Source organism: Nymphalis io, chromosome 2 (genome assembly GCF_905147045.1).
Source record: "Nymphalis io chromosome 2, ilAglIoxx1.1, whole genome shotgun sequence".
In the NCBI taxonomy this organism is placed as follows: domain Eukaryota; kingdom Metazoa; phylum Arthropoda; class Insecta; order Lepidoptera; family Nymphalidae; genus Nymphalis; species Nymphalis io.
The window spans coordinates 9812448-9884536 of NC_065889.1; the positions used below are offsets into that span (position 1 = coordinate 9812448).

The 72089-nt window shown below is 32.6% G+C and overlaps 4 protein-coding genes across 8 annotated transcripts in view; 1 reads left to right on the top strand and 3 right to left on the bottom strand.

Moving 5' to 3' along the window:
* Positions 1–7843: 7843 nt before the first annotated feature.
* On the bottom strand, positions 7844–20408 carry LOC126773724 (myotubularin-related protein 9). 2 transcript variants are annotated; one of them, XM_050494834.1, is made up of 11 exons: positions 20196–20408; positions 19595–19848; positions 18877–19075; positions 18312–18468; positions 17709–17822; positions 16976–17097; positions 16358–16464; positions 15297–15517; positions 14747–14929; positions 12417–12578; positions 7844–8826 (listed from the first exon to the last, which is right to left on the bottom strand). In XM_050494834.1, the coding sequence occupies exons 1-10, from the start codon at positions 20340–20342 to the stop codon at positions 12421–12423; spliced, it is 1662 nt and encodes a 553-aa protein (XP_050350791.1). In that variant the 5' UTR covers positions 20343–20408; the 3' UTR covers positions 7844–8826; positions 12417–12420. The 2 variants fall into 2 exon arrangements, with proteins under 2 accessions (XP_050350791.1, XP_050350784.1); XM_050494827.1 differs by lacking the exon at positions 7844–8826 and having other exon boundaries at positions 11921–12578.
* Positions 20409–20861: 453 nt separating this feature from the next.
* LOC126773626 (protein kinase C-binding protein 1-like) lies at positions 20862–39536 on the top strand. Of its 4 annotated transcripts, none has more exons than XM_050494637.1 (21): positions 20862–21034; positions 21215–22740; positions 22973–23202; positions 23514–23598; positions 25570–25750; positions 26038–26208; positions 26624–26799; positions 27343–27453; positions 27536–27657; positions 27961–28062; positions 28501–29972; positions 30362–30585; positions 31105–31293; positions 32023–32148; positions 32998–33142; positions 34013–34136; positions 34620–34743; positions 36139–36207; positions 36952–37057; positions 38143–38216; positions 38999–39536. In XM_050494637.1, the coding sequence occupies exons 2-21, from the start codon at positions 21217–21219 to the stop codon at positions 39131–39133; spliced, it is 5490 nt and encodes a 1829-aa protein (XP_050350594.1). In that variant the 5' UTR covers positions 20862–21034; positions 21215–21216; the 3' UTR covers positions 39134–39536. The 4 variants fall into 4 exon arrangements, with proteins under 4 accessions (XP_050350594.1, XP_050350570.1, XP_050350584.1 ...); XM_050494613.1 differs by having other exon boundaries at positions 38143–38243; positions 38999–39535; XM_050494627.1 differs by having other exon boundaries at positions 36961–37057; positions 38143–38243; positions 38999–39535.
* A 1470-nt stretch (positions 39537–41006) lies between these two features.
* LOC126773761 (ribonuclease H1) lies at positions 41007–43774 on the bottom strand. Its single transcript, XM_050494882.1, has 2 exons — positions 42881–43774; positions 41007–42740 (listed from the first exon to the last, which is right to left on the bottom strand). Exons 1-2 carry the CDS (start codon positions 43737–43739, stop codon positions 42550–42552), a joined length of 1050 nt encoding a protein of 349 aa, XP_050350839.1. The 5' UTR covers positions 43740–43774; the 3' UTR covers positions 41007–42549.
* A 434-nt stretch (positions 43775–44208) lies between these two features.
* Positions 44209–72089, bottom strand: part of LOC126773644 (uncharacterized) — a 115950-nt gene continuing 88069 nt past the window's right edge. The window contains exons 3-11 of the mRNA XM_050494650.1: positions 53249–53385; positions 52732–52909; positions 52299–52441; positions 51598–51698; positions 50895–51063; positions 50448–50574; positions 50006–50170; positions 49660–49742; positions 44209–48392 (exon numbers count right to left, since the gene is read on the bottom strand). Of these exons, the coding sequence (XP_050350607.1) occupies positions 47654–48392; positions 49660–49742; positions 50006–50170; positions 50448–50574; positions 50895–51063; positions 51598–51698; positions 52299–52441; positions 52732–52909; positions 53249–53385 (1842 nt within the window). The 3' untranslated portion in view covers positions 44209–47653. The remainder of the gene's footprint in view (positions 48393–49659; positions 49743–50005; positions 50171–50447; positions 50575–50894; positions 51064–51597; positions 51699–52298; positions 52442–52731; positions 52910–53248; positions 53386–72089) is intronic.

Below are 72089 nucleotides of genomic sequence, written 5' to 3' on the forward strand. Positions count from 1 at the left end.
GGCCGTGTTGAATAATGTCCCAGGGTATTATTATTATTAACTATCTGATTATTTGTTGAAAATTTATAATTAAGCTATAATATATCCAGTGCAGCTAGTTATTCTCCACTGGGAAATGCCGCTTGATAAAAATCTATCAAGAATCTACGCCATCATCCAACGTAGCTAATGAGTAAAAACTCATTAAAAAAACTTACATTTTAAATCCCGTGACGGATCAGTAAAAGTTATTGGGTTTTATAAATAAACGAAATACCATTATTATATTGGTGGAAATAGATGAATTTTATGAGCAAAAAAATTCACTACGCTGTTCTATAATCTTGTATACAATAACGTGCATTCTCTTCATCTATTAATTAGTTTTACACATAAGCCCTAATATTATAGAGTGGATAATGGAATGATTGTGGAATTTAATTGGAAATACTAATAACATGTAACGTATGAAATTGAACGCTCTGATGCAAGTAAAGGTTGATTGAAGATTATTTTCTTTTTTTTTTTTTATAGTATAGGAAGGCGGACGAGCATATGGGCCACCTGATGGTAAGTGGTCACCAACGCTCTTAGACATTGGCATTGTAAGAAATGTCAACCATCGCTTACATATCCAATGCGCCACCAACCTTGGGAACTAAGATTTTATGTCCCTTGTGTCTGTAATTACACTGGCTCACTCACCCTTCAAACCGGAACACAACAATATCAAGTATTGCTGTTTTGCGGTAGAATATCTGATGAGTAGGTGGTACCTACCCAGACGAGCTTGCACAAAGCCCTACCACCAGTAGTTTTGAAATATATTGAGAAAAAAATAACGTAATGTACTATGAATGACGCATAATTTTTAGGTGTTCGTACACAAATATCTTAATATGTTCCAATCCAAAAGTTATAAATCCAAGCAATAAAAAGAAAATCTTTAATTTAGAAAATCATTTTCCGTATACGAAAATTCACGTTTCAAGTTATTTCCTCAATAATTACGGTCGACCGCTATGAACGCTATAATTATTTAGCTTTTAGCATTAGCATAAAAAAACCGTTGCTAAACAAAATTCTTCGTTTCTAAATTTAAAAAATTAAAATAATATGTGTACTATATATAATATTTGTTTTATTTTCTTTCTTCTTCAAAATATAAAGGGGTTATCCAATCGAAACAACGGTCAATATAGTAACGGAGAAAGCTTTGGTTTCCGAGTAGCTTGTGTTTATGTCTCCCAATAGCTTCTGATCTTTTGACCCATAGAGCGATGTAAACAGGTAAATGACCATATTCGAACGAAACTGCTATTCCAAAATTGGCATTTCTTGGTACGTGAGTGGTAACAAAGTAACTAGCTACAATTGCGTTTGATCTTAATTCGCCTATTTTTATTTGCATGAAATTCAAGTTACCTAAATATTTTACATGTTGTTTGGTGGGGCGGGGATGTCAAGATTTAACCCACAGAAGAAAACTAACAAGGTAATATATACACTTGTTAAAAAATCCAAAACAATTGAAAATTGCTAAATATCTACACACATAAATTCTTACTAATATAATAAATGCGAAAGTGTGTTTGTTTATTACGCTTACCTACATATTCTTAACTACTCAACCGATTAACATTAAATTTAGTATATACGTTTTCAGGGCTTTAGAAAAGGGCGTAAGTTAAGTAACACTCCATTCCCCGCTCCCGCGTCGGCGAAGTAGCGGGCGGGCACTAGTAATTAATTACCGGTCTGTGACGCCTTCTTTATTTGTAATAATAAATGAAACACACGTAATGTTGTAACAAAATACTAAAACAGTACGTAATGATAACGACGTTGTTGAATTATAAAGCGTGCATACAAAATGGCGGTAGCTATCTTGTTATGAATACATAATGAGTTATTTTAATGAAAGTTATATTTAATTACTGAGACTTCTCTATTGGTTCAAAAACTTCCTTTTTTTCACGGGAGGAAGGCAGACGATCAACTTACGTTGTGGCAAATGGTCACCACCGTAACTACGCCGTCAACGCACCACTATGCTAAAAATCTATTATGACATACCTATCCCTGGTGCCTACTATATTATGCTGCCAGTATTATATAAAGTTAAAAAGACAAAAAGTGTTTGTATAAAATAAATAATGAACATAAATATTAATATAAAAACTGTTTCTACTTTCCTATGGGTATGAGTATTGAAATGACGAGGCTAATCATAGCCAATTACAACGGGCACTGCGTACGATTTTAATAATCGCCCACGATTTTTACGCCTCATGCCTATTTCATCCATTATTCATTATGACCAAGTGTGTGAACTTGATCGCCGTGTATTGCCTCTACAGTAATAGTCAGTGGCATGTTTGTTTTGTCCGTTGGTTAATAATACTTTTTTTTATGGATGTCCGCAAATCATTCACGTTCAGATTCTTTATACCAACAAGTCGTTACCATACTTGTTGATAACGTTAGAAGAACTGATCGCCATTGAATGTAGAGCTAGATTTATAATTTGTAACCGATTATAGTTCCCACTAGGGTCATGCGTTAATTATATTTGGATGAAACATTAAGCGTTTTAATCATGTTGGTTAGTATTTAAGCGTTTTAACTTTTTTAGCAAATGTGGTGTTGTTTTCTGTACCTTATACTTTGTTTGACGTCACCAGAAGATATATGCGTTTGCGTTCATTAACGAAAAAAAAAATCTTGTGTAACTGAATTTTAAAGGGCTTTCTTAAAATAGCTTATGAATTTAGACTAAATTAAACGTTAAAGGACAAACTCAATGAGTGGGTCATTGACGCTTACAAACCATTCTTATTATTTAATACGCGTTTGATTTTTAGTATTTTTCCAATTCCCTCCGCGTGTTTACTTAGCGATATTTCTTTGTTTGTTAGACCATGGTAATTAAATACATACTCTATGTAAAACACTAGATAACACAAATATGCTTTATAAAAACATTTAATTATTCACAGCACAGTAAAAAAAAATAGGCACAATGTTATTGATCGAATCAGGTGGTCGATCAACGGAAATCTTTGAATCCGTTGACGTAATCTATCTTTAAAGGAGTCATATACCTAAGGAAAATATACGAGGGACGAGACGTCAATAAAGTGGACAGTAACCGTATTTGCTATTTGCAATAATTGCTATGTAGCAAATGTGGACACATAATCAAATATGTCCTCGAAACATATCTACGATCAGACAATTAATGCAAATAAGCGAACGTTATACCAAGTGAAGTTCCGCTATTTATTAAGTATCTGATTTTCATTTGCCCTTTTATTATTTATGTTTAGTTCAAACATGTGATGTTGTGTAATAAATCGACACTAGTTCTCGTATAACATAGTTTATTTCAAGTTACTTTACTAAGACCCAAACCATTTTGCACCAATTGTTGTCCAATTATACAATTCTATAGGCAGGTGTTGTTATCTAAAGGTGTTCTAATAGCATGCCATGCGGGTCACAGCGTCGTGCCTGACCCTTTATCCTTAGCATTTAATGCCTATCCCTATACATAGATGAAATGTTTTATATCAAATATGAAATGATTTTAATATTAAATATTTTGTAAAATAAAAAAGAAAGAAACAAACTTTTTTTAATACCACATACGAATCAAACAATAATTTAATTTCACATTTAATTTTGTGTGGCATCCTGGCTTTTTATCTGGTCTGGAATATACTTTGTACCAGTAAAATTCCTGTAAAATTTCGAATCATTAGTTAAACACTAACAAGTTCACTAGAACTCTTTGGTTCTTGTAACAAACTATTGTTACAAGTAAAGTTTCCATGGATTCGGAATGTGGATTCTACTGATAAGAGCCCCTAGCCCTTTTCAATTCGTAACATGTTCTATGAAATCTATTACTTTATCCGGTCTAATGGCTAATTTATAAAGCTGCAGAAGGTACGAGGTAGAACGCCGATATGACTGATAAAAGTTATTGAGTTTTCAGTTAAGAAATTCTCTATTGCAGTTATGAACCCTTGCTCATGATTGCAATAGAGAAGTTACTACATATATTATACTACAATAGAGAGTTTGAACGTTTGTAGGATTGGGATTATTAACTTTTCACCCGTGAAATTTCTCTTATCCTTTTGTTTGACACCCGTATACAAAAGTCGATGAGAAATACATGATTATTATGTTAAGATGCATTCATGACAGGAAATACAAATCAATTGTTGATTTAAGTAATAACATAAGTGTAGATACATTTTGCTTCACTTGTAAGGATACTGGGAAGACAGGAGTTCGTTGACTACCGATTAGCGAGAGTCGGATGACGGTAACACTGCTAGTCAAGTACGAGCACATAGCGTTTTATAAAAAATAAATAACATTTTGATGGTTTAAATATATGTATATGGATATATAATAATATTATTATGATTATGATAATATGTTTTGAAACTTAAAAAGTAGCTATTGCGTACAGCTGTTTTATTATATAGTTAGTATATACTGAACTGCTTATGATTACTATAACTGTGTTCTGTTAGAAATGACTTCGTAGGTCATTCGTGAAATGTGCAAAACTAGCTTATGGTTATACGGTATTTTGATATGTATATTTTTATAAGTATGTATAACTTTAATATTATAGTAATTATAGAATTTATATATGTATATATAAATGTCGTATTCTTACAATTCAAGATCATATTCTCTGGTGAGTTTCTTTTTTCACAATCGCCCTACTGATTGTAATTTTAAGTGTAATAAAATTATGCAAGATATGCATTATCTGTTCATACGCAAGCGATCTAAGGTTGTTGAAAGTTTTGCACAGATAATAATTCTCTAGCATATGCAAGAGTAGATGATAAATTATTGATGGTAAAATGCGAACTTCTTTACCGATGTATGATCAAAATTATTACAAAAACAGACATCAAGAGCGATAATAATATATGTTTCGTTGAAAACTATTAAAAGAGAATCAAAACTCGCTGCCTTTGACGATAAAGCTATTATTGCATTAAACCGTCATCGTATAAGTTTTTATATATGAAGAAAGTTAATATATTATATATATATATTATATATATATATATTATATATAATATATTGATATATATATATATATATATATACATATAATTTCTATACTCTTTTGTTAATACGTAAACCAAACTCGTCTTGCCTTTCTCATAGAGTAGAATACCATAAACAAAACATCGAATTAAATATAAACAAAGTATACACTTACCAAAGCGAGAAATAAAATTGATCTATGTTATTTCCAGCGTGCGTATAAATAAAACAATACTCTAATTTCGAATTTCAATTTAATATAAAAGCAATCAAAACGTTATCTGTTCTCGGCTTTCATTCGCTGTGGGAAAGCGCTCTGGATCTATAAAATGCCGTGTAAAAGCATCATAACAAACAGGGTGAATGACTGCGCGCGCAATTACCGCAACCGCATCATTACTGGGCTAGAGACGCTAGAGTACGAGTACAACTTGCGCCCGCGCAGCCTTTGTTATCCATGGACTTTTAGTTACACTTAGTATTATTATATATTGCATTTTACGTGATTTCGATTGTTAAATATATAAAGTATATAAAATATTTCGTTTCTTTTAAATTTACATTTTATATAATCTTAAAATTAAAATTGAATCCAAGAACATTATACTAATATCTATAAGATTTTCATAATCTTCTTTAAAACAGCGCTTTGTTCGTGAATAAGGTCATAGAGTAAGTTCATTTCCCAAGAAAACGAGAAACCATTTACAAAAATGTTTATACTAAAAATATTATAATTAATAAGGCATATTATTGTGATCTCCTTGTCGGTTCTTCTTGGTAATGTTTACATTACGACCGGGAGGTAGCTTTATCATGTAAAATGTAACGTTTAACTTATAAACCTTACTTTGCGTTTAGTTAATCACTAATTTCACTCTTACTGTCATTATTTATTTGAGATTCGTAAGAAGGAGACAGAAAAACAGCTGCTGAACAACGTTTTTAAGCAACGTGGTTAAAGTGCTTGTAAGTGTCTTAAATAAAAAGGTATATTTTGTTCCGTAAAAAATAAAGTATACAGAAGACATACAAAACCCCCTTATAATAATAAATTACACAATGAAAGAATAGACAATTTAACTAAAGTGGCTTTAGTAGACAAGTTAATGGCGACACACAGACGACGAACATTTATCATATTGGTCAACGCACCTGTCTTCTGCGAACAACGAATGTTGCTCACGTCCGTTCACAACCACTAGACTTTGCAGGTTTCTAGTTGCACATATACAAAGTTGCCATGAATGATATCAAGCAAACGAATTAATTATATTTGTTGTTATTATTTTATCTATTTAACATTCACTCAAAAACCTATACTTATCTAATATATATTATGCACTTGTATTTTAGTCCTTATATCATTGAAATTAAGTCCCTTTTAAATTGGATTCGCCCGGTATTTTAGGTTTTTATGTAATTGCATTGCTATTTGATCGTAATATCTGCCTATTGTACTTGGAAGTACAGAGTATTTCGTACGTAGAACATATAATTTAAATATTGTTGTCGTAATCATTGTAATGCATCTGTCGTGGTCTATGATGGAGTAAAAATACTCTATAGTATTCACAATCTAGATACAAATGAGAAAAAAGCTAATGAAAACAGAGTAAAAAGTGCTGATATGCTTTTAATAAAAGTAAAGTAATAGCCTGCCCTATACGACTGCTGGGTTAAGGTTAAAATCAGGTTAGATAAAGGATATAACGTGAGCCATGATGGCCCAGTGGTTATAAGACGTGAATCTTAATCGAAAATTCCAAGTTCAAACCTGGGCAAGCCGGGCTCAATCGATCAAATCGAGGAAACCTGCATGCGGCGAATGAAAGTCTCTTTAAAAAAAAGAAGAGTTCTTAGCCCAGCCGTGGGAAATTTACAGGTTACTTTAAAGAATATAATATTTACTATTATTTATTGTTATAAAACATCGAACTCGACTATTTAATGGTATATACACAATTAATTATGGATCGTGAGGAACTTTGAGACGTACGCCGTCTATATTCAATTTTGTCCATAGTGGTTAATTTCTTCTTTCTTCTTGTCGATAACTAGATTAGGCTGGAATTTGGTAAATACTGTCACAATGAGCATACTCGATGAGCAACTTAGCCCCTGCTAACCCCAGCATTCCGCGAACTTTAAAACCTCGCCTTGTATTAATAAGTGTATTTAAAAACAATATAAATCTATGATGAAAGAATGATCAATTAATTAAATCTTGTAGTCATCAATCACTTTTTTCAAATCTAGTCTGGGTACCACCCACTCATCAGATATTCTATCACCAAACAGCAATTATACTTTACATTATTCTCGTGTTTTAGTTTGAAGAGTGAGTGAACCAGTGTTACTACAAGAAACTACTATTTACTACTGTAAGGAATGATTAATATTTCTTACAACGCCAATGTTTATGGGCATTGGTGACCACTTACCATCAGGTAATCAATTTTCTCGTCCGCCTCCCTGTTTTTTATAAATAAAAAATATAAATGAACATACAATTTCGTATTTCTAATCTTTTTTTTTAAATTCTAAGTAGTTCCCAGGCCTGGGATATAAACGTAGTGTGATAAAATATAAAAAAGTGCATAGATTATAGAAGAAATAAAAAACCAAGATTGACGTGCAAATTTTCAATTTAATTGACGACAAATAATTCCTTCATTTAAAATTGACAATACATATACTTAAATTATACATAAAAAAAACAATCGACTCAATGAACGATACAGTGCAATTATTTTACAAAATTAATTTTTAAGGCGGGTTTATTGTTTAACATTACACATTTGTAATGATAATGCCTGTTTTTTTCTTATTTACCTAATATACATATATGTAACGAGTAATTAAAAAACTGTCGGAAACTCAAAATAAAATTATAATTGTAAGTAATAGTGGTGAATATTTTAATGTCATGATGTTAAAAAATCATTTAATTAACTTTTAGCACAGATTATGTAACACATAAATTTGATGATTGTTTAAAGTCACACGTGTGAGCGCCGCTGAAGACTGCGGTGCGAATGTCTTGTGCGCTCGTCATTCACTTCAAAGCGCACCTATTCGTAGGTCGTGGTGTTTACGCGGAAAAGTTTTTAGGCACGAAACCATAAGGCGAGTATGAACCAAATTATTTTAGACTTTTAGCGTAGAATTCACTAGTCTAAATTACAAAAATATTTTTATATATTATTTTTAGCTATGTCATATTAAATAACACTTTTACTGTATAATAATATCCGGAATTTTCTACTGGTGGTAAAGCTTTGTGCAAGCTCGTCTGGGTAGGTACCACCCACTCATCAGATATTCTACCGCAAAACAGCAGTACTTTATATTGTTATGTTCCGGTTTGAAGGGTGAGTGAGCTAGTGTAATTACAATCACAAGGGATATAACATCTTAGTTCCCAAGGTTGGTGGCGCATTGGTGATGTAAGCGATGGTTAACATTTCTTACAATGCCAATGTCTATGGGCGTTGGTTACCACTTACCAGGTGGGTCATATGTTCGTCCGCCTTCCTATTCTATAAAAAAAAAACAATCTGCTTTAAAAATAACTAAAAGAGACTTATTAATTACGATCACAAAATCTCGAAATTGTTATTTATGTGCGGCTATAAGAACGTAGATGTCATCCATAGTTGCCGGTTGGAATAGAAATACACGCGTCAAACGACTTTTTCCGATGTCTTCGCTGAGCGTTGTCGAGCAGCGAACCGAATAGCGAGCGCACACTTGCCAGTACTGTACAAGGGTAAATTCGAACAGTTTTTTTACAAATAATATTAAATAAAGAAAATTCGATTCTGAACTTACATTATGCTAATAACTTAATACTTAACACAAATAGCTAAAACTCAGGGAATAAGATTATTTGTTAAAAAAATATATTACATATCGGAATGTTCAAAAGTTAGTCATGTTAGTCTTATAGTCCTATTCATAGGAACTTTTATGCAGATTTTATACAAATTAAGGGTTTTTAAATTAATTAAAAATTAAAACATTACATTTTTATATAAATACAAGTACAGGAAAATATTATTTATACATTGAAATGATTACAGAGAGCTTCACTTAAACATTTATTAAGAGCGTTTATCAAATCCAACGCGTTCTTGCGTGTGCCTACAAAAGTGTGTTACAACAAATTTAGTTATGTTAATTGCAATAAAACATCTTCATACTAATTGACTTTTTATTTCGTAAATTATTTTTGTATGGATTATAATATGCATTTTACATATTAATTATGAAGGAAATTAAATAATTTAGCGAATGATATAAAATTGAAAGCAACTGAATAATGGCTCATAATTACTCATTAATAAAATAAATCATCAATTCATTATAGAATTTTCTCTAATATTTTTTCCTTTACATTTTTTTTTATGTTTATTATTTTTTTGTATGTATGTCAAGTTTGCTTAACGCTCTTAATTTAAAATAAATAGTTTACCGGTAAACCAAATAAATATATTATACATTTTATTGACTCAATTTTAACAGTTTTTTTAATTAATAATTAGAATAAAAACTTTTTTGATATAATTTCTAAGCAGATCGGTCATATAAAATTTTATATTTATAATATATTTTGTTCTATTAAGCATTTAAATTATTTACATATTTAAAACAAAACTAAGAATACATATTATATGATGTGTCTTTATTATTCATTTTAAGTACTTATCTTCTACAATAAACATGAAAAAATATTTATAAATTTAACTAGGCGACGTAATAAGAAATGTTTATGGCAGTTAGTGATTTCGAAAATTGTTAATAATTAAAACCCTCAATATATATTTAAAAAACATTCTTAATAAATTAATACTAATGTCTAATTTTAAATTCGCAATTTTATAAGCTGAATAAGAAATAATATTTTTAAAATCACAATACTAGAGATTATGAACTTAGAGAACTATTTCTAAACGAATGTAAATTTGTCATGTTGGTACAAATATACATTAATGCAGTCTTGCTATTATCTGTGTACTTATCTTTTTTAAATTTATATTTATGTTGTATAAATATTAGACCAACATCATATTAGGCCAAGGCCGAACAAACTTTACAACTATCGCATTCATTTTTATTTTACAAATATATCTTACCGTGTAATTGTAAATACCGTTATTTTATAATTATTTATCTAGATAGATTGAAAACTGTCGACAAATTGTTATCGGAGCATTTATAATTGAAATTTAATTGTCTATAATTTTTTTGGTCGAGATATGCTAATTTACCTACGGCCCTAACAATTATCCGGTATTTATATTTGCAATATATTATCCACAGCGGTCACAGTATTCTAGCTCATCGGTCACACATGTGTAAGGGTGACCGATAATTTTCAACTCAGTTCTACCGAAAATTTGTTTTTTTTTAAACGTGCAGTGACTCTCTGCTTTCTTCTTTTTTCTTTAAACGAAGAACAATAAACAAACACTTATGATAAGTCGTGGGCTTTACAAGAGGAGACAATTACAATTTTTTTTTCAAAGAATGGAGTTCTATATGTAAACTATAAATAAAAGTTAAAACATAATTCAAATCGCATTGCGATTCGCGGGTCAGAATATTTGTTTCGTGTAAAATTTGTAAAGTAAAAAAAAACTTGATTAGGAAAAAGTTTAATGACTGGCCGTACCAAAATTATTTTTGGGGAAAAAAAACTTTTGTAACTGTTTTTAATTAGGTACTTGACGCACGCTATCACCCGGAACGCTTGCTTCGCACAAAACTAGTGTTCCACGGATCACTGACTGCGAACCTCTGAACAAAAGGTGATAGTTACATCATCACCCATGAGAGAACGTTTTCTAGAATATTCTGACCAAATAAGCTATACACACATTTATAAAGCTATAATATATTACTAGTTCCATTTATATAATATAATATGTAAAAAAGCATCCGATGAATACTATAAAAATGTATAAAGCTTACGTTTATAAGAAATAAATGATTATTATTTAAAAGTTACTTAATTATATAAAAAAATAATGATAGAAAATTTCTAGACGATGGTTAATTATTTTTTTTATTTACATATTGGCAGTTAAATTCTTTAAGCATATATTTTTACGCATTTATTCATCGCGCAAGTCTTTACGATAATGCTTTTAAAAATTCTCATATTGCACAAAGTTTAAGAGGTGGATATACGTCTTGGAATACCGTCTCCGATTGGACGTTACCGATAAATATGCCGCGCGGAGAACTCACTACATCTGTGCCCTGCGTTTGCGAAGAAAAGTATCAAAGGTCTTTTCAGCACGTCTCGTCGCGCACTAATTTATTAGGCGACAGAGTACGTAAAAAAAGATAGTATCGTTTGCTTATTTATTTGTATTATTTTTAATTGTTTAAAAAAAAAACAAGCGAAGAGGATATGTTATAAATTATGCAAATATATTTCTTTTTTTAGTTTTTTCTTATAACAATAGCCGACAAAAAAGGTTTTAATGCAACCCAATTTACATATATCCACGTCTTAATTCAGAAGGGAATAACTAATTTTACAAGCTTTTATTATTGTACTATGTACAATTTATATAGCTGTTAGTATGTGTGTGCTTTGCTAATGAATTTTACACAAGTTACAGCTGAAATTTTACACATATTTTTGGTACTGATGACAAAACAAAAAATGTACTAAACTTTACTTGATATTCTATAATAGATATTATCTATAAAAAATGTTCATTCTAAAATGATTTCTGCTAAATTAAATTAAGGCCTTGAATATATAATCAATTATAATAATACATCATGAAAATTAAGCTATTCGTAATTTTTCATTTCTACCTACATACAGGGAAATTTAATATTCATGTGTCTTTGAAAAAAATACATATTGAATATAAATAAAATATTTTTAATTAGAGAATCGAAAATGTTTCATGAGTCAATATCCTCGTATATACTTATATACCTTTTTATTTATAAACCGATTTTGATTATTTATTTTTGCGTTCGGTTGACAATAACTCCAAGTTGGTCCATATCGATTTCATTGTTATTGAACATTATTAATATTTTACTCGAAGCGCATATTCAGGAAAGAATATATATTTTGGGAACAATTGTTAATTTAGGCAACAGTGGGTCAGTTGATCGATACAATTATTGGCACAGAGGTAGTTTATAAGAAGGAGAGTGACATAGGATTTCATCCCTGAAATTGCATAGAAGCGAAACTAATGAACATAAGAATGTTAGAAATCGCTTCAATCATTAAATTAATTTTGTCTAAAATCACTATTCATATAATATATTCTTATAAACTATTCGGATACACTCAAAAATCGACTAGATCTGACCTGTTCATTTAGTCTCATCATAGTATTGGTGCGCGAGATCAAGCAGTTCCCGTCGCAGTTGGAGCGCCTGCGCACGTAAATGTTGCTCCCTTGTGCGTATCGTTTTGTACTGGTCTTCCCTATCTTCTGTGCGTTGGACCACTAACCAACGAAGGTAGAGTTCTGAAAGAATATTGTACGTAAATAGTTTAAATTTTTTTATTATATAAAGTACAAAATGCATTAATTAGAATTAGGTAATATGGAGGTATATAACGCATTCAGATGTTGTCGCCTAATATGGCGGTCATTTAAATATATAATTATAATATATTTTCGTGAATTTAAGAATAGAAATACTAATAATAATATTTTTTTTTTATATAAAATAGGAAGGAGGACGAGCATATGGGCCACCTCATGGTAAGTGGTCACCAACGCCCTTAGACATTGGCATTGTAAGAAATGTCAACCATCGCTTACATATCCAATGCGCCACCAACCTTGGGAACTAAGATTTTATGTCCCTTGTGCCTGTAATTACGCTTTATGCTACTATTAACTAATATATAACATATTCAATTTGTGGAGACCTCGCATAATATTTAAGAATACTTAACGAATCATTATATCATAATAATAAAATTAAAACATATATATATTATTATATATATATTGCTGGAGAGTCACATTTTCTTTTATTTATACTATATAGTGTTTGAATATAATACTCATTCGGTCTCTATCACATATATTAGGTCCTTACATATGAAATTGGCGTTTTGTACGGGAGGGATATAAAGTTTTTTTTTTTTTTTGTAAAATATATTTAATTAATCAAAGTTTGCACCGTTGTTATCTATGTATTTTTGCCATCTCATAGGTAGTTCATTGATCCCTTTTCTAAAAAAACCACGGGGGTGAGAATCAATAAACTCTTTGAAGGCGGCTTGGACTGCCGCATCGGAGTTGAATTTTTTTCCTTGTAAGATGTTGTCCAAATTCCGGAAGAAATAGTAATCTGTTGGAGCAAGGTCCGGGGAGTACGGTGGATGTCGCAGACATTCAAATTGTAGCTCATCTAACTTTTTGGTTGTTTGTTGTGCAGTATGTGGTCTTGCTTTGACGTGAAGCAGCAGTAGCCTAGAGCAACTGACCAATCTAAGTTGTTTAGCAGCTAGTTCTTCCTTCATGGTTTGCAGTAGCTGACAATAGATATCTGCCGTAATCGCTTGGCCAGATTTTAGAAAACTGTAGTGAACGACACCGGCGCTAGTCTACCAAACACTCACAAGTAACTTTTTCTGAGTCAATTTTCGTCAATTCACTCAATTCATGAGGTACCCATCGAACTAGTTTTTTTTACTTTCCTGATTTGCTTCAAGTGGATTAATACAGTTTTATCACTTACCCCGAAGCCTGCAGCTATCTCTGAAGTGCTTTGTGATGGATCCGCTTCCACAATAGCCTTTAATTCTTCATTTTCCACTTTGGTCTCCCCCCGTCCACGGGGTTGGTTCTGTAGGTCGAAATTTACAGAACGAAAACGTTGAAACCAAAAACGTACCGTGCTTTCTTTTGCGACACCAGCGCCGTACACATTAATTCTTCGAGCTGTTTCTGCAGCACTGGTGCCGCGGTAGAACTCGTACTCGTAAATATACCGATATTTCGTGTTTTTTATTATGCGGTAATAAGCGACGCCAAAGAAAAAAATAATGAGGAAAAAACAAATGAATGACTGTTTTCAAAACTCAAATGTACCGGCTAAATGAATTTATAAATTTGAATTTGGAATTCTTAACCAAAGAGGAGATATTTCAGATCAAAATGTCAGTACGACAAAACACTAATTTCATATGTAAGGACCTAATATAAACTGTAGTAGCTAGCTAATAAGCCTGCATATTCCTAGGTTTTAGGTTTTAATTCCGAGTCAGGGTAATAAAAAATATTAGATTCATTTGTCAATAAATTATTAGTGATAAAATAATAATATGTGCCTGGGTCCTGAGCTTATGTTACCCGATTACACAAAATTAGTATGAGGATTAATATATACGCTTTACAAGAGAATCGCAGAAAATCGCAGAAAAAAAATAGCACGGGAGAGGCCACGGATGCGTTATACCAACACGATCCCGCAGCCTCTCCGATCCGTACCGAAGACGGCCATCGCAGTGGTTTTAGTGGGTAAAAATTTCACATAACCCAGTTCGTCCCCCCCCCCATGGGAGCTGGGTACCTATCTGAAGGTTTCCAGTGCGTGGAAAAAAAAGGATCGCAGAAAATTTTTAAAGGATCCAAACAAAATCACAAGGCAGTACAAGATTGATATAACTACGGCATACCTTCCCAAATAACAAAGCTCATTGGAGCGACCGATGGCCAAACAACATTCGGCGTAGGGTCGTACAGTGGATTGATATAGTTGGTCAGTTCATCGGGCTGGTTGATCCATGACCAAATACTCGTCGTCTGATCGTACACACCACGAGTCTCGCGTTCTTGATCGCTATCACAGATGAAAGTACCTGCAAAACAACATATTCACTCAACCAGAAAAAAGTGGCGCTTATATTTGTTTCCATGGTGTACAAATGGGAAGGAATGATCATGAACAATATTAAAGTCAGATTTAAAAACAGATTTTTTGAAAGATATTATTGGTGATGTTATAAAGGGTTAATACAGCTTTCCTACATTTCGACAGCAGATCAAGGTTATATCCACGAATTTAAACGTAGATACAAATAAAGTGGATCTAAAAATAAAGTCACTTGCCTACTTGCCGCGTACCTATTGAAATTTAGGTCCAATCATCTAAATAATACCAATTTAACGCATGTAAAGCCGCGGAGTACAGCTAAAAAACCAAAACAGTTAAAAAATAAAACTCACCAAACTGACTAGCATACGCGTGTTCAAAGAGCGTGATCAAAAAACACTGCCTATACTCGAAGCTGCATGGAAATTGTTCCAGGAACTGTCTCGCGCAGTCCAAGAACAGCGGGAAGGTTGGAGCCGAACGAGATTGTGGAGACGAGTACGGTCCAGAGCGGAGGCGGGTCCCGAATGGGTGACCGGCTTGGAGCCATTCTCGTTCTATGAGCGCTTGAAAACTGAAAATATTATGAGAATTAGATTAAGAAAATATTTGACATCGACTTCCTTTTTTAAATTTAAAGTTTCATTCTATGGGAGTAAACACGTTAAAAACAAAAATTTTAACACTTTTTTTTTTAATATCTTGAATCAATATGAAATCAAATACTTTCATATGAAAGCAATTCTCAGTATCCAGTCCACAGGCTTACCTTGAGTAATCAAGATGAAAGATGTAATCAATCAATAGCATTAGGGTTAGTAATAGGGATAATGTATAAAAAAGTATAGTACAGTAACAGCCTGTAAATGTCCCACTGCTGGGCTAAGGCCTCCTCTCCCTTTTTTGAGGAGAAGGTTTGGAGCTTATTCCACCACGCTGCTCCAGTGCGGGTTGGTAGAATACACATGTGGCAGAATTTCGATGAAATTAGACACATGCAGGTTTCCTCACGATGTTTTCCTTCACCGAAAAGCACGAGATAAATTTTAAGCAGAAATTAAGCACATGTAAATTCAGAGGTGCTCGCCCGGGTTTGAACCCACGTTCATCGGTTAAGATTCACGCGTTCTTACCACTGGGCCATCTCGACTTAAAAAAAGTATAGTATAATTTACAAATCTGTTATCACAATACTTAAAAGATGTAGTATCGTTTTTAATCTCATCAATTTATTTGAAAATGATTTAAGGAAATCGTCTTCATATTTTTACATATTTTTCTCATGGTAAATATAAAATTGTCAACATCCTGAAATGAAATGTTTGAATTTTGGTACACCTGTATAAAAAAATACTTAAAAAAAATTAAATCGACATTCGTTTGTTTTGAAAACACACCATAACAATATCATTACCCTCTTATAGTCCTGCAGTCCGGGTTCAGTATGATCTGCACCAACGAGCAGACGAGCAGCGTCGCGTCCTCCCCACGCGTTCCGTGTATGAGGACAGGTTCCGCTTTCTGAACAAAATTAACAGCATCACTAGCTGTATATGTATAAAAAACTGAACTCTTAAACTCATTCCGGACGTGTCGGATTACCGTTCCATCGGATAATGAGAGTTAGGGGATAGAGAATACACATGTGTTTACGCACACACTTGTGCACTATAATATGTCCTGCGCTGGTTAAGTTGTTGGTTAGCTTGTATCAGAAGGACTTGCTTCTGCATAATAAAAAAACAGTAACAATATTTTAAGTAATAATAATAAGTGTAAACTATTATCATATAGTATATTGCGTGTGTGTGTGTGTGTGTGTGTGTGTGTGTGTGTGTGTGTGTGTGTGTGTGTGTGTGTGTGTGCGTGCGTGCGTGTAAATTATTAGATTTCTTACTAACATTTCGAACGATTGGTCGGATCTGGCAATAGAAATTTAACAAAAGAGTCGATAAAGTCATGGAATTATTATATAATTTAGAAATACGGCTAAAATATCAACAACAGCTAGTAATTAAATAAATGTACTCACCTGATGTAAGTGCTGAGCCACGATACAGGCAGTGTGCAGTGAGTTCCTGACAGACTCGGGCCACCCGCTCGACTCCAGCCTGGACAACCACTTATCACACGACACTTCCCGATCCACGCAAACTGTAACATATAACACAGCTACCAGAAAATGCACAAGAAATAAAATCAATGAAGAACAGGCCTTAGCCATGCAGGCATTTAGAGGCTATATTTTTATTCCTTAGCAATAAAGTTCCCTTCAAACCGGAACACAACAATATCAAGTACTGCTGTTTTGCGGTAGAATATCTGATGAGTGGGTGGTACCTACCCAGACGAGCTTGCACAAAGCCCTACCACAAGTAGTTTTGAAATATATTGAGAAAAAAATAACGTAATGTACTATGAATGACGCATAATTTTTAGGTGTTCGTACACAAATATCTTAATATGTTCCAATCCAAAAGTTATAAATCCAAGCAATAAAAAGAAAATCTTTAATTTAGAAAATCATTTTCCGTATACGAAAATTCACGTTTCAAGTTATTTCCTCAATAATTACGGTCGACCGCTATGAACGCTATAATTATTTAGCTTTTAGCATTAGCATAAAAAAACCGTTGCTAAACAAAATTCTTCGTTTCTAAATTTAAAAAATTAAAATAATATGTTGAGTTTTCCTGTCTTCGACAAGTAGCGACATCTAAGTAGCCAAGAGTAAGGAGTCTGGAAGTTGGAAGTGTGTGTTGTACCTTCTATAAGTTTCGAAAAACTTTCGGCCAGTTGCTGTTGGTTGTCAACGTCGTCCATTGATCTGTTGTATATTTTCCATTGGGAATAATTAGCCGCGCTCTCCGATCCACCTCCTGTAAATAATATTCAATATCACATAAAGTATGATTTAAAAGAACAGCAAAGGCTTCAATGAAAAACCGTATAACTAATATAGCGTGTGGAATTTGAGATGGGCAGCGAGGCTTCACTACCTTAGTATAATCTGTCCAATTAAGAAAAGCATCAATTATCTGAAACAATTTATAATGACATTCGATCGAATTCCTTATACACATCAAAATACTCTTCTGATTACTAGAGTTTTTGCCTATTTGCTCGTCCATCTGCCTAAAACCTTTTTTTTTTGCCAAATCTTTGTTTTGTTTATTTATTTCTTTATATAGTAATTAGTGAGCGGTAAGTTTCTGTATATTAGTAAGCGGACCGGAAGATGGGCCAAGTACAGGATTTTAATACTAAATATTGCTGTTTGACAATAAATATGATATATATAAATAATGTTCTGCACACAAATATTGTTATTGTTAAAATGAAGTTTTTGAAAAATAAATAGAAGTTACCTTTACTTTGCTGTTGTGATATAGAATTAGAACTCCGCAGATCATAGATGACTCCCTTCATTCCGATATTTACAACTGAATTGAGGATCGCTTCATCAGGCCGGCTGCGTCTATGCTTTGGTCCGTACAGTGGCTGACCAGCTCTCAGTAACACAGCCTGTGTAATATTAGATATATTGTTTAAATTACTTCATTATAAATTATGTTCCAACAGAAATCATATTATATGCTGTCTAATAATAAAACTTGCTTGCTTTGTGGAAACATATCTTGATATATACCATCCACTCATCTATTATCACCAAAGAGCGGTCATTTACTTGTATAAATTGTTTGAAGGTTGAAACTCAAAACTTATAATATATTTATTCCCATTGGTATAAACTATGAATATTCAATACATTGGCAATGATAATAGAAGTTGATATTGTAAAAGGTACTCCGTTTACCATTGGATGGCTTATTGGCCCGTCTCTCTACATATATTGAATAGAATTTTTGCCTAAATGTCATATAACAGTAATTATAATATAAAAGTAAGTAAATAATTTAAAATTCATCTTACACCATTAGTATGCCTGTAAGAAAGGACAGGAAATCTTCCGCCCTGTCTGAAAGTAGCAGCCGCTGCTAATGTGTCATCATCTATACTTTTAGGAACAACAACTCCTTTGGAATAGCCGGGGCATATCGTATAATGTTGGTTGACACGGGAGATGCGCCATTCTTCTGTAGCTAGTACTTTAGTAAATTCACCTTCAACACTAGAAATATATAATAAAATTTAATTAAAACTGAAATATTTTAAGCAGTTCTTGTATAGTACTGACACATGACTGGAATAGAAAAACAACTACTGCCTTTTATATATATATGTATATAATATTGAGTATTGGTCTTTAAAAATAGATTTCTAAGAATTTATGAGTTGTTTTGCTAACATTATTGCTATAGGAATGCTTGCCGTGTTTAGGGAAGACTAAGGCTTCTGATCTTATGGAGCAAACATATTTAAAACAGAACAAGAAATTTGCTTACCTATGTCTGGAACCGTCTTTAATATTAATAATATTTATTATGTAGTTTAATTTGAATATAAATGAATACATAGAATGTCCTTCTCTATGAACATTCAATCTATACTAATATTACCTAACACTTACCGCCCACCAACATGGGGGCGAAGCTAACAACGTAAACTAGTTGTTTATAATTTTAGTTTAGCCATTTATATTTATTTCTAGACACAGAGTAAACGGTAACAGAAAAATCGATAGCATTACCTATATAATGTATAGCCATTCTCCATGATAGGATGCATGTGTCTGTAGAAGAATGGGTAGAAAAGTGTTGGATCTTGTATGCCGGACAGATTCTCAAGGGTCTGTGTGACGAGGTTTAGTTCTGTTGTGTTGCTGATGTCCAGTTGAAATATCCTGAGATCCTTGCATTTCAAAAAGAGTGACCCGCCTTGAACTATACCACCACTTAGCTTGTTTTCTTTTTTCTCTATGCTGTCTATGTTTTTATGTAAAAGCTGAAAATGCCACATCTTCTCTATAATTTTATGTTTATATACTGCAACATTTTTTACTTTTATTATTAAATAAATTATATCTTTATTAAATTATTCCCCTAACAGAAGAATAAACTTCTTTGCCATTCACAAAGTAAACTTATCTAAATGAATAAGAGATAGTAAAATATTTAAAGTGGAAAGTTAACTGATACATGAGCTTTACTTAAATATTAAATAGTATAATATGAAATTGTATGTTTTCCAAATACTAATGAAATAAAAAAATATAAAATCATTTCATTATTATTACTTAAATAATTCATTATCAGTATATTGTTAGATAAGTAATATTGTTGTCAGCATACCCATAGCTCCCGAACGCCTTCTTTTCTGGAACTTAAAATAAGGTGATGTCCTGTTATGCAGACTGTTCCATCCACGTTGTCATGATGAGGGTATTTTAATATCACTCCATCTAATTTGTTAATAAGTATAAGTTCTATAAATTCCATTAGACCGTTTTTTATTTAACTAGATAGATTTATTGTTTTCAGTTTTTCATATTATTTACTGGTGCCTGCAACGAGTTGACACTTGACATTTTAATCAAAATGAGAAATGTCAAATAGCAGCTGATTTTATATATTAACAAGTATTTCAGATAAAAATAATTTATCGGAATACAAATGGATAAATTATTACAAAAGTGTAAATCATAGATATTATACCATTTTTCAAAATATTATTATATATTACAAAATTAGTAACGAAAAACTTGCCATATAAAATATAAAAAACATTAAGTTACTAATTTTTTATCTGGTTCTCCTGCACATATTTACGAAAGGAAGGAGATGGCTTTACTTCTGTTATGGAATGATTAAAAAGAGATAAGAATATAATGTTTATATTTGGACGAAAGAGATGGAAATACATTTCGTAGTATACGATACTGAGTAAAATAGAGCTCCATCTATACGCTAGCCAATGATACTAAAGATAGAACGACATACGTACGAATTACGATGAAATGAACGACAGTTTTGCTTGGCAATGTGTGAATTCTTCCGTTCGTTATAATATTTTTGGACAGATTAGTTACATTGGTGGCATTAATGGACAAACAAAATTGGACATAACATAAATAAAACTCCATATTAAAAAAATAAATTGCCTTCAATCACAGAAAAGGCCAAAACGTGCGGTAAGTTTGTGCATGAATTTATATGATTGTATTGAAAGTAGGTAGGTAAGTAGCTGGCTGGATGGCTGGGCTTGGGTAATGACCGGTCCTAATATTTTGATGTTTTTTGTTTATGTCAAATACCTTTATATTCTAGACATTTTCATTCAAACGCTTGTACTCATTTTTTTGTTGTTCAAGATATGGAGGAGAACTCTAAACTTCAAATGGAAACCGACGTGTCTGCAACTTCTGGAAACGTATCTGAGACCCAGCAATTGTCAGGATCACATGGCGACGTTGAGATGATTATTGTAGTGGAGAATGTTACAGAGGAAGCAGAAGGTCCTAGTAATAAAAATTCGCCAGAAGTTAAGATAAGTGATAGTGAATCTTATCAATGTCCCAAAGATTCACCCAAGGAAGATATTCCATCACAGAAATGTGTTAGTTCTAATGATGAAACCCATTTAAAACATGTCAGTAATGAGAATGATACACAGAAAAATGTTGTTTCTCCTGGCATAGACACCACTATAATAGATGAAAAACAGGCCGAGCAATCGCAGAAAACAATTAGTTCTCCTATTAAAGATTTAAATCAAAAGAACCAAATACAGAAAACAATTACTTCTGATGATGATGATATTGAAATAATAAACATCAGTAAAGCTAGCCCATCAGAGAAAATAATTAATAAAGATTTAAATCAAAAGATACAAGTGCAGAAAAAAATGACTTCTGTAAGTAAAGATATTCAAGTGATAGATATCACTCACAAGAGCCAAACTCAGAAATTTGTGGTTACTCCTAGTAAAAGTATACAAATAATTGATGTAAAGGGCCAAACATCGAAAATTATTATTTCTCCCAAAAAAGATATAAATCAAAGGAACAAAACTGAGCAATTAGTTATATCTCCTAAGGAGGATGTACAAAAATCAGAACATGTGATAGAGGTAAATGAGAAAACTTCTAATAACCCCCCTATTAAATCAATAAACTTGCAAAATACTGAAGTAAACATAGACTCTCCAAAGAGTACCTCAATATCTAATTCAGAAGAAAAACTTGGTGCTGAGATCATTGAAAGTTCTTCATCTTCTATAAATCCTCAAACAGAAACAAACCTTATCTCTCCCACTCAAGAACCTGCAGTTGATTCTGAAACTGTCAAAGAAAATCCTGAAAACCCTATAGTTAAGGATGATAAAAAGGAAGAAATAGTTTTAAATACATCCATTGACATAAGTGATAAGTCAAATGACTCTCAAGCAAATTCTGATGTAACTGAAAAGGAGCATAATAGAAGTATAAGTAGAGAACTCAAGTCCCTAATTAAATCTGCTAAAGAATCTAAGATAATTAGTGAATGTACTCAACTCACAAGTAAAACTAGAAAGTCCAGAATAATCTTGGACAGTTCTAATGTAAGCTTGAATTCCTCTGTAGAGGCAGATAGAATACAGGGAATACGACGTAGTAGCAACAATTCTCAAAAAAGCAATTGTAGTGAAAAATCTGAAAAGGCACCAAAAAGATCCATGAGGTCTCAGAATCCAGAATTTGTACACAAGGTTAAGCAATTTCTAAATTCTGTCACTGGTAAATTTACAAAGAGTGAATCTGATGATGAGATGGATGAAAATAAAAAGGAAACTCACAGTGAAAGCATGTCACCATCCCCAAAGAAGAAAAAGTTATTAGAAGTTCCTCAACCCGAAATGGTAAGTGTTACATTATAAACTTAAATTATCATTGCACAGATAATATTGTATGAAACTTATAAAAAGGTATCTGACCTCTTTTCAATATTGATATAATATATGACAAATTACAATAAAACTAAATTACACTGATCTTTTTATAAACAAATGTAACAATTTAGAATGGTTGTATTTTGTATTTATAAAACATATACATTTGTATTTATAATATAATACAATGAATTGTCTTCAGAGCCCTGGACTTAACAAGCTACGTTCAGACTCTTATTGTTGGCGGTGTCACTGGCCTGTGGAACAAGCATCCAATGAAAAAGGGCATTCACCGATGCAGTGCACAGTGTGCCCACGTTCATTCCATTACAAGTGTCTATCTGGCAATGAAAGGAGTAAAATAGCCACTGACAAAAGTTGGGTCTGCCCTGAATGTTTGGCTGTGTTACATGCTGAAAGCTCAGAGACAAGGTATGAAATTGATATTATTATGAATAATTTATGTTATGAATACATGCAAAACAAATATATTGAACCATTGTTCTACATATATATTCTAGTTTGTTTACAAATTTATTTAGTTAGTTATTTAAAAGTTTATATAAAATACAAAGCTTACAAACAGTTATATACCAAACCAATTTCAGAATGTTATAAATTTTCTCAACAAAAAATGATAAATTGATAAGACTATCAATGTGTGTGTACTGAATGCACATTTAATGAATTATTATTATTACTTTGATAAACATAACATTGCCATTTGTTAACATTATTTTCAGGTCACCGGCCATGAAGAAGATATCATTAGGTCTCCTTTGTGAACTGTTACAGCATGCGTTGGAGCGAATGATGGATCTCAATGGGGTAATTATAAAATATTTAAGCAAATATATAATATGTTTTTTATCATTTCTAAGGCTATCAGGCTATTTCAGTCAGTTATTTCCCTTTTAATCATAATAAAGGAATAATAGTAATTATTTCTTGAAAACTTTAATTTTATTCTGATAGGTTTAATCTAAAAACCATAATAGGTTCATTTTTTGTATTTAATATTGTATATTTATTTCACTATTTCATAAGTAGCTTTAATAATTTTGCTTGCAAAGTGAAGTAAAGTAACATTCAGTAATCATCTCAACTATGTATCTTTATATCTTCATTTTTAAAATTAGTGATATCTCATGATTATAGACCATTTAATTAATAGTTCAGATTAATCGTAAAGATAAAAAAATTATATAAACAATAATGCAGTAATAAGCGTCATGGCCGTCATCGGCACAACAAAATGGATGCCACAATTAATAATGTCATTCATTTTATTTGAACGCGAATGAGTTAAATAATCATTCATTCCTTTGATTCGAGGCAATTTTAAAAGCTCCCTTCTAGATTAAATTTAATATAGGCAACATTTGTGTTTGATTTTTTTTGTCAATCACTATTTCATATCATACTCGATGCTCAGAATAAATTATAAACTTTCACCGTACGTGAATGTAACAAATGTACACACGTAAAAAAGTATGCAGTACGAAACGCAACCGCGTCGGCAGCTAAGGTGAAATGACCTTGCTACTTATCTGCAGGCGGGGACTGGTAACACCCGTCTCTCTCTTACGCTAACTAATCGATAACACGATTCGAGAGTGCTGTCTCGCTCTGTGCTAATAATAAACGATTCACGTAGATCGGTTTGTTTCGCTTGTTCTGCAGTTCTGAGATCGGTATTTGTCATACCTTCCTTTGAACACGAATTATTGTTTTCAATACCATTTACCTACCGTTTAATATTTTATATTATAAGAAAATATCACGTTTTATTTTCAAATAGCATTATTAAACACTGCAATAAAATGTTTATAATAATTGTTATTTAATTATTCAGAGTCAAATGTAAATGTACAAATCGGGGGATCACATTAGTCTAGTCATTTTCCTATTCACGATAAAGTGAATTTAGTACTGCCGACAATTAACTAATTCTTAGTTATTGTCCGGGACTTCGCCCTCGTGGCCTTTGTCATTGTAAAGATGTAAAGCATATATATAAAAAAGGTTTACACATCAAAATATTTTTAAATAAATGAAATAAATATTATATGTTTAGAAAAACTATATATACAAACATACAAGTGGTAAATTATAAAAAAAAAATACATGTATTATAAAGATAGGTATTTAATCATACTAATATTATGAATCTGCCCTTGGAGAGTTTTTAAGGTCAAATTGCTAATTATTGAAAAACTCGTATTTGTCTTAATATTTGAATCGGTTTTTAATCTAAATATATTTTGTTTTTCTACTTGTTATCATTGAATAAATACAATATATTCAAATGTACTTAACATATGAAAAATGTTAAACTTTAAAACATCTGTTTCGGTGTATTCCATTTTATAGGTCTTTATAATATCTTTTGATTGATATCACACTGTTGAGACTATACTTTGATTTGATTTGATATTGATACAAGGTATTAAGTAAAGTGGTGGTTTAAAATTGACTGTCAATCATAGCATATGTCGAGAAATACCTTTATTTATGCTAATAAGTGAGCAGATTTATTTTTTGTAACACCTAACCAGTATACATAATACTTATACCAGATAATGCAGCGCGTTTCGGAAAAAAAATGGTATATAATATTATTATATAAGTTTCATCCGTTTTAAAATCTGTTTTTGTACAAAAAAAATATTTTTGCACTAAAAGTAAATTCTTAATCAAAATATAGTTTGACGAAAGTTGATACTATCCTGACAAGTGTGCATGACTTTACCGTTGGTTAAAATTGATTTAATAACATTGTAACTAATAATGTTTCAGGTTGAACCATTCATAAATCCGGTGGACCGTTTGGCGTTCCCCGATTACGATAAATACGTCGTACATCCAATGGACCTCACGCTTATGAAGAATAACATTGCTGACGGCCTGTACGGTAGCACTGAAGCGTTCCTTGCAGACGCGCAATGGATATTACATAACAGCATCATATTCAATACACGTAAGATAACAAAATAAACAAAATTATATGTATATTATTTAAATAAAATAAATACAACAAATTCAATAATCTGTAATAACCCTATTATTAAAGATTATTGATTTTTTTGCGACGTAGAAATTTCATATCGTAAATAAACGTCGAATATGTTTAAATGGTCTAAATTTTCAAAGCCACAAAAATTCTTTACATTTCGTTTGTTTTTTTGACCTTCACGTGTGTATGCGGTATAAATTATTTGCTTAAGCCATACAAAATGTTATGAATAAAAAAAATGACCATTTCAGTACAATCAAAACTGACCGGCGGCGCTCGTGCCCTGGTGCGGTCCTGTCGAGCTGAGATGGGTGAAATAGAAGCGTGTCCGGAATGTTACGCGGCGGCGCATGCGCGGCGACCTACCTGGTTCACTGACGTGTGCTCCACCCCGCATGTACTGCTGTGGGCTAAACTGAAAGGTAAGAGGAATTTAACACTGACTCCCAGGAAAGGTTGCATAAGTATACATTTTAAGGTAAAAATACTATACAATACAAAAATAAATTTACGTCAAATTTTGGCAATTATGAAAAACTAGGCGGGGTCCGAGACTTCGTCCGCGTAGTAGAGCATTTTATTACGCTCCCCTGTTTTTTTAAAATACGATAAAAAAATTTTGCACCGTTACACCTGCGAAAGCCACAAGAAAAACCGTTCAGTAGTTTTAGAGATTGGCTTACATACAGATTATATTACATACAGACAAGAATTTAAAAAACCTCGAATCGCTCACACTCATTAATATATTTTTTCTACAACTTTATTAAATGTAGTTGTTTCATTGTAATATCACTATATAAAGTCATTCTGATTGTAAATTAATTTTTTAAATAGGTTTTCCCTACTGGCCGGCAAAGGGTATGTCAGTGAGCAGTGCAGGTTTGGTCGACGTGCGATTCTTTGGCGCTCACGATAGGGCTTGGGTGCCTGCGCGCGACTGTTTCCTGTACTGCGAGAAAGATCCTAACAACTTCAGAACAAAACGACAGGACATACTCGACAGTATGCAGGTAATATACAATATAAATGACTATTTAAAATTAAAAGGTAAAAATATATTCATGAATTTAAATACACAACAAAGTTCTATTAAAAGACTCTTCCGTGTAAAGTATAACTCGAACCCTTTCAACAGTTTTGGTGTAAATGAGTCAAAACAAAACAAAAATTAACGCTAATGTTTTAGTGTAGTTGCACTAAAACATTGATAACTACATTAATATTAAGGTCGAAAAACTTTCACGTTCAGAAATAATAAGAAAAAAAACACGAGATTTAGATTACATACACAAAAAATATATGACAATAATCATTTGAACGTCCGATTGTAATTAAAAAATTTTAAAAATGTAGTTGATTTGGTTAAACATTCAATTATTTGTCGTCGATTTACCATGTCTAAAATTTTAATGGTTTTTTACGGAACTTATTTTTGGAGTCCTTAAATATATCTAAACATTTGAATTAACTTTATAAAACTGGGATAATAGAACTCTTAGAGTTGCTACAACGTTTAATTCTATGTATGTGATGCAATTATTTTAATGTTTTAGGAAGCAGAGCAACACATTCGAAACATATCTCGGAAATACGGTAAATTTTTGTACCCACCGTTTAAAACACCGTTTGATCCAACGAAACTCACCGAACAACTGAAAATGATGGTAAGTGCATTTTATTTTCTTAAGACATTGCAAAGATAAAACCAAGAATAAGAGTTTAATGACACATATTTTGCTTTCTCAGATACCAACATTTGAAGGTGAGTTGCGAAGTCCTGTCAAAGAAAAGTCGAATTCGTCACCGAATCCCGCTAAAGAGAAGAGGAGATCTAATTCAAAGAGTTCAAAGGGTTCTGTTAATGAGGGGTAAGTGACCAATGTATTCACTCGAACTTTTATCCGCTACTGCTGTCTCATTTGGTTTTCTTTAGAGAAATTCTTAGTTCAGCAAAGAGACTCCCATGCCCCGGAAAATGGTTTGCCGTTCCCTCGGACTATGAAGAGGGAAAAGAAAGTGCATCTTTGTTTATGAAAATAAGTCTGCACTGTAATGTCTCGTGCAATTTAAAGTTATTTAAAGTTATATATAGTTATGTTAGTTGGTAGACTATTATTAAGTTCGTATTTACAATAGGCGACTTAGTTTCATAATTAATAATTTAATTTCAGTGATATAAGTGAGAATGATGAACCACAAGCAACCACATCTAGGAAGATGGCGGACGGAGCAGAAATCGCTCGTGAAGGAGAAGAAGACTATTGTATTGAAAAGTAAGAAACATTTAAAAAAATTTAGATCTTTTTTTATAATCTATTTACAACCAAAGCCAGTGAAATAGAAGCAGTCCATCAAAAAATTAACGATATTTTTAAATATTAATTGTAATATTTGCTTGACTTGCTTTAATATTTTCTGGTATCCTTTCGTAACTGTATACGATATTGTCTCATAAAAGATTTAGTAGCCCTGTGTAGTCGGAAAACATTCGTAACTTGCTTATGCTTGTTTCTGGCGTTAATTGAAAGTACGTTATAATTTACAGAAAATATTTTACGTTTTTAATAACATACATCTCATTATAGAATATATATTGTGAGAAGTGTCTTTAAAAATCAATGAAGTGTCATCCAGCGGCCATATTATATTGAGCTTGTCGGTCAAAATATAAGTCTTTAAGTATTATCCATAATAATGATTTCAATTTACAGAGATAAATCTATGGAAATTGATGTTTGCCTATCAAAAGAAAAAGAAATATCAAGGAAACGACGTCGGTCGGATCTCGAGGAAGCTGTTATCACTATAATTGAAAGTAGCAATAGTGACAAAAGGAAAAAGGTTGAGATTGAAAGAAATGATGTAAAACTTGACTTTGTGTTGGTAAATAAATCAGAAAAAAATCAAGTAGATATATCCAAGGCTGAAGATAATATAAATGAAACGCCAAATGATAAAGTGGAAGTATTGCCCTCGTCATCTAAGAACGATGCTAAAGAATCGACAACTAGTGCAGTAGAAAAAGAAACTCCAATTGAAAAGACTCCCGCTAAAATAAACATTAAAATTAAACCAACTAGAACAAGTACTCCAAAGGAAAAAGACGAGAAACAAGGAACACCGAAGCAGAGACCTGCTAGATCAGAAAAATCAACTCCAGTTGAAAAAGAAAAGTATGAGAGTAAAGCCCAAAAAAGGAGAAATTCAAAAAATAAATCTTTCAATAACAGTCAAATTGGAAAGATTGAGAAAGAAAAAGTTACTGAGAAAAAAAGTGATAAAGACAATACTAACAGTAACACAAAAGATAAAAGCAAGGACATAACCATTACAAAGGTTAAAGGTAATGAAACTGATAAATCTACAGAAAAATCAAATAAATCGAATGTAATGACAGACAATTCAAAATCTACTGCAGGCCCATTGAATTTCGATGACAACACAACATTAGCGGTGATAGCTCGAGACGGTACCAAAAGTTCCATTCCAGGTCTTCCAACGATAAGCAGCGTCCGAAGTCTTTCAACTGTACAAAATTCTGAAACAAATAATAAAACGTCAACAAACAATAAAAACATAGAAATAACAGTTACAGCAAATTCCGATTCGAGTATATTTATACCAACAAGCACAGATAACGTTCGCAATATGAAGGAGGCAGTGAACAAACTTCAGAAGCTAAGAAACGAGACGGAGCCACCTGTAGTGGGGAGGGTCGGAGTTCGTTCCTTCGCAAGAATGACCTCTCCCGAAAAACAAGCAAACACCAAACCAACTGAGAGTGTAGAAGTTGAAATCAAATCTGAACCAATCGACTTTGACGACGCTGATAGGCAGTCGGAGAAAATGGATTTAATGAATGCGTTCCATCTCCGTCCAGTAAACCCACCTAGCTCCGGTTTGCGAGGTGTGCGAATAAATAAGGTTGTTGTAGCGCCTATTGCGCGGAAGTCAACTGTGTCTAAACCTCCAGAAGCCCGAGTCAAAGCTAAGAAAACCTTTCCACAGCCAAAGAAGGTTGATGATGGCAGATCAGAGTTGAACAGTAAGAATTCAATGGTTTATATTCCTATACAGCCACCAAGTACTCAAGCCCCTGTTAGGCCAACACGACCTATAACTTTGAACGGAATGGCGAACTCACAGTCTGTTAGACCTCAAGTATCAACAGTCACTTCTAATGGTAAGTTTCAAAGTCACCTAAAATATAATATGTAGTTTTTAACTAGCAATACAGTAAAGTACACAGTAATTTAATAAAGGTATATTGGTTTTGTACTTTCCTTAACTTTCTTTTTAATATTTTTCTTTACGTTTTTTTCTGAAGGTTACCAAAATGGGTAATAGTCGACTCCGCCTATTGAAATTACTAAGGAATATTCCTAACGTTGTCGATACGTCTTACATAACATTATATGTCTTTTGGCCGTAGAGTAACTGATGACTGGGTGGCGCCGACCCTGATTTACTGACTTTTTATATTATATCATAAAGCTACGAATATGAGACATGACCAAATGAAGCTTATAATAATATGCTTAAACAGTGTGTAATCTATTTATATTATTGCAGTTAACAGCATAGTCAACACTATGACAACTCCTCTAATTCCTATGACGTCATCCCACGCTAACCCAATCTCTACGTCTACTGGAGCTGCGAACACCACGAACACGATATGCGTGCCCACCGTCGGACAAGTCCCCACCACCGTGCACACTGTACCACTGATAACATCTCTTAATGGGCAATGGACGTTTAGTTTACAACCTGTTATGTCAGTTGGTGCTCTTGAAGTAAGTATACAAAATTATAATAATCTCAATATTTTAAATATATAAGAAAAGCAGACAAGTTAATAATAATAATAATGTCCTTCAGACCGATTTCGGCCATGGCGGTCAATCTCAAGAGAGATTAGCCAACTGCTCAGAACATATTATAGTGCATAAGCGTACGCGCAAACGCAGGTGCACTCTCTATGCCCCAACTCTCATAATCCGATTGGACGGCATTCCGACACTTGCGCAAAATGTTCAGGCGCAGGACCGACGGCTTTACGTGCCTGCCGAGGCACGGGAGTGTACACATTCCAACTTCCAGAGTGCTACTGAGAATTTTCGAAAGGAAAAACTCAATAACTTTTTATCGGCTCGACCTGGAATTTTAACCCAGAACCTCCGGGTCTGCGGCCCTACATGTAGCCACTAGACCAACGAGGCAGTCAAGACAGACAAGGTATTGGTGTGATGGTATGCTCTTACCATTGCCATAAGTGGACCGGACTTATTTTAAACACATTTTTTATGTTTAAGGGTACGGCGTCACCACCGGTAGTCAATGGCTTGTCAGATCGCAATAATTCAGGAACTGCGACTCCAGTAGCAGCCGCATCCACCTCGCAATCAGCTCCTGCGCTTAATACATCAACACGACCCACACCGAACACGCAATCAACACAACCTTCTAGTAGTACCACAAGTAGTGAAAGCACTCCAGGAGAGGTATGTAAAGTGGTTTGAATTGAAAGGAAGAAACTTTTTTTATTACGATACTATTAATGACAATATAATGCTGTAAGACTAAAGGAGCCAGCTGGTCCCCTTTAACTTTGAAATCAATAACATTTGATTATAAGATACATACAGATAAAATATGTAATGTGCAAGCAAATGTGTAATGAGCTTTGTGCAAGCTCGTCTGGGCAGGTACCCACTCATCAGATATTCTACTGCAAAACAGCAGTACTTGGTATTGTTGTGTTCCGGTTTGAAGGGTGAGTGAGCCAGTGTAATTACAGGCACAAGGGACATAACATCGTAGTTCCCAAGGTTGGTGGCGCATTGGTTATGTAAGCGATGGTTAACATTTGTTACAATGCCAATGTCTATGGGCGTTGGTGACCACTTACCATCAGGTGGCCCATATACATACGCATTCCTATTCTATTTTTTAAAAAAAGGTAAAATTTTGTCCATAATAAAATTGATTTATTTACTAAAATAAAAAGATGTTAACACCATATAACATAAATAATAATTAGTCTTAACTTACTAACTATTAAGAGCTTATATTCATTTATTTATAACAAAATAATTTTCTTTTTTCATAAAATGATTCATAAATCAATGTAAGCCACATTATTTATGTCTGATTTATTTAATATACACAAAAATATAGCTCATAAATATATATACAATAATGTGATAGAATATACTCTTCCCTTCTTTCAGCCTCCAAGACTGCAGCAGCGACCACCTCTTCTTAATCCTCTAGATTCAAACACACCAATTGGATCTGTACCGCCTCCGTCCACTGCTGGACCACTCACCGCGAAACTAAACCAAAATGCAGTCAAGGTAAATATACTAAAATAAAAATAATTTATAATTAGAAGATATGTAGAATAAAAAACAATGACAGTTTCCTTCACAGCTGAGCAAGAACAAGATTAATTATAAATCAAACAAAGCATATGTCAGTTCTATGATGCTTGCCGTTGATTTTTGATTAACAATTTCAGATTTTATATATTATAAAACAATTGTATAGCATAATCTTTTGACGAGTGTAATTTTTAAATATACTTAATAAGCCTAACATTAAATGTTAATTTATTTTGTCCAACATTGCGAAAGGGATTTACAAAGGGCAATGTAGTGAAATAGTAATTTATTCATAACAAATTAAATTTCTTAATAACATAATAAAATCTAGTAAGTAATTTTGATAACCCTACTCGCTGGTGCGTTAATCTTGTTTTGGACACAGTGCCATCGCCCTACCGTTATACGTTAATCGCTTTGATTTACTCGAATATGTACATACGTCAATTTTGCGGGACACTGCTTGATTAAATGTAAAAATGTAAACACAGTTTTATTAAATGAGCTTCGCAGTGAAAGTGTTAACATTCAAGTATTCTATCCAATTAAAAAAAAATATATCTTCTGAGCTATCTCAATAATTAACATGAGTACCATTCAAATGGCAGAAGGTAAGCAACCAACCTTAGAATTGCATATTCCATGCGATTTGCTAATAACTCTGACAACACATCCATTTATTATCATCTTATTTATATCTATTTTAATAGATATCAAATCATTACTTTTCTATTATTCAACTGTTTCGTCTTGGAGTGAGTGGCTTGACTAAAACCAGCGGTTATCATAATCATCATTTTATAAATTGATTTTACTTTTCAGTTGGCAGATTTCTTCCGAAATCTCTTGGAAGACTCTTTAGAGAAGGTCGATGAGCCAACGTCACAGGCAACGATTCTTAAGTTGCAGCTGGAACAAATGCAGTGGAGGTATCAACAAGAGATCAAGGAGTTAAAACACAACCATGGTAATCTATTATATTTATTACATGACTGCACTAAAAAAAAGTGTAATGTTTTCAGGGTTCATGCATGTACCCTATTCAAGGTAAACATATCTTAGATTTTCGAATTGTATGCGATTTTCTGATTGTTCTGCTGTATTATGCACTATAAACAGTTCTTGTTTAATTTACCTTTATTTATAATGCAACACTATTCCACTTAACTAGTTATAACCAGATTTGTTGCAATCGGAACTTTAGAAGTTCCGATTGCAACTTCGCGGACATTGAAAACGCCATTTTTCGCGAATTCATAGTGAATATCATAGATTATTCAAGACCTCGATATCAGTGTCAAAGTTATTTATTTTGGTTTATTCCTGTTGTGGTTGGAATAGGCGATATGTATTTTTTTTAATTTCACGATAACTTAAGTTATATAGAACAGATTTGAATTAAGGGATATCGCTAAAATTCTTTCCATATTATCCCAATTGACACTGGATATAATTATTTTTTTAAACATGGCGCCATTCTGCTACATCAAACTTTTTTTTTTTTTTTTTAATTTTAAATTACGTACTTTGTCATATTGATATAGTGAGCGGGAGTCTGTATTCTTACAGAAGTAAGTTTACGTTCAGTATTTAAAATTCTTATATAATATTTTATATTTTATGTTGTATCATTAAACATCTATTTAAGGAAACTTGAACTAAACGTAAGGTTCTCTATTAAAAACGTAATAGATGTTGACTTTCGTTAATGTCTAAATCTTTGCACATTTATATTTATACCAATGTAAATGTATTTTAAAAGCGATTTATTTTTATTGATTAGTTCTGATGTTTACAAGACAAACAATTAATGTTAATTGGATATTGTTACTTTTAGATCTTACCATCACTGAAATGCGAGCATCGTTCGAGAAGGAGAAATCGCGGGCGATCAGCGAGGCGCGTCGCACCGCGCAAGTTGAGTTGGAGACTGCGGTCAAAGCGGCTAAATCGAAACAGTGGTAAGTTGTATGTGGCAGGATATAAAGGGACTATGATGTTTCAATCACCCTTTTTATATGGGTCTATCTCGTATGGCTACAGATCTCTCTTGAGATTGGCCGCCGTGGCCGAATTCGTCCTGGAGGACATTATTATTATTGTGGCTACAGATTATGAAGTCTTGTAGTTTGGGAGGTTACTTTAGTAGCAGCACGATTTTTGAAAGTTGGTAGCGCTGTACTCACGTACATATAGAACAGGACTAGGAGAACAGATCTATCCGGTCGTGTCAGAATACCGTTCCATCAGACTATGAACATGAGGTAAAAGGTCTGATTGTGAGTGCGCCCATACGCCTGCATTTTAATATAGCTTTCATAGTTGGCTAGTTAGTTGTTCTTAGTATGTTTTTTGTAAAAAAGGTATTTAAGGTAGTATTAAAACATTTGACAAATAAATTTACTTGTATGTAATACACTATGTATGTATTGTATTTTTCCCAGGTGCGCTAATTGTAGTCAAGAAGCTCTGTTCTACTGTTGTTGGAACACATCATACTGTGATTATCCTTGTCAACGAGCTCATTGGAGCCAACACTTTTCTGTCTGTACACAGCAGAAAAATCAGGTACGTTATTATCTTAACAAACATGTAATATTTACATAAGTTTTAAAAACTAAAATCTGATTACCAAGAAGCACGAAACACATATATTAATAAATCTAAATATTAATTTCATACAAAAATTGTAAACAATAAATTTCAAATTTGTTTCAAATTGTTTAATAGACTATAACACAGCACTCGGAAACGAGTCTAATGATACAGTAACAGCCTGTTAATGTCCCACTGCTGGGCTAAGGCCTCCTCTCCCTTTTGAGGAGAAGGTTGTGGAGCTTATTCCACCACGCTGCTCCAATGCGGGTTGGTAGAATACACATGTGGCAGAATTTCAATGAAATTAGGCACATGCAGGTTTCCTCACGATGTTTTCCTTCACCGTTAAGCACGAGATGAATTATAATCACAAATTAAGCACATGAAAATACAGTGGTGCTTACCCAGGTTTGAACCCACGATCATCGGATAAGATTCACGCGTTCTAACCACTGGGCCATCTCGGCTTATACCATATAATGATACCTCACTAGTCAATTAGTCAATGGGTTGATTTATGGTATACCAATATGTTGTACTATATATGTTATACCATATTGTTTAAAATATTACGTTTTTATGTTCGCTTTGTGCTCGAAACTCAATATATTGTTATCGGAAAATTATTTCAACCTGTAGTTTGGTAGTTGCCAGTGCTTACTCCATTGGTTCTGTGTCTATAATCGGTTGCGTTGGATTATAAGAGTCAGCGAAGAGACAAAGCACTTGTGCACTATAATATCTTCTATACAGAGTTGGATAGTAGTTGAGTAAAGCTGCTGTCAAAATCGATTAGAGGAACAATGAGATTTTACTAACTGAATAAATAGGTATGACAAGCATATTTACATTGTTTTTATGTGTTCACTAATCTTTTTTTTTTATAGAATAGGAAGGTGGACGAGCATATGGGCCACCTGATGGCAAGTGCTCACGAAACGCCCTTAGACATTGGCATTGTAAGAAATGTCAACCATCGCTTATAGCCAATGCGCCACCAACCTTGGGAACTAAGATTTTATGTCCCTTGTGCCTGTAATTACACTGGCTCACTCGCCCTTCAAACCGGAACACAACAATATCAAGTATTGCTGTTTTGCGGTAGAATATCTGATGAGTGGGTGGTACCTACCCAGACGAGCTTGCACAAAGCCCTACCACCAGTGATCTACATCATCTACACAATAGATAACTATATCACAATAGATAACTGTAAATGATTAATGACTTATTTTTTTAATCAAATTTGAAACAGTCCCACCCGCCGCAAAGCTGCCCATGACGCAGGCCGCATTTCCATGCTGTTAATAAATTATATATATTATATTTTTGTATGAAATCCTCTTTATAAGTTTTTTTTTACAGGAAAATAATGGCAACGACACTGGGAATTTATTAGAAAAAAGACTACAACCGGCTCCGGATAATCTGCCAGTGAGTGATAATTGTAATGGTTATTTATTTACTAACTTAGAGATGTGATAACATAATTTAACCTGATAAAATGTTTGGTAATAAATATAATCTTATTAAACAGTCGACTTTTTTTTAATTAATGAAAGAAATATATTAAAGAAAATAAAAATTGTATGCGAAATTGATGTTGTATCACTTTCAGATTAATATACTATACTATGACCATATACATATTGTCATATATGTGTATATATATATACATATATGACAATATGAGACATATATGATAATTATGAGACAATGACACCGTTTGAATCATCATCATAAAATTTGGCATATATATGTATTTTTGGCGAGCCGGTTGGCGTGGTTGATAGATACTTGCCTTTCACGCCGAAGGTTGTGGGTTCGATTCCCACCCAGTTTCCATAGCAAAAGCTCTGCTTAATTTGGTATCAGATGGCCGTGTGTGAATAATGTCCCAGTATATTCATAATCTATATACCTAATATATAAATATATACTTATATATATATATATATTATAATATATATAATAATATATATATAATATATATATAATAATATATATTATATATATATTTTAATTCGTTACTCATAAACTTAGTTATTATCCATTAAAATCAAATTAATAGAATTTGAATTAATTCAAAACATATCGAATCCTGATTTTTTATAATTAATTAACATAGAATAAAGTTTGGTTTGATTAAGTAATGTCATCTACGTTATGTCTCTATTGGCGTTGCAGAAGAGCTCCCAGACGCCGGCGCTAACGGTGGGCGGGAAGATCGCCCACACGCGCGTCTACGCACCGGAAACACAGCCACAGAAGACTTCCATTATAGGTATATAGTTTACTAAACAGCGGAAATACTCACGCTAAATTTGATTGCACTTGCTCGATTAAAGAAAATAATTTAAAATGGCGGCCTGTGACTATAGTACCGTCAGCATGTTTTATTTTTAATTGCTTTTTTGTCTTGTTATATTTTAAATAAACGTTACTAAGAAATAAAAATAAATATTTATAATATCCATAAAAGACCTTTTAATTTTTTTTTATAAATAATAGAATATCATAACTTACTCATTTAATTATATTGAAATTAAACACCCTTATATAGTATGGACCTTAGTCAACGTCAATTACATTATTATCATATTAAACTAAGATATTTTTGTCAAAAATCTTATCAAAGTAGCTTCAATTTCAATTTGACGAGCCGGTTGGCGTGGTTGGTAGATACTTACCTTTCACGTCAAAGGTTGTGGGTTCGATTCCCACCCAGGACAGACATTTGTGTGCATGAACATGTTTGTTTGTCCTGAGTCTGGGTGTTATTATGTATATAAGTATGTATTTACAAAAGAAAAGTAGTATATGTAGTATATCAGTTGTCTGGTTTCCATAGTACAAGCTCTGTACAAGCTTAATTTGGGATCAGATGGCCATGTGTGAAAAATGTCCCAGGACATTATTATTATTTAATGTATTTTAAACAAAGAATTGCGTAATATTGTTTGCATGTGGTGGTGTTTGTACGTGGAATGTGGCCTTGTGATGTGTACATTATAGTTACCTTATTTTATATATTAATAATTATAATATATATCTTTCATTTAATGCATTAACCCAGAACATCGCCAAAAGAACGGATATGGAAATGGTTAGCATATTTTATTACATTTAGTTTTATTCATAAATAATAAATGAAAGAACTAGGCTCTAGATTATGAGGTCATGGATTTGAGTCCACCGCCCAAACCAGTTAAAATTATTGGAATCTGTTACGAAACTCAGCAGTAGCTTGGAAAGTTGGTGGTGTAAGCTAGTTTCCATCAAAAATAATCATGCTCAAAAGCGGTCAGGTGTAAATAATTATTAATTATAATATATATAGCATATAATAATGTATATTAATATTTTCAGTGAGTATGGTTGAGGACCAAAGCGGCACCCAGACAGTGAAATGCCTGGGCACATACAAGCCAACTGGCGCACAGGTATCGCCGTTAATCCTAAATAAACAAGTATGTAAAATTTATATTAAATAATTCATTATATTGCAATTTATTTGTGGCACCATGGATGAGACATATCAGTTACCTTTTTTAAGTAGTAAAGTAACAGCCTGTAAATGTTCCTGTATTGTACTGTTGGGCTAAGATTTCCTCTCGAAAAGGTTACATTTTACAATAGAAAAGTGAAAATTTCAACATTCTTAGCTAGGAAGCGTAGGATTACTTCCTATAAGCGTATCGATTCTAATGGTGTATTTATGTTTGTTCTATCGTCATGTCTGAGAAATTTCACTTGACGCTCATACTTCTCTATGTATTTATAATGCACATATATGAAAACTTATATCATATATATTATTCAGTCTTATTTGTGATTACTAAATAGTGATGCACTGTACATATTCGTGTTTACGCTGAGAGTGATACAATTACTAAATCCGTTTTCTAACTTAGGGAACTGTGAAATGTGTGAAAGAAAAAAAATTAACACATGATTAATATATGAGACAGTTGCCAAATGAAATAAATGTGTGAGATAATATTTATAAAATACTAGCTGCGATTCTCGTTCGTCCACGTCAAAATTATATAAGCATGTACATAATATCAGGACATCTTTATATATATACCAAATGTCGATTCTCATTACGATTAGTTTAACGCTGTAGTCGTGAGGTAACAAACAGGCATACAGACAGTGTTATTCACGCATTTATAATATTAGTATATATTACAGCTGTTACAAATAATTTTATATTTCATAGATAATGAACAACGAAGAAAACGCTGCGAAGAAAGTGGTCACGTCAGGCGGATATCTCATTGTTGGCGCTAGTACCGGCAACCAGCCCCTCGTGACGCCTTCGCGACGCACGCACACCATCCAGTACTACACGTGAAATGATTTAACCATTAGTATTAAAAAACCAGACTGCTTATAATTGTGGTTAATGCACATTATAAATATATTGTTCGGAAGAATAACATGATGAAAATGTGAAAGATTCGCGATGACGTCAATCCAAACGGTTATGTTGGTGACAAATAATATTTTGTGTTCAAATTTAATGTTGTTAAATGTGGTTGACTGTGTTATCTGTGCTGCCATGACGGAATTTAAAGTAAGCGGTTAATTTGTATTATTTCTAAATTGTGAATGAAAAAAATTAATGGAATAAAAAAGCTAGTACTTTAGCGAAACTATGTTATGATGTAAAGTTATTTTTTGTAAAATCTAGTAATAATAATATTTACAATTAAAACAATGGATAAGATGGAAGAAGATAGATATTATTTTGTCTATTGGTTAGTTGATTTGGTTAAAACCACTTACCAGATTAAAAGCTAATAATAATTATTATATATATATATATTTCTTTTATATGTTATTTCAAAAATGTAATGGCACCTAAATTTGCAATTTGTAAATAAGATTGTGAAAGAATCTTTTATTGTGCCAAAATACTTCTGAATTAATTACTTTATTAAATGAATAATTATGTGAAAATATAATGCATAGACCAGACAAGTAATATCCTTAACAATTAAGTTATGCAAAAGGCATCATATTTTATTAAAAATGTTTAATTTTTTTTTTATTAAGTATATTCCAATATTACATTATTAATATACATTTTTGTATATAAATTTATTCATATAATTTAAATATATTCTGAGTAAAATAAAGCTATAATTCATTGTATATGTAGTAACTTTATGAGTTAAAAACATTATAAAAAATAATGTTGTTCCGCTATGAGCCATGTTTCAAACAACTGTTTATATTTTTTATTATGGGTCACACATAGTAAAGTATAGATTTTTAGTTTTATTTAAAGCGTATGAGACATAACTTGAAAAAAACTGTACATATTTATGAATCCAATTCCATGTATTCTTAACTACTTTGTTGGGAGAGAAGTTGATCTTGTACCATTTACGGACTGGTACTAACAAGCTCCGGATCTAAAAGGCAAACAAGAGCTACATCGCCAAATTAATATATATGAAAATTATTAAACTAAATTGTCTAAAAATATATATAATATTATAAATGTACAAAAATTCCAGTCAGTAGGTGTGGATGACGATAGAAACAAGTAGTACTCGTCTTGTGTTTTTTTTTTTAATCATGTTCAAATTCAAATTCGTCAATATCAAATTTTTAGAAACAGATTGGGGGGAGGGCTGACTGGTACTACTTAATAAATAAATTTAAAAAGTAAATAAGTACTTTATTGCATGATAAATTAACATATAGTGCCCATCAATAAATATTGCTCATCGACCTTTGAAAAGAGACAATTGACTAATTTTATATTGACGGGCACTATACTTAGAAATATCCATGCATTAATTTAATGCCATATTTTTTATTTGTCATTCAATAATGTCTTGAGCATATATTGTGTTTGTATATTTTTGTATTTTAATAGTGAGTTTCTGAAATAGTTGGCAATTTCTGGGAAACCAACTAATTGCAATATGTCAGAAATTCACCAACAATTAAGAAAAATTGTTTTGGAACAACCTGATTCATATATTGGTTGTGAATTGCGAAGAGATGTGATGACACTCTTATAATTTCCATATTTTTAAATAAAGTTTATGTATTACAATAATCGGATACATATTAACTAAAATGTTTTAGTTTCGTTTTAAATTAAAAAAAAAACAGCTACATTTACTTTGAACATATATTTGAAATGTCTCAATATAATATTATATCTTTATTATAATCATCATGGTCTAATCATTTAATATTATATCTTTTCACATAAATGTTCATGTATTTGTAAAAGATAATTTCAAGTAGCGACTGATAAATAGGACTCAAGCCTTAATATCAAATACACATGCTTTACGATTCATTTTATAAGCTAAATTAGGTTTTGTATCGCTTTATTTCACTCAACTCAGTATTAGTTAAAACATTAAAATGTTCAATATCTCAATAATTTAATGATTCTTGTAAAAATAATTTTAATTCGAAACGATTATGAATAGGAAAGCAGTCATTGTCATGTGAAGTTCGTTAGGATTTTTGGAGGCGAGTCGCTTCTAGTATGTAAGATACGAAATGTTTTAGTTTCAATAAAGGAATTTTTAAGACTATAATAATTATTTTATTTTGTGTCAAATAAAATGTCCGATTCCATAACTACCATACTATTCTTTTAAAGTGATTCAAATTTATTTTTTATTTTTAAATCGAAATTATTTGTAATAAAGTTACTAATTTTTCAACTTAATCTGATTTAAATATGTAAATGCTGAACTGGATTAATAATTTTATAACTAAAGAAATAATGAAGAAAATAGGATTAATAAATTTAAATTATTTTGGTCTTATTCTTACATATTAATTAAATTAAAAACTTTTCAACATTAATCATGTATCAAAGAAATAAATTCATATTAGTATGACTATGGTCTATATGTATGGTGTGTATGCTGAGTCATGTATACATTTCCTTTTGGTTGTATAATTCTGTTTTTGTAAATTTAGTACAATTAAAATACAAAAAGAAAATACATTAAATAATAGAGTTAGAAGTAAAAATAACTTAACAAAGTGCTTCGGACTGCAGGAGCCTTAAAACTTGTGCATAAAGTACTAGGCGCGTAGACGCAGCAAAAGGTCCCACCAGTGCAGTGAACAAGTGCTTATTGGAGTTTGCGCAAACGTCACATCTAACACGTACGGTTACTTGCCGCAATTTATAAGTGCAAGCGTTTAGCGGGTAAATATTAGTGTATAGCCTATATTTATTTGTTGTTGTCGCTGCTATTTATATACAATACGATTCAAATATATTAATATGTCGGGTTCACGTACACCTAAAGAGTCTGCAATAAAACATTCGTAGTTTAAAATACATTTTACCAGGTTTATTATCAATCATTGTCAAAACTGGGGTAAGCTGGGACATTAATTAACATTACTAACCACATTACAGATACAAATCAATCAACATATCTAGGCATGTTGGCATTTCACGGCATGCTTCTCGCATATATATTCCTGATATAATAAAGTATGCCTAGATCATATTTTTCTAAAGACAAAATCATCAGCTCTTTTTTTATTGATTCATTTTTATTAGTCCTAGACTATCCTATCCTAGTAGCCTAATCCAGACACCGGCTCTTCACACATTCAAGAATGTATAACATTAGATACAAATATCACCTTTTAATTATTTAAGGGCTGTTTTTGTGAAGAGAAATAAATATTATTATTATAATTTTATTAACACAGATCAATATATCAGTAAATCAACTGTTTCAATACTAATAATAATAAGTTTAGATACTACTTATTATACATAGCTGCTCCCGCCTTTGCTAGCTGATCTGCCATTTCATTGCCATGTATACCACGATGAGCCTCCACATAATTCCATTTTATTTTGATTTTGTTGAGAATATTATCAAGTTCTTTAAAATCTATTTCATTTTTCACTGGCTCACCTGATTGAAGTTTCCAACCTTTTCGTTTCCAACCTGAAGTTGATAATTTTTTTACAGACAATGGAACTTTTATTCAAATTATATAAAAAAAACAAATTGTTGCATGCTCACTTATTTATTACATGCAAATTATCTTAATAATATTTCAAGTTATATTTAAAAAAAACACATACCTGGCATCCATTTTGTCACAGAATTTATTAGAAATTTCGAATCAGTATTGATAGCCAGTTTCTTAATTCCGTGGTTTATTGCCATTGTGATAGCCCGAGTGGCAGCTTGGATCTCCCCACAATTGTTTGTGGCACGGCCAGAGACAGGCTCACTGATGTTCAATGGATGCCCCTCACCCCAATACACACCTAAACCCGCTTTTGCGCCATTACGACCATTAGATGAGCAAGCTCCATCGGTATAGACTTGGACATAATCATCTTCATCAGTTTTAAAATTGCCTTCATTCAAATTACTTGCTCCCACTGCTTGAGGCTCTATTAATATACTCTTTCGGTCAGTTTTGCTACTTTTCTTCATAATCTTATCAACACCTTTTTCAAAACCTTTTAATCTTTTTTCTATGTCATCCATCTGTTTTATTAATATAGTATTCAAGTCGTCAGAATCATCTGTGTCTTCACTTTCATTACTTTCAGATTTTTTGCGTTTAGATTTTGGTTTTTTCTTTGGAATGTGATTATTGTCATTTTGATTATTCGTTGATGTTGAAAAATTTCTCTTAAGGTTAGGATTTGTACTTCCAATACTTGAGTGGCTGGCCACAGGCTTTGCCTTTTGAGGTACTTTGTTCCCTCCTTCAGTTGTTATAAAATCCTGAGCGGCGACAATATTATCAAACTTTTTATATCTTGCACCGGGAAATCCTTTGACTTGAGATTCACAATCTGGCCAAGTCATGTAAATACCTGCGGTGCGACCCTTGGCTACTGCGTAAAACGGCATATTTTTTAAAGTTGTAATTACGGTTTTAGCAGATCCTAAGAACCAGTGATTCGTGATTACCTTCCATAACATTTATTTGTTTTAAAATGAAACTGTTCGCGGACTTGTGTCAATTTTTATTTGTCAAATGTCACTTGTCAATGTCAATCTGTCAATTTCGGAAGTATTATTGTGTGGTCAGTTTCTTTATCCTTACTGTCAATTGTATTCATAAGATAAATAACTTAATTATTAGAGATTAAATATTTTATATATTATAATAGATAATTAAATTTAATTATAGTTAGAACAGAGTTTCACGGACGAATCGCATTACTAAGTAATGTAAAAAAAAAACTATACACTAAAAAGTTACAGATATGTGCTGCAAAATTCATTTCCGCAACTTTCAAAATTACTCTGTAATGCCATAGTTCCGAAGTCTTTCGGACTAAGTTCAGGATTTCATTTTTGAATACATCAAAACCAGTGAAGGATATATAGACATGCTTATCTTTAGATAACTGGGCTTGGCTTGGGTGAATATAAATAAAAGATAAAATGAAATACAATAATGTACTTTATTAGGATTCTTAATTAGGTCTCATACCTCCGTGTTAACACATCGAACTACGTCGTCACTAACATTTGTAAAAAATCTTGTTTTGGTTTTATTGTAATAATATTCTAGCAACATAACTTACCACTTGGTGTGGTTACACGCATAAAAACTATAAATAAGTATTAAGTTACGGCTACATCTGTGTCTATCGTATTATAATATGTGACAATACATATTATGTATTTATCTTAGTATTTTAAAATTTTTCTTCACCGACAGATACAAATATTTCCGTACTGTGATTTAGGTCATAGATTTAATTGAGTGGTCAAAACCAATGTCGTATGACTAAAATGTCACTTTTTTCTATAAATATTCAAACTCCCAAATTTCTACATCATACATTGTTTAATAAGTATTTAAAAATACAATGTATAAGTCAAATACCCCTAAACATATTGTCATTATGACAAACAAGCCTAATTAAAATTTAAAAAAGAATAATATAATGCATTGTTTTTAATTAAAAAAATGTGTAATACTTAATAAATAAAAGATTTTACAGAAAATATTTTCCATTTATAGAATTACCTGACAATGTTTGAAATTTACTTGAACCTGATTATGACTACCAGGCTTTATCAAAATATAATCAGCATTGTTCAAATGCAACATTTTTATCATTATCAGTATTCAAAAAATAAAACGTCACATTTATGGATTTAGGTTTACATTAGTTAAGATCATATTCAGTCATTGTCACACAAACTAACACACAAATATTATATTAATGGCACTACTTAAATATAATTAATGGCTTGGGGTTATAAGTTGGAAGATATTGGTTCTTTTATTATAACACTTACATAGACAAACTTTAAATTCCAATTATTTTTAGCAAAAAAAATATATCTAAATATAACTGAATACACCCGAGCTGTTGTCATTATTGTTTTAATACTTATGAATACAATATTTTATTACTAAAAAAGTGAAACTTTCGAGTTTTTATTTTAATAATATGAAAAATTAACCAGCTTGTTAAATTACATATAGTAGTACTTACTTTCTTGGCCATCTCGTTTAACAAGAAAATGAAAGCTTCCTCCCTCACTTTGGTGGTTTAACAAGTTTAATAACTTAATTAGAAATATAATTAGAGTAATAAGCTTGTCTTGCGCTATAGGTAAATAGCTATGATAAATATAACATGATATAAATTATATATATACGATCTAAGAATATATACATATTAAGATCGTAATAGATATAATACAAATAAATGAAAATGATTTATTGTCAAACATAATTTAACAATAGCTGTTAAACTAATTAGGTCTTACAATATTTAAGGAACAGAGGCTAACCCAATATATATGAGTTGAAATTATTTTATAGTTTTAGCTTTTTTTTGTGTTATTTTGTTATTGTTTATCAAGCCCCTTGTTTAATGTCCCTGTAAAAATGAAACATTATAATCGCCTAATAAATATTTACGTTCTTAAACTTTAAAAACAACTTACAAAGGTTACAACATATTAATAAAATTTATTAAACTCATGAACAATTGTTTTGGTTAATAATTAATTGGTAGATGTTAATCATTTGTGATTTTCAGTTTGACGAAGAATTGAAATGACTAGTAATATTAGTAACAAAAGATTCACGAATTCCAAGAAATATTAGGCATTCTTTAAAAATTAATCTAACAAATAATGAGGCACGAATATGTTTTAAATGTATTGTACATTACATATACATCGTCATAACATTTACTTAAAACAATTTTACAATTCAAATGAGTAATCACAAAATTGAATAATAAAAAATTTATTTAAAATTAAATAAAATTTTTCAAATATATCTAAGTATATCTAAGAACAAAAGTCGAATATATGATTAGTCAACATTTTATAGGCAATTTAAACAACCCATTCTTTGGCCGTGGTACACATTTGAGAAACTAAAGTTTACGAAAGGTAGACCGTCAATTAGCTCGTATTCAGCACCCTGTAGACTAGAGAAAAATTGTGATCTACCTGTATTTTCTACAAGCTTATATACAGCTGTCTTGTTTATTTTTATTATTAAATACTTTGTCACGATTCCTTTAACATTTATGTTCATCGTCGAATGTCATAAAATTTGATATATTGTTACAGTATTCTTATCAATGACAATTTGATGTATATCTCGTTAAAATAAATAATTTTGAATAGAAAAATGAATGGTATGATGTATACATATTGAGATTCAAAATATATTATGTGAATATTAATTGGAGGTGTTTTTGATTATATTTTTAAGTAAAACCGCGCAACCGCATCGTTGACGAAGGCGCAACTATTGCAGTATGGTTTGCACAGGCGGTTTTACTGATTGATCTGATGGCGCAAATAATCGCGAAAGAAATCGCATGGGCCCCAAGATTTTTACTATATAAAACTACACGTACATATTTTTTTTTATGTTACTAAAAATTTAAATAATACTCGTATTATCCTAGTCTAACCATTGCCTAATCGTTCTATTCGTCTCTGAACGTCGTCATGAAAAACTATCGATACATTGATATATCGAATTAATTTGACACGATTATATATATTTTAAAAAACTATGCGAACGAGACGTCTTATAAAAATATTTTGTTATCTAAATAATAACTGTGCGTGTTTACTATAATTTAATTTTGATGTAAAAAAAGCTTTTGACTGTGATCAGTAAATCTTTATTTTTTGTTTTTTTATTTTTTATATTTTCTATATCCAAAATATTTTAATCTGTGATGGATGGAGTGATGATATGAGTAATTGCGATAGCGATTTGCGTTGACGGATTATATCGAGGCCTTTTTATATTTTATGTATTGTGTAATGATTCTTGTTGTTTTTAGCTTTATGAAACAGGAAGCTGTTATTAAAATACCTATCTATATGATTGTGGTAAAGATTATTGTAACGACATACGCCATTGCTCATGATTCAACATTCCTAAACTAAGTACATCTGAACCATGCCTATAATTTGATATGCTTATACGCTACAGTAAATACATAATTAAAATAACATTGTTAAATGTCCATAATACTAATAAAATGCTGAAACTAACTTTAGCGATGTTAAAACACACCGTTCACCCTCTAAAACCGTCCCCGAAGAATAACGCACTTTATTTTCTACATCTTACTACATCTTCTAAGCCTACGTTTAGTGTCCACACAAGGGTATTGTTCTACACTCACAAGGCACGTACCGAACCTAGGATACGCTGGAAAAATATTTCTCTGAAAAACACAACATTGTAACTTCAACATTGATGTAAAACTTCACCAACCTTAAATTTGCACATTTAATTACGATGCACATTTAATTACGATGACACTTAATGGTGATCACATTAAATACAGTTTCATTTATTATAATAGGCATAACACCTTCAACAGAGTCTAAATGGAACATTCGTCGCTATCTCTCGCGTAATCCTCGTCTTCTTCTTCGTGGTTGCGGGTCTTCTTGACTTTACCAGATACGACGCCAGTATTAACCTTACTAAAAAGACTGCTACGGTTCAGTCTAGATATCTCTCTTTGAGGGCTCAATCTTTCGGCTACAGCTTTTTCATAATTGTCAGAGATTTTACTTACACCATTTACTGGACTCAAAACTGGTGATTTGACCTTACTGGGTGATGTTATCATTTTTTTTGCTTCGCCATTTTTGTCGAAAAGTGCTCCGCTGGTAGCTGCTGTATAAGACGGTGGATCTTTCGCTCTAGCTCCACTGTTGCTAGAGTTTAGGAGTTGCGAGTAAAGAAAACTGTTGTTGCCAAAACCACCGCATCTATTGTCCATTTTGCCGTTCATCATCATCAAGCTGACGGGCTTTTCGGGTGGGATGGGTTTTTCTCCTTTTCTTTCTGGTGTTACGTTTTTATTTTGATTGGTCCATTTCTCGCTGTTACCAATTGAATATATGGAACTAAGGTTTACGAAGCCAGCGGCAGGCGGAGCCCCAACGGTCCGCGGGCCAGCCGCGACACCCGCGGGTTCTTTAACGCGGGCAGCAATGTTGGTATATCCTTCGCTTAGAGTTGATTCATCCATGCTGGAATCTTCGACTACCTCAGTGTTCGTAACGTCATCTAGATTAGGCGATAAACAGTCTTCGTCTGTCTCATCGTAAGAGCTGAAATTTTTAAATTATATAGTTAAAATATGAGTTGAAAAATCTGTTCTCATATTTATATGTACTGAATGCAACAGAACTGCATGTTTTATTTCAATGTTAGTCGCTTCATGCCTGATAAACGATGATTATGAACATTATTTACAAACAAAAGCTGCGGATAAATATTGATAAATGGAAAGTATTTACAGGTATGATATATATGTTTCATCAGTAAGGCAGACTTTCCAAGCAAGTGACGTCACGAAACTGAACGAACTGTACAAACATCTGCTGCAATATGTTCTTATGTATTATGATCATGGCATTTCAACGCAGCACACGTACAAAGATATCGTAAGCGATATTCGATTCGAAGAACAAAATGCAAATTTCGATGCGAAACGTCGCAGAGTTATCACTTCAGACTTATCAGGCTTCGAAATCAGAACACGGTTATATTGTCAAACAGAATGCTTGTTAGAATGTTATTTAGCTTAGCAAATATGTATCAAAATTATTTAAATATATATAACTAAAAACAGTTTTGATCGTAGATTCGTTCTGATGTCGATGAAATCGAGCAATGTTTAAATTCATTTCGATTCAAATTTGTGCAAAATTCAATGCAGAAAAATTACATTACATACACTGCAATACACGAACACAATCTTACCCTAGCATAGCCAGTTCTGTCTTCCTCCCTGATGAAAGAAATTAGAATAAATAATGAACCAAAACGAATGAATATATATATGATAACTACATATTACATATACAATTCCATAAATACATATACTTATGATAAAAAAAATATAAAAAACAAAGCAAATTATAATCGTATATATAAATAGCGAATCTAAAAAGGTTCATAATATGGATGATGAAATTTAATAGGAATGAAGATTCATCTATTAAGTTACTCTTATTGGTGTGCATTCAGAACATATCATAATTTCACGTGAATAATTTTGTTAATACATCTGTGGTATGACAGGGTATTGTGCGGGTCTAAGCGCTTAGAGCGTAATGTGCTCCACAATGCTTATATAATGCTTCAACTAACTGAGCTGGTGCTTTATCACGAATACTACTTTACCACTCAGCGTATTATTTGTTTGATTTAATTCTCGGCAACTGATTACTCTTGTACAACTCATAGAAACGATTAATAAACTTCCTTTTCTCGGAGTCTTTAATTATTTTATATAACTGCCTGTTTTTAAAGAAAAAAATATTATGAATTAATTGAGGTAAAATAAACTTTGATCAATGATAGAGTTCTTACATTTGGTCCTGGGCGTCGCTACCGCCTTCCTCGGCCACTAGAAGTTCGTATTCTTCAGCCGCGAATCTGTCCCATTCTGACATCTGTAATTAATTACCATAGCTTTTATTTATCTGTACTTGTATATCATTTGTCTTTTTTATCTATGTTACAAATGAAAAATTAAATTCTTATATATTTGTGTTGTGTTATTTAATCGTGTTACTAAATTACATCGGCCTAAACTGGCAATGGAATTCGGGGTTTGCCTTAAAAGCCCTCCTACCTGACTACCTAAATAGCCACTGACCATGTAACAAAGTAACAATAATACCACTTTATTAAGAATAGCATAATAAATGCATACCTCAGAGTCCGAATCACGCTGTGTAGCGAACGGATCTCGCTGCTCGTGGTCGAGGTACTTCTCCAGATTGAAGAAAGTGTCGTAGAATATCGGTGTTAACTTGCATTTCTTTAGATCGGTCAGAGTTATCTTGCCATCTTCAGCTGGATGGACCATGTCCAACATCTACAAATATATTTTTAAATAAGTTTAAGGTTACGTAATTTAAATATTTTTTTTCTTGTCATCTATATTTAGGTAGCTGATTTTTTAAAATTAGTTAAAAATACGCAATACATATTGAAAAAAATAAGAATTATTGATTAATTAAATCAATATAATATACATGATATTTTAAATTTCGTTGTTATTTTTAAGTTTTATTAAGTTGAAAAATCAATTTTCTTACTCCTTTCTTTCAAACGTTGATTTGTTAAAAAAAAGTTTTACAATTCAATGTTACCTGACACAGACAGTCGTTAAATGGCAAAGTTTCAATTCCTATGGCCTCCATCCTTTGCATTTGTTCCTCATAGAAGTATTCTAACTCATACATGGAAATAAAGCCGTCGCCATCCAAATCCATACATCTGAAAAATATAAAAATTACTGGCAATTGGCCTAAAGTGGCATGTGGTTTCTTGACACCTTTGCTTATATATTTTCTAGGATAGGTAGTCCTCTAAGATAGATGTACTACAGCTCATTCCTTATAATGTCAACATCTGATCTAAGACCTTAAGCCGTTTGTGTCTGTAATTAGACTAGCTCATTCGCCGAAATAACATCGGAGCAAATATCAATACAAACATATGTATATAATAACAAAAATGTTAGAATAAAAAATCTTTATTCAAGCAGGAAAGATTATATTGAATGTAAAAGACGCAGCTAGACAGACGTAGCTTACCTGAACCAGTATTCAATAGCTGTGGGATGAGTTTTGTCTTCTTCTGCGAGTAAGAACCACACGAACTCAGTGTACGACATACGAGGCTCGCCGTCAGGTGTCAAACGGTTCTGGTTACCGCGCGTTACACACCCGGATAACACTCGCTCGATCATGCGGCTAGACAGAGCTGAAATATTTTGTTATTTAATTGCTATTTATGTAATTAAAACATACATTCTAAAGCATAATAAGAAAAGAATAACTGAACAAAATTAATTTTTGAGAATTTAAATATTATGTAATATTATAGATATGAAGCCGTATTCCTCCGTAGGCCTCGTATTAAGGAGAAGGTGTATGAAGCCTACAGAATTTCATCCGACAAATAACAATGTTTTCCTTCATCGCCGAGCACAAAATGAATTACAATCACGGATTAAGAATATGAATCCTAAAAAAAAGACATTGTCTAAAGTGCCTAAATTATATTCCGACCGAAATGTACATTACGGTTCGGTTAAAAATTCGATCTTAAAGATCTAATTGATGTAGATAGACTTAAGATCTAAAATAAAGCAAACAATATAAGTAATTGAAAAAAAATATCATTTTCAACCTATATTTTTTTTATTTTATTCATTGACTCCAATTATTAATTAAATTAAACGGAAATAGTTTATTTAAATAAGTTCTTAAGAGGTTAGGAAAGTTCTCTACTTACCGTGGTCGTTATGTCTAGCAAGGTCGTGTCTGTCGATAAACAAGTCGTGGTCTTTATCCAACTCCCAGAACTTGCAATATATGACATAGAAGTGTTCGTAACTGAAAACAATAAGTAACAGTAACAGCCTGTTAATGTCCCACTACTGGGCTAAGGCCTCCTCTCCATTTTGAGGAGAAGGTTTGGAGCTTATTCCACTACGCTGCTCCAATGCGGGTTGGTAGAATACACATGTGGCAGAATTTCAATGAAATGAGATACATGCAGGTTTCCTCACGATGTTTGCCTTCACCGTCAAGCACGAGATGAATTATAAGCACAAATTAAGCACATGAATATTCAGTGGTGCTTGCCCGGGCTTGAACCCACGATCATTGGATAAGATTCACGCGTTCTAACCACTAGGCCATCTCGGTGTAAACAATAAGTACTTAATTTCAATAAGTACCTCGTAGATCGTAATTAATTTCACCGTATTTATAACGGTTTCTTTGTCCACATATAGATAAAAAAACTTAATTTTCCACGTCATGTATCTTTTGGAGAACATAGATTTTGATTGGAAATAGAATTTGATTTGCTTTTTAATCGTGTTGGTACAAAAAACTATTAATTTTCTTCGATTAGTATAGAGAAATGATTTTGAGAAGCCGGTAAAAATTAAATTAAAAACCACAAATATAATCGTATCCGGTCCTCACCTAAAGTATTGCGTAACTTGATTGATGTCTTCCTCGTCTTCTAAGAGTTGTATAACTTGGAGTAGATTAGATCTCCTGAGTTCCGGTATCGATAATCTTCCAGACCACGATCGGTTAACGCAGTAAAATATCCTAGCGATCACCTGAAATTTGTTTTTTATCGTGCAATTTATCATTTTTAATTAAGTTTTTTTTTAAATAGTAATTTCATGAAATTTATATAAATATATTTTACATTTTTTTAAAATAGATATTTATGATTTAAAACGCATCGACGATTTGAATTTTTACTTTTTATTTCTTTATATTTGTACCTATCTAAATGATCGGACACACAGATTAAAAATAATACGAAGTATTATTTTTGGATACTTCTTGTGTATAGGAATATAATGATTCGAAAATTACACTTTTAATTTTAAAACATACTTACAGTATGAACATAACGGGAGTGGAATTCTGTAGCTTCTTTTAGGAACGAAAGCCCGGGGTGCGTGTCCACAACGTCCTGCACAAGGGGCACGAAGTCTTCAGGGGTGAGAGTGTTGCTCTTGCCTCGGGTGAGGATGTACACAAACCGGGACGCTTGGTCGTGACATTGTGTTGTCATTCTGGTAAAACAATACATATATTCAAAATAATTATCTAGAATTTTCAATTGTTTTTCCACCTGATTACTTCAAATAACGAGTCCGGGAAGTGCGGCTTTATAAGCTAGTTGATAGACTAAAATAATTAACAAATCTAGCATCAATAATATTTTATATAATCTTCTAATACATAAGTCCAATGTACAATTTATTCTAAAGGCTATGGCTATATATATAGCTTTATGGATATAATAATATATTCTTGCGAGTGAAAAAAAAACTTTAAATAAAACCTCATTGGTTATTTGTTATATTAAAAATCGTGACATTTATTTTTCTTTAATCGATTTCGGTACTCACTCTCTCCAGAAATCAATGAACTTATGCCCATCGACCGCAGCGTTGAGATTCTGTTGTGTGGCCAGGAACAATGGCATCTTCCAGTAGACTGGACATTCGCACGCTTTCACGATATGCTTAAAGCTTTCTCTCGGCACCTGAGAATTGAAATGAAATAACAATATTAATTAAATATTACGAAACAGAAACTGATGATGTGAACATTAATATATATTAGTAATGCTGTATTTGTGTATGTAAAACCAGTTTACTTCGAGTATATAATGTATTTAATATTTAAATTTTGATTTGTATTTTCATAAATAAGTATTAGTTTCCGCTCGCGGTTTCGCCTGCGTACGAGAGGGAAGGCAGGTACATGGGAGAGTACTCTGTGTTCTTTTCTTTCCCTTGACAACAGGTATGCAAAATTTCACTATGATCAGTTAAGAAGTTAGGACGTGAAAGCGTAAGAAACAAACAAATAAACACACTTAACAACACTTTCGCATTTATAATATTATGACCGCGTGGAATTGTGACAAGAGTGCCAGCAGCATTTCCCCGTTGAATCGCAATTCTAATGGTATGACAAATGTGCTAGCCAGTGTTGTACCTAGCAATTAAAATCGACACTTTATTTATATATGGCATTGACGATGTTATGTGGAAGACAGATTATGTGAATATCGAACTTATTATTATATTTTAGTATACATCACAAATACATAATAACGTATAAAATTACTTATATGTTAAAACATGTAACAAAAATACATCTTAATTTGCAGTATTTCTTGCGGGAATTGGTACAATAATTATGTAATTTTATCGTTTTGTATTTACTTCCAAGTTAATAAAATAATTCTGCTATTAGAAATAAGGGTGTGTGGTGGGTGAGTTTAATAACTCGTAAAAGCGAAATTTGAACCGAATTTATTGAGTTGAGGACCATTGTTTCAATGAAACGGTCCATAAATTAGTATACTTCGAAATTATTTGGTTGAATTTGGTTCAGGATATGGAGGCCAGTTCAATAGGAGTATTTTAGATTTACGTGCAATAACGGAGTAATCAATTAGGCAAAGAGTAAAACTTATAGTGCCATAAAAAGCAACAAGCGAGGAATCATGCTTACAATTAGTTGGTATTAACAGACCAAGTATTGACAAAGCGTTATATCTACACAATATTGACCATTATTCTATGAGTAGTAATGTCGGTAATGGTGAAGCAATGTGTGGAAAAGTCGCGATGTTCAATGTGGTCACGCATGTCCCGCGGGTGGGCTGTCCGACTTCCGCCATTATAGAATATGGGTCGCTGACACGTGTCAAGTCAGCAATCTTATCACGATAAAGTAGTGAAGAAATTATGTCTTTTACTTCTATAATGATAATTCCCACACCTGAATATTCTTCATACTAAAGCGTTTTTTTTTTCTATTAAAACTATACTCTTATAGATTTTTATATGAAAGATAAATAGATTAAAGTTGAAATACTAATAGTATTACTATAAAAGGACATCGTGCAATGATCTTAACATATCACAAAGGAGTTGGAAATGACTTCCTGTTTAGTCAATTACATTTATTCTTTAATAAGCAATAGTTAGAGTCTACCGTCGCTACTATCCTGTACTTTGAATAAACGAACGATGTATAATATTGTTTTTTTTATAACATTCTAGTTTTTTTTTAATATAAGCGAATGAAATGAATAAGGAAAAATTAAAAAAAACATTCATAACCCAAAAAATCGAGGCATATTTGAGGTTAGGTTTTATGTATGGTAAATGTCAACTACCTCGTTTTATGTAGCGCAATTGTGTATAATATATTAGAGGGTTTAGTGTACATATGGAGATACCTCTTTCTGTCTTTTGAAATTGAAATTCTTAATCTAAAAGACACATTTTGTAATTAAAAAATTTTATATAATCCAATTCATTAATATTATACCTATTGTTAAAATACCATCGTCTAGTTTCCGTAACTTGCGTAACAGGGATCGGGCAGTCTGTCAAACTAAGTAGCCCGTTCGCTATAAATAGGCGAAGGCGTCGTGACCTACTTCCTCGGCCAATGACCCTTCTGGGCTAGGAAACGACAGACAAAAACAAAGGCAAAAAACAAATAACTCAAGGGCATTAGAAAATACTGACCCCGATTGGGTAATGCTGAAGTCTGGCTGGTGGTTGAGCGAACCACCGGTCTGAGATTGAAAACGCTAGTTTAAATTGAGATATATAATTTGAAATGTATTTTTTTCGTATCTAAAAACATTTTTTGCGATAAAATAATCTTCTAGTGATCAAAATATACTTTCAACTACTCAAAAGGGCTTCTAGAAGGATTAGAACTGTTGAATCGTCATATTGCGTTAATTACTGCTACAATTTATTAATGCTACAACCGGTTCGGAATGTAGATTGATAGATTCTAACCAGAAGAACCGACATAACATACGTTTTGAACTTATTATATGGCCGATGTAAAAATATAAACCGATGTATTTTTTTAAAATAGACTTTTACAAGTATGAATCGACTGAGATGATGAACTTATGAATCGTCAAGCGCTACTAACGGTTCGGAATGTGAATTTTAAAAAGAAGAACCGGCAAAAAACTCAGTAGTTACTCTTTTTTTTACAAAAATACAAATTTATATCAATTACTATACATTTAGTTCCTGTACGAGATCAAGCAATCATTAAATCCACGCATTCTTGTCACACATATTTTAATATTATAGTAACAGTAATAGGCTTTACTAATAAGATTATTTTTTATAACTAATTGAAGCCTGCTTTGTGATAACTCAATTATAGACTGCAGAATTTTATTTTTATTTAATTAAAACCTAGCCATAAAAAACGCCTAGTAAAAATATCTAGACGTTATTTACCTTCTTTCACTAAAAGTATTTTTGTAAAAAGTTTTTAACAATCTCGGTAAGTCGGTCAATATTTTTCCTTAACTGTTTACAAATGAATTAACATTTACATTTTATGTTTAACAACTACCATACAAGTAAATACGATGTTTTACGCTTGCTCGGAATAAGTTTTGAAAACAAACGATTTTAAAAGAATAACACTTTACATTACTTGCTTAGAATGTCAAGTGTATTAGAAAGATAGAACAAAATAGTCATTGGAACAGAAATGATTGTTTATTTTCAATTAGGAAATCAATAGTTATACTTGCATTTTGTTGTTATGGTCATTGTTTTTGCTTACCATACGTGCGCTGATTTATAAGTTTTATCTTTGTTTAGAGAAGGCTTTAGGCCTTTACATAATATATGAGGAGAAATCTTGTTACAAGTATGCTGAATACATATATTTATTTGCGGTATTAGAAATACATTAGAAATTTTGTTGTACGTGTCGACATTTATAAATACTTCATTGTATTGGATTTTACTATTGTGTGGAATATGGAATTAGGAACTTCATCGGTGCGAGGTTTGTTTTTTATATAATAAGTATCGTATGGGTTTGAACTAATTAACTATAGCATATAAAAGTGAAACAGGGCACTATGAAATTAATTTATGTCCTTTTATCTGTGAACACAACAATGAAATGGTAGTACTACAGTAAATCTTTTAAAGTTATCAATCATAAAATATATATAATAAATCAAATTATATTGTTTCAACTCATATTCAAGAAGCTATATGAAACAAACCGCGAGAATATTGTACCTACTTCTGACATACAATTCTGTTTCGTCTTGATGGACAAGTTTTGTCGCTGTTTCACTTTAAGCGATTGTTATACTGAAGTCACCCAATCGATGCTTGAAGCCCCAAGCTATTGTGAGATTGAAACGTAGTTTTTAGATCAAACAAATAACGTTTCACATAAGTTTGAAATTTAATACTAAGAATCATTCTTATGTTATTTAAAATAAACAAACCACGTTTTAATAACCACGTATTATATTTTTCCATAAATGCCAATGCGCCACAAGCCTTAGGAAGTAAGGTGCTGTGTCCCCCTGTGCCTGTACACTTACTCATCGTCGGTTGTGTTTAGAAAAGTGTAACGATTTTTTATGTATAAATAAATATTTCAAGGTCAATTGCGCCACCGATGAAAATAATCTTGAACCTGGAATTAACTTCTAACGAATGAAATTTCGACACCATTATTGCGTGTTCGATTCCGCTAATAACATTGATAATATTAGTATTTTTTATTCTATTGATATTTGTGTCTAGTATGGTCTTTGTTATATTTTTATATATGTATTTTTTTCGGGCAAGCACCACTGAATTTTCATGTGCTTAATTTGTGATTATAATTCATCTCGTGCTTTACGGTGAAGGAAAACATCGTGAGGAAACCTGCATCTGTCTAATTTCACTGAAATTCTGCCACATGTGAATTCTACCAACCCGCATTGGAGCAAAGTGGTGGAATAAGCTCCAAACCTTCTCTTCAAAAAGAGGAGAGGAGGCCTTTAGCCCAGCAGTGGGACATTCACAGGCTGTTACGGTTACGGTTACGGTTACGGTATTTTTTTTGACAGCCCAAACTTACACAAAACCCAAAAAAAAAACGTAGAAATGTTTCTTTTTCTTATTATTGGCTACAAATATATTTTAGACAATAGGGGTGTGCGCAAACACAGGAGCATCCTGCATCCATTATCCTTTCACTTTCATAATCCTATGGAAGGCATCCAATGTGACCGGAGAGAGTACACAGGTAAAAACAAGTGATAAACGGTTTTAGGTGCTTTCTGAGGCAATGTAAGCGCAGTTACCTTAAAAAATCCAGGCTGATACTAAGAATTAATTAACAACAGCTCACACTTCAGTATGATATTAAAAATGGTGGAAAGTAAAAAGTTACAGAGGGATATTAAAATATCTGCAGTTTATATCCCCCGTCCACTCGAACTATGTCAAGGGCAAACTAGCTCGCTCCATACATAAAGGCGTATTACATACAATAGTCGCAATTTGGGCCAAGATATCCCAATGACTAGAACATGTGAAACTTAACCGAAGATGGTGGGTTCAAATCCTTAAAATAAAACTTAATGTACGTTAATAATTAATCTACGTACGAATTCGATTGTAAAAGAATCCATCGTGATCAAATAAACACTATATGTGTTGGATAAAATTCTGTCACATGTCACCAACCCGTATTGGATCTGCTTGGTGGAATTAGCTTTATCAGAGGAGCCTTTTCCTCAATAGGAAAGAAGGACTTTTCCATTCCAGTTGTTTTAACTTAATCTATTGTTTATACAATAATTATTCTTTGAATAATGTTTGACAATGTAAAAGTGTAGTTTGATGGTTACAAAAATGATAAATTTTCAAAGTATATTGAATATTTACTTAACTAGGATAGGTGTTTCGCGATAATGTCTAATAGCTTTCTAAAGATAATGTAATATGTAATTACTTTCAATCTAATCGATCAAAATAGATAACTTATCCGTTAGAAAGTTAGGTTAATGTGAACGATGTAAATTCTAATAGTAGATTGGACTGTAAATATAGCTAACAAACTCACCTAAGGCAAATTATTAATATAATGCCTTATTATCACATGATTTATTTGTATTAGTTAAACTGATTTCGGTAATAGTCATTCTCAAATGATATTTGCAAAAAAAAGGTACATTCTGTATTTCCTAAATATGGGACTAAATTTCGATACAATCAAATATAGATCAAGAATAGGAACAACGCATTTAAGCGTTTTCCGAGGGTATTAACAAGGGCTCCACCTTTCTAATCCAACCTTATTACTGATGAGCTGAACTTCTTAACAGATACATTGAATTTTATTGGATTTGAAACTAGAGCGACAAGCTAGCCAGTAAACTGAAATGCTTATTTTAATGGTTTCGTTGTATTTACGAGTGTAATGTATTCCAAATCACATCACCTTTCAAATCATACATTTGTTATTCTATTTAAAACTAATTTTAGTAACTTGTCTATTTGCATCATCATCATCATCATATCAGCCGAAAGACGTCCACTGCTGGACAAAGGCCTCCCCCAAGGATTTCCACGTTGGCCGATCTTGCGCTGCCCGCATCCAACGGCTTCCCGCGACTCGTTCTAAGTCGTCGGTCCACCTTGTAGGGGGCCTGCCCACGCTGCATCTTCCGGTTCGTGGTCGCCACTCAAGAACCTTTCTGCCCCAGCGGCCGTCGGTTCTGCGAGCAATGTGCCCCGCCCACTGCCACTTCAATTTATCAATTCTTCGGGCTATGTCGGTTACTTTGGTTCGCCTGCGGATTTCATCATTTCTGATTCGATCTCGCAGAGAAACTCCGAGCATAGCCCTCTCCATTGCCCTCTGAGTGACCTTCTTATGAGGCCCATTGTGAGCGACCACGTCTCTGATCCATAAGTCATCACTGGCAACACACACTGGTCGAAGACTTTCGATTTGAGACACTGGTATTTGGGTCCATATTCATTTTTAGACCCACTTGTTGGGAAACCCTGCTGAGGTCATCGAACATAGTGCCGAGGTCTTCCAAGGTCTCAGCCATAATTACAATGTCATCGGCAAATCGAAGATGAGTGATGTACTCGCCGTTGATATTGATGCCAAGTCCGTTCCAGTCCAGAAGCTTGAAAACATCTTCCAATGTAGTGGTAAACAGTTTCGGAGATATCACGTCTCCCTGTCTTATACCTCTCTGCAGTTGGATAGGTTGTGAGTTCTGATCCTGGAGTCGGATCGACATGGTGGCGTTCTCGTACAAGCACTTTAACACCCTGATATACCGATAATCAATTTGGCACCTTTGAAGAGAATTCAGCACGGCCCAGGTTTCGATCGAATCAAAGGTTTTCTCATAGTCCACAAACGCTAAGCAAAGTGGCTGGTTATACTCCTCAGTCTTCTGTATAACTTGCCACAGCGTATGTATGTGGTCTATGGTGCTAAAACCTTTCCGGAATCCGGCTTGTTTGGTGGCTGGAAGTCGTCAAGCCTTTGCTCGAGACGATTCGTAATGACTTTCGAAAACAACTTGTAAACATGTCTCAGCAGTGAGATGGACCTGTAATCAGAAGGGTTTTATCACCCTTCTTAAAGAAAAGTACCACCACACTTCTGTGCCATGCCTTTGGCGTTTGACCTTTGGCTATGACGGAGTTAAAAAGCCTCTGAAGAGCCCTGAGGATCGGTGTACCACCCGCCTTCAGAAGCTCGGCTGTAATACCATCATCACCAGGTGCCTTGTTGTTTTTGAGTTGTTCGAGAGCCATTCTAATCTCGAAAAAACTGACGTCCTGAAAATCTTCAGTGTAGTGTCGGGTTAGTCTTGCTCTGGGATCTGCAGCATGACTACTGACAGGTGATTGAGCTGTCGTGTACAGCTCAATACTCTTCCAACGGCTCAGATCTTGACGTGACTATTCTGCCATCCTCAGTTTTAAGCCTTGTCAGTTGACTCTGCCCAACAGACAGATCTCTGGCGAACACTTTAGAGCCTTTGTTCCGCTCGATGGCCTCTTTAATGCGCATTGTATTAAATTGGTGAGTGTCGCGAGTTTAATTTCGCTACTTTGAAATCTGTCTGTTGATCAGCCGATAGCTGGCAGCATCAGCTGGGGACGTCAGAATCATTTTCCGTCTTTCCTCCATAAGCCGTAGGGTAGAGGCAGAGATCTTTTTGGTTCCTTTTGTACGGCTGGTCTTGAAGGTCTTAGACCCAGCCGTACGGACAGTTTCCACAAACCTGTCGTTGTATGTGTCCACTTCTTCGCAGTCTGCTAGGCAATCGAATCGGTTTTGGAGTTCGAGCTGAAAGGCTTCGGGATTTCGGATTTGAAGAGGTGATGGTAGGAGCGTAGACTTCATCAGCCTCTTACTAGTCTGTGATCGCTCCCAGTTTTGACTGCATTGATCACGGAGACGTCATTAAATATTTGTCTTCTCGTCGACAAGATGAAGTTTATCTCATTCTTGGTTTTCCCATCAGGGCTCACCCAGGTCCATTTACGTTGACCTGGCTTCTTGAAAAAGGAATTAATCATAAAGAGTCCCTCCTTCTCCATAAAGTCGGCCAACATCTGGCCCCGAGGGTTGCGGTCACCAATTCCATGTGGTCCCACCTTTAACTCATCTCCAAATCGTTTGCCCAACTTCGCGTTAAAGTCCCCCATTACAACAGTGAAATGAGTCTTATTGCTATGTATGGCTTTAGATAAATCCTCACACATGACCTCAACCTCATCGTTGGAGTGTGTCGAAGTCGGGGCGTATACCTGTATGACCTTTAAAGAATACCGCTTGGTGATTCTGAGTATGAGGTACGCCAGCCTAGTCGACAAGCTCTCGATTTTCACAACGTTGTTAACGAGGGACTTGAGGACTATGAACCCGACACCACCTTGAGATAGTTGATCGCCCTCTCGGAAATAGAGAAGGTTACCGGATTTCAGGATCATCGTATCCTCCCCCTGTCTTCGGACTTCGGATAATCCGACGATATCCCAGTGTAACCTGCTCAGTTCTTCCTCCAGTTCGATGATCTTCTCGTCGGTCTGCAGTGTACGCGTGTTATATGTTGCCAGGGTCAGAGGTCGTCGGTGTTGGTAACACGAAATCTGCCGGGGATTCTTAGCACCCCCTGCCCCGCCGTTACCACAGCTGTTACCAAAGCTAGGAATAGCAGGGCTGCCGGGGACTAGGGGCCGTGGTTTAGTTGCGCGAATCATTGAGGGGATATGCCATAATCGCCACGCTTGGCAGACGGGTTGGCGATCGCAGTAAGTTACTCAGAGAGACGCTGCTGCCCGTTCTCTGGTGTATATTCCCTCGGGTCGACTTCTACGCCCCCCACGGCATGAGATGGGGTGGTGATATTCGTCGCCGTCACCACACGGCTTATTGTATATTTGCAATTAGTATGTTATTATTTCCTCTTCACTTTTATACTTTCAACGAGTTTTTGTGCTTTTAAAATATTTTTTTATAATGATTATTATCGTTAAAATCGAAATCGTAAATGTTTTAATTTCAATAATTATATAATAATAATTGCTAGTTGCTAGTCAAATTCTTCAAATATTTTTTTAAATAAAATAAATTCGTTATTTATATAATAATTTTATGATATAAATAACGAACATTTACTGTAGATTAAAGTAATTATATAAGCTGGTATAGATGTTAATTGGTATTCAGCCTATTCTTTTCGACACTGGAATAATTTTTTTATTCAAGTAACAGAGACTCAATTGCAAGAAAAAAAACGGGTTTATGTTAACAAAAACAATAGAAGAAACATTATCTATTACTATTATTACTACAGTGAACTGCTCCTGCCGAAACTTTACAGTAGCGGTTTATGAATGCAAAATCTATTGTGCTAGCGATCATGTTTAGAATTTTCTTGGAGCTAGCCGCACCCTGCGAACCAATGATCTACACACTTTCCGCATTAATGCGTAAAAACTGTCTATATTCGCTTCAGCAAACATCTCTAAAGCACTACAGAAGCGAGGCTAACCTATCAGCACCTACGTAAAGGCGTTGTTGAACTGTTATTAATTATTATATTAATTTTAGTAGATAGTTAATATGTGGTAAAGTATTTATTTAGTTGCAAAATATTATGCTATTGTCATGGATGGATTTTAAATCTTGTTTATTATTATATATTTTTTTATTTAATTTTATATATAATATTGGCTTAGATAATAAATAATACTTGAAGCCGATAAATGCATATGAAGTAAAGTATTTTTGTATGTTCGGAAAAATATTAAAGAATTTGTGAGAAAATATGATACTCATAAATTTGCTACTAGGAACAAACACAAACTTATTACTCCTGTTACGTTGGCATATGGCTTTTGCCAGTTCTTCTCCGGTCAGGTTATTTTCTTTTACAAACCATACCGCATGCTTCTATGTTAAATAATAAAGTATATAAATTTGATAAGGCACATATGTTTTACGTCAAGCCTTTAAAACATTCGTTACAATTAGGCCTTTACATAAGATACCATGAAACGCTTATAAAATTAATTTTGACGAAAAGCGATCGGCCTACATATAAAATTAGGTCACTAAGCTGCCAAGTGGTTTCGGCTGAACGTGCCTTTGATGCGCTGCCTTAGGATACAAGAGCAAGCGCGATATGCCATTGTTATCTTAAATTGATCCATTTAAATGGTAATACCTCAATTTAGACTTTATAATTGACTTTCTATAAATATTATTTACAATACAAGTATTGTTATATTTACAATATAAGTAAGTAATCTTGTTCATAAATGATTTTACAGTCATACAGTTTAAATAAATAGATTCAAGATAAAAGTGAACATGTAATGGTACCTTAACCGAAGAACATAGTATTTATAGCAGTGCAATCACCGCTAGGTATTTAATGTGCTATATTTATGTTATCACATACATGCCGTAAACACAAAGCGCATGCGTTGGAAGGAATTCCGATACACACAAGCACGCACTCTCGTACGCACGCACATACACAGAGCAAAGCAACGTCACAAGGTAAGTTCTAGAATTGACATGTTTCATCTTAACTGAAGAGCATGACTATGACTTTAAGACATTAACGATATATTTTAATAATAATAATTACAGAATTCGTTTTAACAGCCATCAAATCGTAAGCATACAAAGTCACCGTTCAAGTGTTATTGATCTTGTAATCATAATATCAGTGACGCAAAACTCGAGTGCAGAGCTGAGAGCATATTATATCATATCGGTGTGTTGTAGTGTTGCTAAACATCAAAGTAAATTTGCTTTATGACAATTTTATAAAACACAAAATTAGAATAATATTATTTGTATATAGTGTTTACTTTGGCTGCCTTATTGTACCTTATGTTTGTTTATAAGGCTGCACATCCTGGGGCCCTGAATCCCTGAATCTGACGGCGTTAATACTCTCGAGCCTCGGATAAAACGTAAAGCTATTTTCCCTATGTCTGACATTCCAGTAGAGTCAGGTTACCATCTCATTATTAATATAATAATTTAATTAAGGATTAAGGTAATAAGGCAATCTGTAGTAGATTGCACCTGAGTTTGCGCACACACTTGAGAACTTTAAACTCAACCAAAATTATATAAAATATTTCACTATTAGATTATTTTAAGCATAATTTGTATCTAGGTATTACGCATTTATTGATTTCAACCGATACGTTTTTGGCTTTTAATTTTAATAATATTATTTGCATTAATAATAAAATGTACAAAAGAGAATTTACATTTTTATATTTGTAAATATAGATTATAATTGCAATTACTTTCAGAAGACCTTGAGATAAGTTTGAACATATAATTGTGTACTTATAATGTTTTTGTTGTTTTAAAATTAAAAACATTTTTTTTTTATAAACAAAAAATATTCCGAATAAGGAAATCACGAAAATAACATTCATATAATCATTAAGAAGTAATATTAAGTATAATCACAATAAGTCCCAACGTGCGGAAGGGGCACAATGGCCGTATGAGGATGTCATTTACGTTGTTTACGCTGTTATATCCGTGAGAACACTCCCACGAATAAACGGACAGACAGATAAAAGTGAGCTCAACGCAATGCTTTACAAAGTTCTGTCCAAAGTATTTATTACGATAAAAATATTTGAGTGTTTTAAAAAAAAACACAGTTTGTTATCGTCCCACTGTTGTGCAAACGCCTTCTCCCTTAAGGAATATGTTAGGAGCTTATCCCACCATGCTGATCCATTGTTAATCCTACACAAATAAATTTCCTCACGCTGATTCCCTTAAGCGTTGTGCACGAAATTATAAAGAATTTGATATGAACCATATTTGTTTCTACTTTTTCACTTAGATATTTTCGATAACTATCAGATCTCGGTTTTTTTTAATAGTGAAGTATAATTTTATTCTCATAAGTTCAAAATAGTTATACTTATATATATATATATATATATTATTAAATTGTTATTTTGTTTACATCAAGGCTAACAACGTAAAATATTTCTAGTATGTTCAAAACAACCCTTAGTTACTTCCATAAGAATAAAAATGTGACAAAAGCGATTACTGAATATACATTGTAAGAAAAGCGACGAGACAGCTCAGTCTAACGGAAGAAGGGAGAAATGTTGCGGCGACACGAATATACAAAGAAACATTTACAAAGTAACGCTTCAAAGTAATCTTTTCACTGGTAATGTATGTACTTAATCTTTTTAAATAATTAGGCGTTAGGTTATTTTATTTATTAATACTTAATGTTACTGTATTCACGTTTGAAGGGTTAGTAGGCTTATCGGCTTATGTATTGTTATGTAGTTAAGTGTAAATGACGACACGAGGGAGCCTAGAGTGGTGAAACAATGTCTATATAAGAAATGGTTAATATTTCTTACGGTGCCAATGTTTATGGGCGGTGGCGACTACTTATATTCTACCGCAAAACTGCAGTACTTGGGATTGCCGTATTCCGATTTGAAGGGTGAGTGAGCCAGTGTAATTACAGGCACAAGGAAAATATCTTCTTAGTTCCTAAGGTTGGTAGCGCATTAGCGATGTAAGCGATGGGTAACATTTCTTATAATGCCAATGTCTATAGGCGTTGGTGATCACTTACCATCAGGTGGCCCGTATTCCTATCTACATATCTATTCAAAAAAAAGCTTACATGCAACTGAACCGAGCATATATTAGAAAATAAATACCGAAACGTTTTCGGGGCTTAATTTATTTTGTTTAGCGAGGAATGAAAATTGTGATTGATGAAAGCGCTCCGGGCATTTCGTGTGCGGTTCTGCAAAATACTAAATAAATCACTTGAAAAAATGGAAAGCGTTGTTTGTGATTAAAGTAATCAAATTTTCATACACTTAAATTTTTTTATATACACAAGCTTATGACAAACCACAACATCAACATATATTTTATTTAAGTAAGCCCTTAGAAACTACTCTTTTTCATCTATTAATCATATACAATTATTTTAACGTATCCTGTATGAAAATTGACGAATACTTACTCCAAGCTATTTTATCACCAGTTCTGCTCGCCTGTCAGATAAACTTTTATGTACACCTGACAACGTGTATGCGAAATTTATCGGTTGATTAGTTAATTCGCGAAAGAGTTACAGACAAACAAACAAACTCAATTTCACATTCATAATATAATAAGGATATCCTGTACAATATATTAAGCCTTATTTATTAATAGTCTTTTGTGTCTTCCTTTATATCTTTAGAATGAATTCAGATCATAGTAAAATATGTTAAACAAAATGATCCTTAATTAACATTTATAAATACTTAAAGATTTTCTTTTTTGTAAGATTGAATGTTATGTAAGAAACAAACTTTTGTATTGAAAAGTACATATAGGTGTGTATGTGGCTCTTCCAAGAAAAATATTTGGATTTCTCGCGGGAGACAAAGTTTTAAATGGAATCAAGAATAAGAATATAAGAAATGGGATACAAAACTCCATGTACAGTCCTTAGTCGGAGTCATTCGCCCTTCGAAACGGAACACAACAAGTAAGTAAATGTTGTTGTTTAGCGTATATATGGCGTGGATATGTAATGGGTACCTAGTACCTAGACGAGTTTGCACCAAGTGGTAGTTTTGATAGCTACTTAAAATCTCAATACAAAAAACCATGACCAATTTTATTAGTAAGTTAAGACATAAATTGGCTGCATTCGTTCAACTAATAAATTACTGATTTTATATTGAATATTCTTTCGGTAATTTTTAAACGTCTCTTATCTTAATCGTCGTAGAGCAATTACTCTTTCTAATTGTTACATTCCTCTTAATCAATGGTTCGTGTCGTCGTTAACAATTTATACGGTATACCGTATCATCAAGAAAGAAATATAATTGACATATTTTTAAGGATTTACATTTTTATTTTTAATTGTGTTAATCAAAATTTATGAATAAATTTACAATATTTGTACTTACAGTTAAAAAAGAAAATCATTTTTGAGAAACAAATATAATTGTATTAATTTATTTTTAAGTGTATATGGGTAATGATTCGCTCCATTCAGCTTAATCTTAGCATTTTAAAGTTAAAAAGACGAAAAATATCAAATTACTATTCGTTAGATACTTAGTTATAATAAATGAAGTTTCTGTAATATATAGAATCTTCATTAAGTTTTTCATTATATGTGTCCTACGTAGGTATAGACTTTTTCTTTTTTATAATTATTGTGGTTGTTGCCAATAATATTTCATGTTGTTATGATACCATTGGATTTGTTTAATGTTTTATAGATTATAGAATTTGCATAAAGTCCGTTCTTAGTAAGCGTCTACGTCAGGGAAGGAGTAACTTTAACAAATTTCAAGTCAATCGGGCGGTTTAGAAGAACTAGTGATGAGTGGTATTTCGCTTATATATATATAAGCGAAATACCCATAACATACACACTACATGAAATATATATATATATATTATATATATATATATATATATATATATTTCATGTAGTGTGTATGTGTATAGTGTGTGTAGTGTTCGTAGTGTTGTTCAAAATGGGATTTACCTACATTCTTTAATCAAATTTCTAATTGCATTCAGTTTATAATGGCAACGGAAAATATATTTATTTTTATGTTAACATTACAATCAACGCGCTCGTTTTAATATATAAACTGTTTAATTGTCATCAAATTGACAAATTATATAAAAATGAAGAGCAAGAAGGTGCAGCCATGCATATTATAATTTGTATTCAATTATAAATTAAAAAAGCAGATCTATGTAAAACTATAAATACTAATGTGAAATCGGTCTCTATGGTTGTAATCACATATTTGTATTGAGTAGTAGAACAATTGTTAATGGTCACCTGAAATTTCACCAACCCTCCATTGACTAAAACTTGGTGACAAAAAAACATAACCTCGATGAGTATCTTTCGCCTGTACATCTCATGTCAGAAGTTTGAATCGAATTTGAAATGGCCATTTGTAATGCATCTTATAGAATCAAATTTAGCAGTTATCTAAGGCTATTTACCATAATAATTATGACATTATTATTTTACGATAAAATTACTTTGGTCACTAATGGCTCCATTGTCACCATAAAAGCTTAGCAACGGGTTTAAAATTAAGTATTTATAGCCATGGCAATTTTTTTTTGTCGCACACAAAGAACCATTCATGAGAGACAAGGAACGGAGATGTTAAGCAGCGTCATTAGCGTGTCACTTCAGGAATACTTCTCGAGACGGAAAGCATTTCACATTCTTGTCTCGGTCTCTGCCAGAACGGCATCGCTGAAATGTTCAAGTGAGAGCAGACAGTTCAAATATATCCTCATATCCGTTTAACTGACTGCATTTGACGCAGTAAGGGCGAAACAAGGCTGTGGCATGTTCCAGCGTTGGACGAGCGCCAGATTTGACTGCAAGGAACGGGCTCCGTGAGGCGTCGTCTTTGAAACAGGATTCCGATGTATTTTTATTATTTTGCCGGCGACGTTTTTTTATTTATTTTTAACATTAGTTAAATGCAAAATACAAAAACAACTTTGTGTATATCGATCGAACTAATAGTCAATTTTGAATTTTTTTAAGGTACTTTTGGGAGTTTTTTTAATGGGAATTTATTATTTCTACTTATTGTCCTCAGGCTAAGCGTCGGTGTCCTTTAATTGAATATATTATAATTAGAAAATTCCTTTATCCGTTATTTAAAAAAAAAGATATGCGCATATTTCAAACCGCCATTTTGTTGGCAAACAGAAAGGTTAATAATTGATGAATCCATTATTTGCGCGACTTGTGATTTGTTGAATGTGTTCAATTGTGTTATTTGGATTTTTAAAAGAAATTGAGTGAGTAAGTGTGAATTTGTATGATTTGTTGTTCTATTTTTAAAAAAAGTCCAATTTAAGGTTTTTTTTTAATTAGTTTTACTACTGGATGCTAAAAATATATTATGTCAAACAGTGGTTGTTAACAACAAAATTACATACAACAATTTCAAAATAAAACTAACAAACATTCAAAAAATATTATCCATGCGAACTAAAAGCAGATAGATAGTGCTTGATAAAGATACTTGTAGAAATATTATTTCTTTTAAGAAAATTGAAGCGCTGAAAGAAGTGCCTATCTTTTATGAATGTTATTTTGGTAAATATATGGGATTAAAGATGGCTGCCATATATCTGAACTGTCTAGACAAATAAATATACCTATTACGTACGAAGGCGACATTAAAGAAATTAAATCCTTGGATAACCTTTGGATACTTAGTTTATTACATTGGAACTGCTTCATTGGCCCAGTCAAGGTCTAGTAAGGCTGCGGATTCATGAAGAGGCTCCTGTGATTTAATCCTGAATAGTGCCAATAAATGTCATTGTTATTTTTCTTTCAAGAAATTCTCAAGAAAACACGTCAAACCATTGATCCTGCACCTGATCTCTCTCATTTCGTGCCAGAGTGCCTTGAGAGGGTAAAGAGTTCATCTGTAATTGCGCATACTCTTGTGTATTATCATATCTCCTGAACAGTTTGCTTGTTACCGCCGAAAATTATAGCCATGAGTAAAATCACTATTTTGTGACACTGAGTGGTCAATTATCTATTTTTAAAAATGAAATATTATATTAATACCTTGCCCAGTACAGCCGTATCATAAGTAATTCTGGAAAATACATACACAGTTCATAAGTTTCGACCGTCGTACAAAATTATTAATACGGTCACCTTGTACGTTTGAACAATTTGGTTTACTGTGCATTTAAGTTGTTTAACATTTCTTAAGAAAATTTATCTTATTTTATAACAATAATTGAAATAAGATAAAAGACTACTTATAATGTGTCACACATTATAAAGATCGATTAATCTACGGTATTGACAGGCTTGAATCAGTTGAGAACAGACTATTACTTGTTTCTTTAAGAACTTATTTTGTAAGGACAAGGAGAAACAGACATACACAAAAACTTTACCATTTAAAATATTAAGTAAAATAGTGGTGCGAAATATGAAAACTGAATTATTGATTTAAAGTATCATTCGACTACAGAATCGTAAAATGTTGACATGCAATTTGCTCGTACCAATTGGCAAAAGATCACAAAACATAAGCCGTCATCTTGCAAACACACATACAAAAGGCTTAATATTTGGAATTGCTCCAGAATATTATCTGTTCTTTCAATGAAACTCCATATAAAGCTGATTATTGATACAACATATCATCAAGTAATTATAAAATTACATTTACGATGTTTTCAAGTATTCAACAATTACTACATTAAATATTATTGTATTTATAATATTTGCTTTATATTTCATATTGACAACCTTTATATATTTACCCTTTTTATTTATATGAAATAATGTGTATGTATTTAATTTTCACCATGACCTAGTGGAATTTTAGCATGAATGCACAAAGCATTTATGCGTTATATCGTAATTTTTAGTGATAAATGATTGAATGATATATGATGAATATTTAATACAAGACGTATAATACATATGTTTTTAAAAGATTTTTACAAAAAATCTTAATGTATAAAAATACATATTTTTATTTAAAAAAAAAACGGTGATTGTATATTGTATATTATCTGTCATCCGCCGTCACGTCTTCGTTCGCGGTAATTAAAATTGAACACAAATAAATTTACGAAACTAACGAAAAATTTACGAAATTCTTTGCTGTCAGAAGGTTGAGAAGACGTAATGGGTCTACATATAAATAAATAACACGAGAAGCTCTTATATTTATTAATCTAAAACGTAGCACGTTATATCTTTCCTGTAAAGATAAGAATCGCATAAAGTGAATAATTACAAAATTTGACAAAAAAAATCCGTTGTTTCATTCAAGGAGTTTCTTTTCTGAAACGTTTAGTTTTGACTTTGACGATCAATAAGTAAGTGTGTCTGCTACTTATATCATAAATTAGTTTTTGCCGGCGTGTCAGTGGATGGATGAGAATTTCGTACCAAATTTCATCCAAATAACCGTGAAAGCGATTCAATCAGACGTAGTTACTTTTACCTTTATAAGATTAGTATAAATAATATAGATTAATTTAAATTCGAGCAACTATTTATTTATTTCATTATTATTTATTGAACTCCAATTGATAAGAAGCACTATAAATAAAAAATAAGGGAAACTACAAAGATACATTTACGATCAGATCAACAGGCGATCGTTTCGCTTAAGCAATCTAATTCAGACAACTTTTGTTCTAAATTTAAAGTTACAGACGGGGTCAAAGCATTACTCCTTTGCCTTGCTAAAGAAAAATTATATAAGAAGATATTAAAAAAAAATTGAAAAATACTGCGCCGAGAAATTGGACGTTGGAAAATGCATATTTCAAACCTAATTCTGAAAGCTCATACATCTTAAGTCAATGCCTTTGTGTTTTAAACAGGTTAATATTTCAATCGTTTTGTTGATACACTTTAATATGCTCTTTGAAGGTTAAATTTATTATGAATCCAAAAATTAGGTCAAGTGAATGAAATTAGAAAGGTTATGATAAAATTTCTGCTAAATATACTGTTTCAAGCTTATATTATATATAAAGTTATTCATACCTTGAATTTGCCCCAAAGTCATGCACGTTAGTGTCTCGTTGATATTAATATTCGATACTAAAATTAAGCATTACGTTTTCATTTCTCTAAAATAATGCTGTGGTTTGTTTGCTTGTTTTGAGTGTTTTGTGTATGATTTAATTTGGAATTAAACATGTAAACTCCTTAGTATAAAACTATTTTTGCACTTGTATTGTTTGGCACTTGTAGGTAGTGAAGAAAAAAAAAAGTAATTACACTACTACGATTATTTTGTCATTTGCTTCAGT

Bases quoted from the DNA above. Each gene is read 5' to 3' on its own strand.
- LOC126773761 (XM_050494882.1), bottom strand. From the start codon at position 43,739: ATGTTATGGAAGGTAATCACGAATCACTGGTTCTTAGGATCTGCTAAA. The intron at 42,741-42,880 runs GTATGTGTTTTT...TATCAACTTCAG, and splicing joins TGTGACAAAATGGATGCCAG to GTTGGAAACGAAAAGGTTGG.
- LOC126773626 (XM_050494613.1), top strand. From the start codon at position 21,217: ATGGAGGAGAACTCTAAACTTCAAATGGAAACCGACGTGTCTGCAACT. The intron at 22,741-22,972 runs GTAAGTGTTACA...AATTGTCTTCAG, and splicing joins AAGTTCCTCAACCCGAAATG to AGCCCTGGACTTAACAAGCT. The intron at 26,800-27,342 runs GTAATATACAAT...TTAATGTTTTAG, and splicing joins ACATACTCGACAGTATGCAG to GAAGCAGAGCAACACATTCG.
- LOC126773724 (XM_050494834.1), bottom strand. From the start codon at position 20,342: ATGGAATTTATAGAACTTATACTTATTAACAAATTAGATGGAGTGATA. The intron at 17,823-18,311 runs GTAACTTCTATT...TATTATTTACAG, and splicing joins ATCACAACAGCAAAGTAAAG to GAGGTGGATCGGAGAGCGCG. The intron at 12,579-14,746 runs GTATGCCGTAGT...ATATTCTTTCAG, and splicing joins GAGCTTTGTTATTTGGGAAG to AACTCTACCTTCGTTGGTTA.